This window comes from Felis catus, chromosome A1 (genome assembly GCF_018350175.1).
Source record: "Felis catus isolate Fca126 chromosome A1, F.catus_Fca126_mat1.0, whole genome shotgun sequence".
NCBI lineage: Eukaryota > Metazoa > Chordata > Mammalia > Carnivora > Felidae > Felis > Felis catus.
Window position 1 is genome coordinate 155,202,774 of NC_058368.1, and position 72,089 is coordinate 155,274,862.

The 72,089-nt window shown below is 39.3% G+C and overlaps 1 pseudogene; it reads left to right on the forward strand.

The window, feature by feature from the left end:
- The first annotated feature begins 18,916 nt into the window (after nt 1–18,916).
- Nucleotides 18,917–41,576, forward strand: LOC111557780 (annotated as a pseudogene).
- The last annotated feature ends 30,513 nt before the right edge of the window (nt 41,577–72,089 follow it).

Below are 72,089 nucleotides of genomic sequence, written 5' to 3' on the forward strand. Positions count from 1 at the left end.
AATTTCCGGCGATTTGTCTCTAGACCTCATGCTATTTACTGCCATACCACGACTGATAAGCCAGTGTTGTATCCTCTGTGAGAAGCTGTGTTGTGAAGGAGTCTCGAGAATCTGCCCCTACTATTTACCACTAGGGTGCCCTTGACAAGTTATTTAACTGTTGGATGCCTCTATTTCTTACTCTATAAAATGAGCATTATACTACCTCTATCTCATAAAGTGATGGTTAATATCTTTTACCACATAACAAGTCACCAAAAACAAAGACTTTGAACAATAGCATCCATTTGTTTTTGTTCATGGATCTGCAGTTTGGGTGGGACTTAGTGGGGAAGGCTCATTTCTGCTCCACAGGGCAATCAGAAGGGCCGGCCCAATTGAGCATGGGATGATCTGCCTACAAGATGGCCTGCTCACATGACTGGCAAGTTGGTGCTGACTGGTGACTGATAGCAGTCTTGGTTCTTCTCTATGTGGCCTGCACATCCTCACGGCATACCAACTGCATTCTAGAGGAAAGCAACCCCAGAGAGAGAAACAGGCAGAAATCATACCCCCTCTTTTGACTTAGTTTTGGGAATCCCATACCATCACTCTTGCCATATTTTATTAGTCAAAACAGTTGACAAAGCCCGCCCAGCTTCAAGAGAAAGAGACATAGACTGCCTATTGTTGGGGGAATGGCAAAGTTCTAGAAAAGCACAGGGAAAAGGATGTTGTGGTCATTTGGGAATATACAATCTGCCACAACCTTACTGGTGAATCTGGTTTTCCTCACAGGAAATTTGTATTTAATTACAGAATGATTGGAATGTCCAGCTACTCTGTGATTAGGTAAAACTATCTTATCTTATGACATGGAATGGCAGGGCACTGTTCACTCATCAGCCACAATAATGTGTGAAGGTTGATAGTGGGGTTTCCCTTGCCCTGGGGTAGGTAGGGAGGGAAATTTCCAGGCACTAAGCCAGGGAAGCTAGAAGGAAACCAATCCATGTATCAAACCAAAAAAGGTGAAATGGAGACAACACCAGAGAATGGACACTGATCAGCAATGAAGAAAGAAAACAAATATTTATTAAGCCCCTGCTGTAATGGGTACTTTGATTAGGTAAGAAAATCTTTCTACAACCTTGCCTTTCCACTGACCAGAAGGCTTTAAGTCATCATAAAGCTTGAAAATTTCACGATGTACCATCTCATTTAATCCCCACAGCAAATGCTCTCAGTAGAATTATCCAAAGAGTATCAGCAGAGAGCCTGACTCAGGGCTCAATCCCATGAACCGTGAGACCGTGACTTAGCTGGGACCATGACCAAGACTTTGGATGCTTCACCGACTGAGCTACCCAGGTGCCCCAATGGGCAAACTTTCTTAAAGTGTTTCCAGCCCAGTACTCAAAGTACTCTGATTGGGCTGGCTTGGGTCACATGCCACCCACACATCAGTGACTGTGTCAGAGGAAGATAATATGCTGATTGGTGCAAGAAAATAGCAGCACATTTGGGTTTGGACATATCAGTCATCTAAGTTTTTCCAGGCAGTTTATAGAAAGGTTAAATAAAACAAGCTCTAGAAAGGCTCATTTGTTTCTTATATTTTTCTTCTCCAAATCAATTCCTTATCTATAACAAAGTATCTCTTCTCATCCAATTCTGTGAAATCCTGAAGCATCAGAAGGATGTTTTTATAAAATGGTTCCATTTACAAGTAATTCTATAGCAAAGGCCCAGAGGATCATGACGCAGTGAAGTTTTGGTATAATATTCTCTTCGATGCAATAATTCAGCCATTGTAGTGCATATCATGGGATCCTTGGTTTAATGAGAGTTTTGCTGCAAGGCATCCAATATCCATCCAATGTGCTTAAGAAAGTCAGGTAAAACAGGTGTTTCCTCAATTAACAAATTAAAGTTTTGTTACATGAAAAATAAGTGAACCAAAATAGAAGATAATATTCCTAAGAAAACATACCCGTACTCTACTTTTCTTTTTTTTTTCCAAAGACCTTGAATGTATCATTTCATGTATACATTTTTAAAGTCATTAATTTGATACATACTTGGCTAAGAAAAATACCCCCAAAAAATCATTATTCACAGCAACCTCACATTAACCAGTCTGTGTTTAAACAAAAAAATCTGTCAGCCAATGGAGAATAATTTCTAAAGAATTAACAGAGTAATATGATCAATTGAAATTTCTAATCTTATGAAAAAATCATACTGAAATATTTAAAAATAAGTAATTTCCATGTTTACAAATATCGTTAATCCTGTTGTTTCTTAAGTTAACTCATTGGCAGTTTGTTTTCACTTTGACAGAATCAGAACTCCAAAATCATGCAACAATTGGGTCTTTTGGTCATATCCTACTTACAATTCATTGTTGATTGCTCTCAGAAGGTTAGCATCTGTATCATATACTACCCAAGATAATGCTCACAGTGGAATAAAGTGAAATTTGATTCCATTCCCAACTTCCTAATTAACGTAAGCAAGTGTAAGAAATCCAGTTCTTCACTTTCTTCTAACTATTGCAACTATTAAAAACATCTTATTGTTTGGAGTCCTAAATTGCTCATCTGGAAATATTTCAAAATGGCCCCACAGAAGACCTAGGGAAGAAAGACAAAGGACAGAATGACAACGAGAAAGACATAGGCCTAAGTGTATGGCCACGTAGGCCTGGCTTGCTCTGGTTTCCATGTTCTCTGTCTGCTCTATCGCTTAGGAAACAAGATTTGAAAACCAAATCAAGACATTTCCACTTTCATCCTTTATACAAATCTATTAGCTTCCTTTAAAGGGAGCTGCATTTATGGTTAGGGTAGCCATATAATTTATCTCCCAAGCCAGGACACTTTTACGAATAAAAGGGGATGTTGCTTATAACTAACTTTGTTCAATCAATGTAAAAGGAGACTGTCCTGGGAAAATTGGGACATGGGCTCAGCCTATTTACAGATCAGGAAAACTTGGTCTAAGAGAAACTAAGTTCAGGAAGAGCAGCTGTTCATTGAAAATGTCATAAAATTCTGCACTGCATTGACTTTTTTCCTTTCATTTAAAATTCTAGGGGTACCTGGGTAGCTCAGTAGGTTAAATGTCCTACTCTGGATTTCGGCTCAGGTCATGATTTCACAGTTCCTGAGTTTAAGCCCCACATCAGAGTCTGTGCTGACAGTGTGGAGCCTGCTTGGGATTCTCTCTCTCCCCTTCTGTCTCCACCCCTCCCCCACTCATGCCCCCCCAAAATAAGTAAACTTAAAAATAAATAAATACTTAAAATAAAATCCTAAATTCTTATTGGTATAAGATCCCAATCCTTGCACTTGCCTTCTTTAGTTCCCTCACTAACCTACGACAGCTTCTCCCCAGTTTCTTATATATTCACCAGAGCCCTGGAAAAATAGATGACATATAAACAAGCGGAGACAAACCCCGAACAGACAATAATCGCAACCAAACCCTTTCTAAGAGTGCATTGTAGTATCGTCTCCTAAAAACTTGGGGATTTAAATGAATTTGTCTAGAACAGGGTGCTTGGAATTGTACTGACATTTCCCTGAGCTAAAGTTTCTCTCCCGGGCTTGCTCAAAGTTCCCTACTTCTATCTTAGCCCCTGTGGATCCAGAGTTCCCTCATCTGCAAGGCTTATGGTTGGCTATATACTTAGACTGGAGTTCTCTGATGACTGGGTTGTTGTTGTTAAATTACATGAACCGCTCCAGAGGAATCAGATCTTGGGATAGCTCCAAAGGCAGGTTATTTTCCTTTCAGTCCCAATTGAGTCAGAAAAATTTATTCATTTACTAGTCAGAAAATAAACTTGATGCATGTTCCTCAGGAGATCCATGTGCTGTACCTTTGGATGGCAAAATGCCACATGTACAATCGGGAAGGAATACTCTGTCACGTGGCCCATGGCCACAGCTGCTTGGGCCACAATTCACTAAGAGCTTGTAAGGTAAGCAAGACTGAGTCCAGAAACTACTGCGGAAAAGGCCCAGAGGGAAGTCGTGCTGTGTTCCAGGTCATGTCTTTTCTTCTGGCTTCATGGAAGGAGTACCTTCACATACGTGGGGAGGGGGCACTAGGCCACTGAGACTTGCTGTCCGCAGGAAGAGTTTGGGGCGACCAACAATGTAAATAAATCTTTCATGACATTTTCCTTGCCCTTCTGCTCCAAAACTACAACCCCTTATTCGGTCTGCCATGTCACTACCAGCTCCTCCCGCCTTCTCCCAGGGTTTCCTAGTGGTTTTAACTGTGGACAACACTGTCCCTTTTCTGACTCAAACTAGGTGAGGAAACTGGCCAGATTTTGCTCCATGATGACCATTGTCACTGAAGAAATGTTTGGATTTCTTCAGTGAGTGAGAAGTCTTCTATTGTCAAAAGTAAACAAAACAAAACAAAACAAAACAAAACAAAACACCTCACTAGCTGCTTTAGCAGAGTAGAAACTTCCTCTTTGCATGAAGTTATCCAAATCAAGCATGAACTTACTTTTTTTTTTTAAGTTTCAAAACCACCACAAATATCTGATGTCCCCAATAACATATGCATATGCCTTGAATCACTGATGGCCTAAAAATTAGTCAAATGATAACTAAAGGAATAAGTTGGCAATTTAGGGGAATTAAGATTTCATTCCTTTTACTGGAAAAAATATCACCATTATTTGAAGCTTACCAAAAAAAGATATTTTATGGGCATATTTTAGCCTACCACGCTGCAATCAAGCATTTTTATGAGGCCCATTTATATTAATAAGGCAGTAAAGGAGGAAGCTTCAGTTAAAAAACATAAGTGGCAAGAAGCCTTAGGAGCCAATGACAAGACAAAATAGGAAGCAGCATCTTCTGATTCTCCCAGCTACTCTGGATTCATCCTGCTTCCAAATTCCATTTGCTTTTTTTTCTTTTTTCTTTTTTTTTTTTTTTTTTTTTGGTGAATGTGGGAACACCCTGACCAGTCTCAAAAAGTAGGACTTGATGGCCCATCATGTGAAAAGCTATTAACATATCCACAGTTGGCCCCGAAATATGCTTTCAAGAATTGAGAAGATTTGCCAACCCCCATTTGAATTTTTCTTCAGAAAAGTGCACTTTTATTAACACCCTCCTCCCTACTGTGGATAAAAATGGTCTCAATATTCTCATGGGAAAAAAAGAGCATTCTCAAGAGCCTCTGTAGACAGAGAAATAGAGTTTTCCCGGCCAAGAATAAAAATGGGAAAGTCTGAAATGTTTAGCGCCTCTGATTAAACCTTCAGTAGTGTGTTTCTCTTAGACAAAGCATTTGTCATAAGTAGCTTGTCTGCCTGAGTATGATTTATGTGCCTGGACTGAAATTGGCTGAATAATTTATGCTATTTATTGTTCTGGAAAGTTTCTTTTCTTAATAAATAAATAAGTGTTGTGTTAAGAGAAGGGAAATAGTGGCAAGTGTCAGCGGCATAAGGAGGGAAAAAGTTATTTTTCCATGTTGAAAGCTAATGAAGTGTATCTAAGAGGAATGGTCTCCACACAGAAGGGCAGGACTCTAATAGGTGAATATTGTCAGCATTTTCAATGAAACCAATTGGCTAAGAGAAGCTGTCAAATAGGTGTGAAATGAGGTAAAATTACGAGCGATACACTTTCTTTTAAGGTACTTTGCTTTGTTCCTTACAGTGCCTTGCAGCAAGAAATTTAATTTAAATACTGAAAATGGAATGCAGTTCTATTGATTTAAATTTGCTAAGAAAGTCTTGGACTCTATTTCCTGTTTCCTGCATAAGTACAGAACGTGTGTGAGTCTGTGTATGTGCTTGTGTGTGAGTGCCATCAGCTTTTCCACTATTTATGAGTGAGTCACAGTTTATTAGACCCTACCACAATGTATATTAGCATAAAACACATAACTTGAATTGTCAGTTTATAAAATTTTCAGGATGTATGATTATAGTTCTGTTCTTACTGTAAATTTTTACATGGCTGTGATGATTTAATCCTACCTGCCGAAACCCTGAGCTCTTATTAGATCTTGGTCGTTTTCTGTTGGGCTTTTTGTTTTGTTTTGTTTTGTTTTTGTTTTTTTGGGTTACCATTTTATCACATAAATTTTTCTTCCTGGAACCTATGCCAAAGACAGAGTTGTAGACAAAAGGATGGATGGATGAGTGTGGAGAAATACATGTGGCTCAGTTCAGCTGAAACTGTTTCATAGATAACTCACTCTAAGCTATGACTAAAAATATTTGAAATGTTTACAGGCTGCATAATATATATGTTTGACATATTAAAGGAGACTTCTATCAGCTGCTCAGTAACCATTCCAGAAAAACGCCTTAAAAGAACTCAAGCAAAATCACAGCCCCTCATCTGCAGTGCTGTTTCTAATTTGAAGGCAAATTCATCTCTGACACACAGCAGATTCTGTGCAGGTGGAAGCAAGCCCCTCTCTGCTCCTCTCTCTGCCAGTCAAATTATGTCATCAGTGAAGGATCACTGGTTTTTAATGATACGGTGGCCTCCATACTGAGAAGCAGTCCTAGCACAGCAATATGCATAGCCAATAAAATGGCTGTCACCAAATTACAATTGACACTTAACATCACTAAATCTGCAGTGTAATTCCTTGTGACAGTTGTGTAGGTATATTAGAAGAAAATAATTTACTTCAAACCCAGCATGTTAGACACATTTTCCTGAGCGTAATTCATGTCACATTTACAGTAGCCAAAGCAAGCAGTCTCGAGGCAACCTTAATCTGGGAAGAGATCATAGATACTAACATGTTCATTGAAGTATGATTATTTATGCATGCAATAAACAAAGCTAGAGCAGTTGTTCATTGTAGGTTTTAATTGTTATTGGGGGTTTTAATTGTTATTGGGTTTTAAATGAATATTAGCCTCTTTTGCTGTAGGGAATAAGAAAAACTATAAAAAAACAAAGCCACATTTTATATGGAAAACAGGCATCAGCTAGAAAATCTTAATTTGGGGGTGGGAAGGGGGATTTGATGGACATTCACGCGGCCCTCACTCCCACTCCTGCTCAAGATCGGGTTCAGACTTGAAATTCTACACCAACTGCCCGCATGGCAAAAGCGTCCACATGCAACTTCCAAAATGCAAGTAAACGAAACCACCAGCAACAGCATTTCTCTTTTCTCAGAGTAATAACATTGGAGAACAAAGGTTTGAGAGGCAGACACAGTTTCTTCGGGCACACGATTTTGATACATTCACCCCGAGCAGATCCACAGAAAGACCCTTCGCTGGCCTTATAAGCATATATAAATATGTGACAGAGTTAAAGGTCTCCACTCTTCAGAATGAAGTGGTTTGAATGTCTGGCGAAATGGGACTGCAAAAAATTCATTCCAACTTTGTCTCTGGGCAATTCACCTTTGGCCCAGTGATGATATGAGTCTTTCTGCTGATGGGGGAGATATAATAAGTCAGGTCAGGCAGTCTCTAGAAGGCAGGGGCCTATTTGTTAGCAGAATGAGGCAGGTGTACTATTCTAGGGGAGATTAGCTCATCCCAGCATGATAATTACCTCACAGGAAACCCTCAAGGTGACACATCAAATGTAGGAGCTGAACATCCAGTCCTGGAAATGGGCATGCCTGTATCGTTAAGTAGTCTTAATTTAGAAACTCCAAATTTAAAAACACAAATCAGTGAGTGATAATTTCCCTGTCCTTTCATTAAGACATTAAAATGTCTCCAGCAAGTGCGAGCTCACTGAAGAACGATAGGCTAGATTATAGCTCAGCTGCCAGGAGAAGGAATTAGCCCCCGTCCGCATTTCCTACTTGATTTTCTTATGGGAGTGGGAGGCAGCAAACAAGACGTAAGAGAGCTCACACTCTGCTTGCTGAGGTCCTTTCGGCTATTTGTGCCACTTACTGAAGCCTACCTTTTGGAAAATCATCTAGAGTGCGTTCTGCGGTTTCTAAAACAGAATCCCAGCATTTTAGCTATGTCACCAAAGAACGGAGAAAAGGGGGAAATGTCAGTTGGCGTTATTTGGGTTTTTATACCAAGTTTAAGAATGCAGATTGCTCTTCTTACAGCGTCCTGACTTTGGGGTGGCCGTCCTCTGTCTCAGTCTGCTGAATGCTTTAACCATGCTCAGCAGAGCTTGGTCACTGCCTCAAGCCGTGGGCAAAAGCTAGAACCTCTTTGGTTTTCTAGGTCAGTGCAGATGACCTGAGAAATTCTTCAGCATCACTGGTCCCTTGAGCACACTCCCGACAGCACGAGTCTGGGGGAGGCAGCGGGGCCAACGGCAGGACGACAGCTGCCAGATTTATCATGTGGGCACCAGGCTGTGGGGGGTGCACCAAGAGAAGTGGCCAAAATAGAAGCAGGAGGGTGGGATAGTATGATTAGGAGTCATGGAGCCTCACCAACTTCTCAGCTAAAGGTACAGCAAGTGAAGATGTTTCTAAGGATTTCTTAGGTGGAGAGGGAACTTATCAGAGCTTTATGGGAAATGCAAGTTTTATCACGCATCCTTAAGGATGCATTAAAGAGAAAGTATTTCAAGCACAAAAATCAGATTGTGAACGTGAATATTAATAGAATAATCTTCATAAACATTAAGACTATAAGATATTGACTCAATTTAGTAATAAATCATTGCAGTTTTGTATTGTGTCTTTCCATGGGAAAAACCTATCCATTTTATATTCTGAAGTGACATTAAACCCACTGTTCACTGAGACCAGAAGAAATCTTTTTTGCTCATATAGTTTAAGGTCTATTCCATCTTGAGGGTAAACAATGTGATAACCCCTGGAGTAGTGGTACCCACAGAGTGAATTTTGGCCACCTGCATGGTGGATGCTCATGAAAAATACCTCCTCTCCTAAGACCACCAGCTAGTTCAGGACACCCTGAACTAGGGTCAGTTAGGACAGTTAGGATTTCCCAGAGCCCCCATCCAGCGGCAACTACCCTCATTGTCAGGACCCCTCCACCAGCCCCACCACCGTACCTCGCAATACCTACAGCAAGAAATCAAGTAAACACAGTAACTCTTTCTGCAGGAGAAGCTGTCTACAGAAATTGTACAAAAACTATTCATCCACTGATGATGGCAGAAAGCAGCATGAAACCCTGGACACATTCATCAGGAAGTAACGTAATCTCTATTTTGGAAACATTACAATTGTGTTTTTATTCTGTAAACTTAACAGACAAAAGTGGTCCCACACAGAAGGAGGAAGTTAACTGAGGGCAGGTGGCATCTAATGTCAGTGTTCTGATACCTCCAAGCCAGGTCGTGTAATTCCCACTGCTGGAACAAGTGCAGTTTGTCACAGAGCATATGGCCTGTTGCCTCTTTATTAGGAACAGCTGATTGGAAGAAATTGTTTTCCAAATTATCAGTGTAGAATAGTTCCATTAAAAAGGACTTTAAAGATTTCATTTTGAAAACGGTCTCTGCTTTAAAGAATGTTTTTGTCCACTGCAGGGAAGAGAGTTGAACGTTCACACACACACACACACACACACACACACACCACAATCACACATACAAATATGTCCTCAGCCATTTTATTGTTTACCCAACCTATTCCTCCCCCACACACCCTTAGAAACTATCATTCTATTCCCAGGCCTTGCTTGTTAAGACTCTTCAATCACACTAAAAGTCTCAATTTTTAAAATGAACACGTCTTTCTGAAATTACATGTTGAATATCAAACACAGGCTATTTTAATGTTTTCAAGGCCAGACCAATATCATGGATAAGTCTGAAAAGGATGAAAGTCAAATCATGAACTGTGTATGGTTTTGATAACCAAATAATTTCAGTGATTAAGACAGAGAAGTGCGCTCTAGAATCACATTTGCACGATGATAAGAGACAGCACTTATTTTGGTTTTTTTTTTTTCCATTGACATAAGACATCAGAAAAAGAAAAGAGAAAAAATGCTTATTATAAAAACAATTCTTCTTTATTAGCTCCTATATGCATAAGAATAACTTATCAAATGGAGAATATAGGGAAATTCCAATTTTAAATTAAGATGCTATTCAATATTTTGTGAGGTCTCAATTACATTATGAACTAAATCTTAATTTATAGCAGTGATGGAAACATAAGACATTAACTGATCTTCAGTACCTTATATTTCTGTTCCAAGACATCTAAAGATAATTATTTTCTCTATATGTCTGGATATTTTAATTTTATGAAATGATCATACAAATAACAATCTCCTTTGAAACCAAAGCACTATCAGTTAAAGAGGTGACATTTCTTTATTATCTTCATTTTCCTACTTATCCCATATTACATAGCATACAGTATTCAAAGAAGCTACAAAATAAATAGATCTATATTTGTAGCACCGTTACATTTAATTTTACTGAAAAATACAACGTAATATTTGAAACTCACTCGGTTTCTTAAAAGAGAATATGGAATACGTTTTAAGAACCACTAAGCTTTACATCACATCATCAGGAAAATGCAAATTACAACCATGAGATACCACTCCACACTATGACAATGGCCAAAATCCAGAACACTGACAACACCAAATGCTGACAAAGATGCGGAGCATGCACACTCTCGTTCACTGCTGGTGGGAATGCAAAGTGGTACAGCCACTTTGGAAGACAGTTTGGCAGTTTCTTAAGCAACCAAACATATTTTTACCATACAATCTAGATACTGTACTCTTGCGATTTAGCCAAAGGAGGAGAAAACACAACCTGCATACAGATGTTTACTGTAGCTTTATTCATAACTGCCAAAACTTAGAAGCAACCAAGATGTCCTTCGGCAGATAAATGCATAAATAAATTGTGGTACCTCCAGACAACGGAATATTATTCAGCCCTAAAAAGATATGAGTTATCAAGCCATGAAAGATATGGGGGAAACTTAAATGCACATTGTTAAGTGAAAGAAGCTGACCTGAAAGGCTACATATTATATGATTTTAACTATACGACAATCTAAAAACTGCAAAACTATGAAGATAGGAAAGAGATCAGTGGTTGCCAGGGTTTGGGGAAAGGTTAGGATAAATACATGGAGCACAGAAGATTTTTAGGGCAGTGAAAATACTCTGCATGATACCCTAATGGTAAATACATGCCGTTATACATTTGTCCAGACCCACAGAATGTACAACATGAAGAGTGAATCTTAATGTAAACTATGGGCTGTGAGTGGTTGTGATGTGTCAACAATTATAACAAATGAACCCTGTGATAGGGTATGTTGATGATGGGGAAGGCTATGCATGGGTGGGGGCAGGGAGTATGTGAAAATTTTCTGTACCTTAGCCTCAATTTTGCTGTGAACCAAAAATTGCTCTAAAAATGAAATCTTTTTTGAAAATTCAACATTTATTCTTGATAAAAGCATTCAGATACATTTTTTGTGAATAGTTAAAAATACTCAAACAGAAGATTAAATTTGTCCAAGTCAGTCAAGTTAGAAGGTTTTAGATTTTGCCAGAAATTAACTTTACATGATTATAAATAAGCATTTTTCAAGAAGTTTATATCATCCTTATGTAAGTCTTTAAGATTAAAGTTCCAGTTGCCTGTTGCTATATAATGAACTATCCCTAAAATTTATTTATCGTTTTATTATTTTTTCATTATTTTGTTGGTCACAGAGCAGGATTCAAGTTGGGCAATTCTTCTGCTTCATAAGGTGTCATTTCATGATATTCATCTAGTGGTTGAGCTAGTCTGGATTACTTACACACGTGCTTTAGCCTGGAATGGGATACCTGAAATCACCAGAAATTGGCCAACATTGGTCTCTTTCCTTCCTGTCTCTCTATGTGACTGGCTCAGGCTTCCTCACATCAGGGCAGTCTCAGGGTAGTCATATTTCTTACATAGTAGATCAGGGCTTCAAGAATGAGTGCTCCAGGAGATAGGAAGTAGACCTTTCTAGTCTCTTAAGGGATGGACCCAGAAACCGGTGGAGGATCCCTTCCATTATGTTCCACTGCTGAAAGAGGTCACAGAACTCACCAGATTCAAGACTAGGAGACACAGACCCACTTCTCAATAGGAAAAATATTTAAGATTTTGTGGTCATCTTCTATCTGCTACAAGACAATGTCTCATTTTAGAACTGCATTGTTAAAATTTTTCTCACAAAGAATATACACTGTATCCAATTTCCTTACTGGAAACCCCCAATTTTCAGGACTAATTTCAGTGTTCCCAGACAAATAGAAAAAAAAAAAAAAAAAAAAAACTAACAAAGTCATAGAAAAGCCTGGAGACATATGAAAATAAACTGTGTGTCACATAGAGTATATATCCTACTATGCCCAATCCAAGAGTAAGTCCAACAGAAAAGGTAATAATGAATTAGGAGATTTTTGCTTTAGGTAATTAGTTAGCTAGTTAAAGTTGGATTAAGAAGAAATCATTCGAATGCAAAGATAAGAATATAACATGCTAAGCCCTAAGAGAATAACTGCCATACTGAAACTTTAGTTTCAAAGAGTTTATGTGTCTTGTAAAAACCTCAACTTAATTTTGGAAATGGTTTTGTAGCATAATTTACATTCTCAGACCAACAAGACTGATTTCATAAGCCATATTGAGCAATCAACTTAATTACTCCACAGGCACTCAGATAGTTCCCCAAATTAATCAAAGTCAAAGTCAAGTATGTCCTTACTGAAAGAATCCCAGATAAAAAGAATACCGGTTCCAATCTCTTTATAGAATAAGTATGGACTAGTCAAGTTGGTGGTTAGGTTAATGTCTATAAATTAAATCTGTCTTAATCTCCTCTTCTTATAAGGACACCAGTCAGATGAGATTAGAGCCACCCCGCGTAAATTTACCTTACTTTAAAGACTCTAACTACAGTCATATTCTGAAGTTCTGAGGTTAGAATTTCAACCTTTGAATCTAGGAGAAACACAATTCAGCCCATTCTAGGCAGCATACAAAAGGTTATCAGCAGATGTGCAGAACTAGGCCAGCAGCAAGGACTCAAGCATAAGAACCCACTCAAATACAGCCCCAGGAAGGTCTTGAACAGGAAACCAGTCTTATGAAAAATAGATACTTAAGGAAAAGCAAACAATAGAAATATAATGTTGAAGTTATTATAATGTATTGCTATATCTTCAGCAAAAAAACAAATAATCCAAAGGCTTTATTTATGTTATTTGTATACAATTACTTTAATATACATTACCTCATATTTTCACAAGGCCACCACAGAACACATTTCATTAACCCATTTTGATTATGAGATTCTAAGAAACTAAAGAGGCTTATTCAAACTCATATACATTGCATAGTCAGGGTGTCCTAGGGATCTTGCCATGACACTGCCATCCTGCATGAGAAAGAAAAGAATACTGGGATGCCTGGGAGGCTCAGTTGGTTAAGTGTCCAACTCTTGATTTCAGCTCAGGTCATGATCTCACAGTTGTGAAGTCAAGCCCCGTGTTGCAGGGCATGGAGCCTGCTTAAGATTCTCTCTCCCTCTTACTCTGCCCCTACCCCACTTGCACTAGCTGTCTCTCTCAAGAAAGGAAGAAGGAAAGAAAGAAAGAAAGAAAGAAAGAAAGAAAGAAAGAAAGAACAAAAGAAAGAAAGAACAAAAGAAAGAAAGAAAGAAAGAAAGAAAGAAAGAAAGAAAGAAAGAAAAAAGGAAGTAAAGAAAAGAAAGGAAGAAAAGAATGTAAACTGAAAATTTTGCTTTGATGAATTTTAAAAGTGATAAACTTAGCTCTCCTTGGCTTTTACTTGTGTGATGTTTTTTTTTTTCTTTTCTACCTAATGCTGGTTAGCATTAAACAGCCTACTAAAAGTAATCTATTGCAAATAGCCATAACCAATGCTTCATGACCATACAGAGTCCATTGCCACTTAGAGATCAGGCGATGTTCTTCAGAATATTGTAGGTTTCCTCACAGGTTTCAGAAGACATCACTAGCCATGACATCTCCATCTATAGGCAATGTTAGTAAGCCAGAAAACTTCTTTACCCCAGGTACTAAGAATGACCTCTCCTCAGATTGTACCAACTACTATTTTTCAAAGTCTGTTCTATAACCTACAATTTGTTTATCAGTTTACTTTGGCTTGATGCCATGGTTGGCTGTTAGTTCTGCAAGGCAGTTTAATGCTACGTATCTATATATCTTGACATTTCCTCTAGTCTCTTTGTTTTCAGTACAAGACAAATGGCTCCCTCATGGAAGTACTGCTGGGATTAAATGAAATAACAGAACTGAAGGCACTCTGTTTCTTTAAATGTGCAACATTGCCTGTCTTAGAAACAGAGGTCACAAAGATGATTACCAAAGAGCTCACGATCCGTTGGCAGAAATGGACGTTATACAAACGGGTATCAGCCTCGTTACAACTTAACCAAGAGTAAAATATTCATTCTCGTAAAGGAAGGAGAATTTGGAGGAGAAAACACCTATGACTGGCATCCCTGGTCAAGAGAGAGGCAAGAAGTTACCAAAGAAAAATGAGCAGACAGAGCACAGTGTGTGTTAGGAGGGAGTATGTTTTAATGAAAACTTAGGAAAAGAGATTGGGACCATATCATGACACACTGTTAGTGCCCAATGAGGAATTGTGATATTATGTGAGTAGGCCTGGAAGGCCAATAAGGAGGTTTGCATGGAATGAAGAAGGGCCAAAAGTAACCCACTCCTACAGCAGTCTGACGAATATGTTTGCTTAGTCATTGTTGCTAAGGAAGAAAGGAAGGAAGGAAGGAAAGAAGAAAGGAAGAAGGGTTAGAATCCCAAATTGTGAATCCTGAATCCCATAATACCACCTAATGTCAAACTAGATACAGGTGAATGTCTACCTTATTAGAACATCCCAAATTCCAATCTGGCCTTCCATCCTGGTAAAGTAGCCCTAACCATATATATTGCTGGGTTGGGGGGATTCCTTTTGTGCCTTAACAAAAGGCCTACAGACAGACACAGCTGCGAGCTTCTAAACCACCTTCCCCCACCCAACCAGGTCTCCAACCTCTGGGTGTGGACCCTCTGACTCATAAAAGAGGCATGAAAAAGAGATTGCTTTCCAAAGGGCCTAATGAAGAATCGTCACCAAATAAGAATTCAGTCTATGTGCCCTGTGCCCAACAGGCCTTCACGAGTATGGACATGGTCTTATGTATCTCACTACCCAAAGGGAAGAGAAGAGAGGAAAATAGAAAAGATCAATAGTAACACACAAAAAAATGGGTGAACAAGGAGTTCATTTCCCTAAAGCAAGATTCTCCTTCCTTTTCTGAATCCTGAATGCCTTTAATAGGATTATTTCTTTTAAGTTTATTTGTTTATTTATTTTGAGAAAGAGAGAGAGAGCACAGGTGCACACAAGGGAGAGGCAGAATCCCAAGCAGGCTCCACACTGTCAGTTCAGAGCCTGACATGGGGCTGAAATTCACAAACCGTGAGATCATGACCTGAGTCAAGATCAAGAGGTGGACGCTTAACCAACTAAGCCACCCAAGCACCCCTCCCAGGATTATTTAATCTCTTCAACACCCTTGGAGAGAATTTAAATAATTTTTATGGCATTTAATAAAAGTAGTATATTTTTATTTTATATTATTAAGTTATGAAATAGTGTGCTATGTAGTTTATTTCAAAGGGTATCTAAAGACTTATATAAAGAATTTTGGTGTTTTTACCTTTAACAAGAAATTCAGGTCATTTAAGTAAATCTAATTTATGTAATAAAAATCATGCTATTCTTGACTAACACAAGTTTAAAATAGCATGTTTTGTTTAAGTATATTAAAGTGTAGATAAAAATTAAACTACACTTGGATGCTCTGCTATAAATGAGAAGTTGACTAGCGAGGTGCCTGAGTGGCTCAGTCGGTTAAGCGGCTGACTTGGGCTCAGGTCATTTTCTCACAGTTTGTGGGTTTGAGCCCCACACTGGGATCCATGCTCCAGCTCAGAGATTGGAGCCTGGTTCAGATTCTGTGTTTCCCTCTCTCTCTCCACCCCTCCCCTGTTCGTGCTCTGTCTCTCAAAAATAAATAAACGTTAAAAAAATGTTTTAAGAAAAAAAGAAAAGTTGACTAGAAAGCTAAATTTTCTCTTTTTAACATTAATTCTTGAAATATTATGCTCATTTTGGTTCCTATACGAGAATTTGACCAGATGACAGTTCCCACAACTGATACGATGTCTATGCTCCTCCTTCAACTTGTTATGTTTCCATTTCTTCTCCTTAAAAAACAGTCCACTATAGGTGTAATTAAACAATCGAAGAAAAAATTAAACTGGATAATATTTAACTAATGTAACACTGTATCAAATATACTCAAATTTTTTAAATTTTGTAAAAACTGAAACACACACACATGCCCACACACATATACACACACACAGAGATTATGTTTAACCTTGACACATAAATCCCCTGAGTAACTGAGGATGAGAACAATCATCTTATCTCTACCTCCTCACTCAATTAGAGATGCCATTACGACCTAGAACGCTGGCTCCCAAGTGTGTCCCTCCACCCGTAGCATCCACATCCCCTGTGAACTTGATAAAACAAAAATTCACAGGTGCCAGCCCAGACTCTGAATCAGGATGATTCCCAGCAGTTTGTGGGCCTCCGGATACACATGAAAGTCTAACGCTGACCTAGACCAAGTTGAAAGACCACACACCTTCACGAGGCATCCTTTGGGAAAATTTGCCCCAGAGGAATCAGAATGGCAAACTTCTCCAGCAGGCAGGCAGCCTCACAGAAACCAACACAAAACAAACCATCTGATTCCGTTTGCATTATTAATATAGCAGAAATATTCTAGGGGTGGAGGTGCTTTCTGCATAAAGAGAAGAACTGAAAGAAAACGGTTCAGTCTCACGTTTGTGGCATATTTTTAAAATTTTTTTAATTTTTTTATTTATTTTTGAGAGAGAGTACGTGCGGGAGGGGCAGAGAAAGAGAGACAGAGGGAGAGACAAAATCCGAAGCAGGCTCCAGACTCTGAGCTGTCAGTACAGAGCCCGACTCAGGGCTCAAAATCACTAACCATGAGATCATGACCTGAGCCAAAGTTGGACACTCAACCGACCGAGCCACCCAGGCGTGTTTGTGGCATATTTTTAAAGAGAATATAAGCTTTGGACTCTGACAGGTCTGAGCTTAAATGTTGGCTCTACTCTTTACTGGTCAGATGACTAGCCTAGAAAGGAAACTGAACAACTCTTCATCTGTAAAATGGAGATAATAAACTTGTCCTCATGGGATTATGGTGCAATTTTATGACCTGTCCTATGGAAAGGTAAACCCAGCATAAGAGCATCTATCTATTTGAACGGTAAAGTTGTAGGATAATTAACAGAAATTATTTTGGCTTTATTCTCCCTTTGTTTTTCCTTCCCCCTCTCTCCTGTCTTTTCTAGCCAAGGGCCACATCTGATGCTTTCTTGGTCTGGGATGGTGTGTGCAGAGCAGAATGCATAACCTGTATAAGACAACTGCTATCATTGGAGAGGTTGTGTGAGGTGTCCAGGAGGAAAGGAGAGCAAGGTCAGGTCTTGAAAAGAAAGTCCAGGGGAAGATTTCCCACATCCTGGAAGGAGATCAGAGCCTGCATGGCTCCTGTGAGAAGTGGGATCCATGCATTGTTCAAAGGTAGTGTGAGCAGGTGGTGGTGAGACCCAGGTTAATCGGGGAGGAAGGGCTCTGTATGACTCGTAGGACTGGAAAGCAAACACAGGGGCTCCTGGACGTGATGGAGATTCCTCGCCTAAAAGCAAAGAAGCAAAACCTCCTGACCAGAAATGTACACCCAGAGTAAGAGAATGGGTGGCTTTAAAAGAAATTCCCCCAGTTGGCCAGTGATGGGCAGAAAATATGCAGTACTGCTGTGTAAGACCCCAGCCTTTGCAGCTGCAGTTATCTGGCTCAGTTGGTTAAGCATTCAACTCAGGATTTCAGCTCAGGTTCATGGGTTCAAGCCACACTTGGGGCTCTGCAATGACAGTGCAGTGTGGAGCCTGCTTAAGACTCTCTCTCCCTCTCTCTCTAGCGATCCTCCACTCACTCATGCTCCCTCTCTCTCAAAGTAAATAAATAAACTTAAAAAAAAAAATCTTGAAGACCCTGGGGCCTTTGCACAACACAGGAAGGAGAGAGAGTCCTAAATCAAACTGAACTTCCTGTCTGCCCCACAAGAAGGCTTGGGGATGGATCATAGTTGGCTTAAAGCATTCTAAAAATGCGAAGTTTCTTGTACCTACTATGTTTAGTATTAACAGCCACTTTACCTTCAAATTTACAGAGATATTTTCTATTTGGCTAATGAAAGCAAAGTCACTGTCACATACAAAATGGGAAGGGCCAGCATCCCCCTTGCATCCTAAGAAAGGAGGGTGACAATGTGGGCCTTGACTGAAAACCTACAAAAAACTTACACATGTGGGTTTTAGTAAATGTAAGGTAGTGACTTTTCAAATCTCATTTGAGTCTACATTTGTAAAGCAAGATTCTGGGACTTAATCCTTCTTATAATTAAATTATTTCTATTTTCTTATAAAATGATTTGTATAGAGGGGCACCTGGATGGCTCAGTGGTTAAGCATCCTTGATTTTGACTCAGGTTATGATCCCAGGGTTGTGGGATCAAGCTCCATGTCTGGCTCCACGCTGAGCATGAATCCTGCTTAAGATTCACTCTTTCCCTCTGCCCCTCTCCCCTGCTCGCACTTGCTTTCTCTCTAAAATAAAAAAAAACATATATGAACAAACAAATAAAAATTATTTGTATACAAAAGTGCTCATTGAACTAGGTCCTTACAGGATATATAAGTGGACTACAAAGGCCATTATGAAATCAGTGGGCCCTTCCTTTTCCATGAGAGTCCCAGACCAATGGGGCTCAAGTAAGAAACATGTCCAACAACATCAGAAGTAGTCATAAGTTCTCTGAGCACATGCCTGATAAATCACAACATCCATATTATTGTGTAAAAGAGAAAATAGAAACATCCCAACATAAAAAGGGCATAGAATCTGACCTTCGTGCTCAACCAGATGACGTCAGTGGAATGGTGGTCAATATCCTTGGAAACATGGTAAAGCTCTAGAAACACAGGCTATTTGAACACGTTGGCCATTTGAAGTTCTTCAGGAATTGCTGAACTGTTTCAAATCTAAAATTATGATTTAGGAAAGTACAGTTCAGTACTGGCAAATTATAATTAAGTAAACTAGCCAATTCAATATAATTTCCTATTAGCTCACTCACATTTTGAGATATGTTATCTGAGGCAATTATGTTGTGACACTACATTTACATGCATTTTGAAATTCTTGGTGGTGACTAAAGGAACGACTCAGATCAATTCTGCTTTCTTAATCTCTGGGGCAAGCAAAATACTCACTGTATATAAAAGGCATAATCTCTACCCTCCCATACGAGAGAAAATTTTTCTTCTATCCCATAGGCCTGTGAAGTTTTTTCCCTCTGAGATTTTGACAGCCCATTTAACCCAACAGGTCAAGGCATAGAGCAGATTATGACTGCCATGATTGATATTTATTGTATCCTAGAGTTTGCCAGCCAATGAAAGGGGCCCAAACAAGGAAAAATGTATAAAAACATAAAGGGTTCATGGGGCACCTGGCTGGCTCAGTCAGTTAAGCGTCGGACTCTTGATTTCAGTTCAGGTCATGATCTAGTGATTGGTGAGTTCGAGTCCCACATCTGCACTGCCATCATGGAGCCTGCTTGGGATTCTCTCTCTTCCTCTCTCTCTGCCCCTCCCCCCCCCAACTCTCTCTCTGTCTCTATCAAAATAAAGAAGTGAACTCTAAAAAAAGAGAAAAAAATTGAAAAGCAAAACAAGACATAAAAGGTTCAAAAGAGAAATCATAGCTTGTTACTTAAGAGTATGGGACTCTGGGGGTGCCTGGGTGTCTCAGTCAGTTGAGCATCCAGCTCTTGATTTTGGCTCAGGTCAGGATCCCAGGAAGATGGAATGGAACCCCATGTCTGACTTCACACTGAGCGTGCAGCCTACTTAAGATTCTCCCTCTCTTGTTCCCTCTGCCTCTCTCTGTCTCTCTCTGAAATAAAAAAAGAAAAAAGAAATAAATTAAATGAAAAAGAGTGTGCGACTGTGGGGGCCAACTGTCTGCCTGGCTTCCAATCCTCCTCTGAGCTTCCGAGCTATGTAACTTTGGGCATGGTGCTCTGCCCTGCCATGGATTCGTTTCCTTATCAGTAAATTAGCCATAATAACACTGTCTACTTCATGGGGGGCAGGAAGTGTGAAGTGAATTAACATTTGTAAAGTGCTAGAACAATACCTGCCCATCTAAACAGTGTTTGTATATACATATATATATATGTATATATGTACATGTATATGTATATTATATATGTATGTATATGTATGTATATGTATATATATGTATGTATATGTATATTATATATGTATAATATATGTATACATACATATAATATAATATATGTATATATATTAACATATATAATAATATATATGTATGTATATATACATATACATATATATATACAATAGGTATGGTATATAAGAAGGTAGGCTAAGGTATCTTCAAATCTTTGTTTCTTTCCCACTGATACATTTAGTTTATAAGAAAATGGGAGAACCTATCTAGTAAATGATATATTTATGTCAGGTCCAAGAGTTCATATTAAGTTACAACATTTGTATAAAGATTTTAGTATGGGTAAGATTTCTCTAAACAAGATTTAACTGGTAGGTGGTGGTAGTTTGTTTCTACTCTTGGTATTTTCGAAGTCTGAAGTGGGATTATCTTTAACTTGCCTGTTGGAAAACTCTAATAGGCCAAGTTTCTGAAATGAAAGTTTTATTCCAGATTTATTGACTGGCCACAAAGTTTTACATAAAAATGTCTAGGACTTTGGGGGGTGGGGAGTGATGTAAAACATAGTACCAGAAGCCAAATTAAGAAGAGAGCAGACCGAAAGTTAAAAACAACTTTTTTTATTGAAAAACAATTGTTTTTACTGTTCATTTATTTTCGAGAGAGAGAGAGAGAGAGAGAGAGAGAGCATGAGCAGGGGAGGGGCAAGAGAAAGAGGGAAACACAGAATCTGAAGCAAGCTCCAGGCTCTGAGCTGTTAGCACAGAGCTCAACACAGGGCTCGAACCCATGAACCACAAGATCATGACTTGAGCTGAAGTGAGACGCTTAAGCGACTGAGCCATCCAGGCACCCCAAAAACAATTTTAAAGAATCCAATTCAACTAACAGTTAGGCTCTGCTGATATGCTAGAACTTTCACATTTGTTATCATTTTCTACATTATTTACTAACATCTGCATTTTATGTTTTAGAAAGGCTATAGAGAGGTAAAATGACCAAAGTTGATACATTGTTGAAACTTCTTTTGGAACCGAGTTTATGTGGTTTCAACCCAGGGTTCTTCCCATTCTGTCAAAGCTTCCAAGATAAATCATCCAATCTAAAGACAAGGTGTGATTTAATAGTTCAAAGGAAAGGGGACCAAAGTGGATAAAAACACGCAAAAAATTTCCCAGGCAGAGGCTGAAAAGTGGTTAGAATGTGGGGAGGTAGATGGGAAGAGAAAGGCCACAATGGAAAGTTGAGTAGAAGCAAGGAGGCTTAGCCAGACTAACCAGCAGGGAGACAGGAATAGTGATAAAGATGATTCCACCATTACAATAGAGGGAAACAGGCAGCAAAGGTGACACTTGATGTTGGGAGCTCAGGAGCCTTTGTACTTACAAAGGTTTTTCAGCAGAGACGTGGGTATGTCACACACATGTGTTTAACTGGGGCACCTGGGTGGCTCATTTGGTTGAGTGTCTGACTCTTGATTTTGGCTCACTTCGTGACCCTACGGTCATGGAATCCAGCCCCGAGTGCAGCCTGCTTAAGATTCTCTCTCTCTCTCTCTCTCTCTCTCTCTCTCTCTCTCTCTCTCTCTCCCCCCACCTCTGCCCCCTCCTAATGCATGTGCAAGCGCGCACTCTCACTCTCTCTCTAAAATGTAAAAAAAATTAAACTAAATTAAATAAAAACATGCGCTTAGCAACAGAATTAAAGAAAGGGAAGAAAGGTGGCCAGGAGAGCTGCTAGGAGACTGCCTAATTCAGGCAAGCTGTGATAGGTATCTGAGATTGTCTGATGGTTGTGGGATAAAAAGGACATAACATTACAGCAGTTGCCCTAAAGGCAAAATTTTAAGAACTTAATAATTATGAAGCATGAAGGAGAACAAGAAGTTAGACATGCCCTCAGGGCTTTGAGAACTTCAACAATGGGCATGCTGTTGGTAATCAAAGGAGGACTGAGCCAGGGAAGAAGAGAGGCACGCAGGTCTGGAAAAGACACAGGCAAAACCCTTGATTTGGAAGGAAATAAACATCACCAACAGGAGACGCTGAGAAACCAAACTGAGCTTAATTCTAAGTTTGTTGAGCTCCACGTGATGCTGGGACACACCAATACCAATGTGCTGTGCAAACTCACCCAGTAGGACGAAAACTCAGATAAGCAGTCAGGATGAAAATATCAATGTGAGAGTTATCAACACAAAGAAAACCGTAGAAAGGGAGCTACCGGATTAAGTAGCCTAAATGACCACTGAGATGTTCTACCTCATTCCTGAGCCACCAAAAGGAGTTTCAACTGGTGTATCTCGTGTTCTTCTATGTCTCAGTGAACACTACAAAATGTTCAACATCTGACTTCTGGGGAGCAGGCAGGATGTGAGGGGCATTCTCATTATCTATGCATTTGCTTTTCATTTTTTATGAAGAGTAGCCTCTATTTCACTGTTGAAACCCCTGAAAAAGGAACACATGAGAGAATTTAAATGTGCTAAGAAATTTGAAATGCTAAAAATGGCACTTTAGCATTGGCTGTGTAAGAATTTCAATGTTCCTGCCAGCTCAGATACAGGCAATTTTATCTTTAATTACCAAAATAAATGTAATTTAAAATTTTTCTTGCATACCTAAAGTCAGAAAATAAAGTGCTCTTTTAAGTATAATAAAATGCCTTGATCTTAATTGGACAAATTATAGTCCCACAAAACCTTCAACGTTGGAGGAGGGCAGCAAAGAGATCTAGTCCAACTCCCTTGGACGACAGACCAGGAGGTATGCTCTAAGCCACTGTTGGATGACAGCTGGGCTACATGATTACTTATACATACATCTTGTCAACAGTCCTCAAACATCACCCAAGAACCTTATTCAGTCTGCAAAGTGACCAGATTCAGTATCTTAGATTGTCATAGACCGCAGCAGTGTCCAATTCTAACATTAACCTAACTTAGGACAAAAACCAAGTCTTGGAAAATTCTGTTTCATTGGAAAAGTTTGCTACAGAAAATGCAGATCTGTTCTCTGAAGTCCACAGGAGAATCATCAGAGGTAGTCAGAGCAACTGAACTACAGGGAATTGTGTTCCCCTTTCCCTCACATCTGGTATGGATTTATCATAATGAAAAAAAAAAAAAAGAAATCATTTAAATTAGGCATGTGGATTTGTGCCTTGACCTTGTTAAGTGAAAAGTAGGTGTTACCCCCATGAATTTCTATGAAATTGGTAGTAAATGTGTAAAAGTCAAGCCCCCCTACAGCAGATTAAGAAGCCATGTGTTTGAAAGGGTAGAGACACCAAATGCTAGTCCATTCATGCATGGAATATATAGATACAACTTAGGTAATATAGTACAGATTTGAACTTGGTTCTTCATTTTTTTTTTTTTTTTTGATACAGCAAAAATATGTGGAAAAGGTAGAAGACAAGTAAGGGTAAAATTAAAGGAATACTTCACCAGATTGCCTAGTTCTAGATGACCACGAAGACCAGACATTATAAATATGAATGGAGCATAAAGGAGATGAGATTGTTAAGAACAAATGCTTTTCTTAAGAAGGGTTTGCCATGAAATTTGAGAAATTCTGTGATTATTTTTTTATCCTAGGAAAGAGTACTTTATGTCACTTGAGCTTTAAAAGTTAAAATTAAACTGCTGGGCTTTTAAAATAGAGTTTCTTGGGGCACCTGGGAGGCTCAGTCAGTTCAGCATCCTGGATTTCAGCTCAGGTCATGATCTCGTGGTTCATGAGTTCCGCCCTCAAGTCAGGCTCTGTGCTGACAGTGCCGAGCCTGCTTGGGATTCTCTCTTTCCCTCTCTCTCTCTCTCTCTCTCTGCCCCTCCCCCACTCATTCTCTCTCTCTCAAAACTAAAGAGACTTAAAAAAATTTTAATAGAGTTTTTTTTTTTTTATCACTTTCTTTAGCTCAGTAATTTCAGAGTTTTCTCCCTTCCCACTTTTGGCCAACCCAGCCCTTTATTCCTATGTTGGATGGGGACTTTGTGTGATAATAGAGAGTAGCCAGAATGAATGTCTCTGACCTCCACTCCCAGATTGTTTTATGCAGCAAAGCCCCATGAATATTGCCTTCGCCTTCTTCAGCATTTTTTTTTTCCTCCTTGAAGTGTACAGGTTCACAGCCAGGGCCTGGCTCTTATTACAGGTTTTAAAATGAAGTCTATACAGTGAAAAGGACTCTGTTTTTATTTCTTGGGAATTATTGGCTTTCAAAGCCTTTGAATTCCCTGCAGATAATTACTGTTTTGGCCCATGATTTCTCTGATATTTGATGCCTCTGAGAGGAATAAATTACCTATCTAACAAGGAGGGTTAATTGGTGGTTGTGAGCCAGTGTATGTGCCCTTTGTATTATTTTGTAAGGGCCCCGCAAACTCTGACCATCTGAAACATCTGATTGTTTTAAACCATCTCCTCCGGTACAACTTGTGGTTCGGCTTCTTGACTACTGGAAACTAAAAGAAGTAGGAAAGCGTTGTGGCAGCTTCGTGTGTTTTCAATGTTAAGCGTTCTTTTGTCTTTTTGTGACATTTGTACCCCCTCAAGGTGATTACGTTTCTTTCCAGTATTCTGAATAAGAACTGTGCAAACCTAAGATACCTGTGCCTAGATCTGATCTCATAAAACCTCCCAGAGTTCAAACTTAGAGCTGCAGTTCCCATAAAATTCACTCTATAAGCAGTCAGACTCCCTTAGCCATTTCACAGATTCATCTCTGAGAAACTAGGCTTTTTTTGTGGTAGTATTTGTCTTATTAAACCCATGAAACTAAAAATGCCTCATTGAAGTAAAACATTAGCACCAACTTTCACAGCAAATTGTTTTGTGTGAATGAAAGCTTTTTAAGAGTGTAACTCGGCAAAATTACCCAAAAGTAGTTTAGCAAATGCCACAAAACATAACATCTGCGTATTAAAAATGCATTCTGTATGCTGCAGAAAAATCGCAGTACTGAAGCAATTTTCTAATATTTACATATTTATAACAAGTGCCTGTCATGCGAAGGCTAAGCTCACCTACCATACTTTCATGTTATGTAAAATGAAAAATGTCTCATGCTTGGGTGTTCTAATAACCATGATATTATTTTAACAATTACACTATTTAATACCGTGGATTAGTCTCTCTGATAGTGCTATTAGCTGTCACTATACTCGATAATAGGTGGCTTCATCTTTGTTATGACATGATCTTTCCTACTGTTTGTTGACCTTTCAATACAAGGGGGAGGGGACGCTCCCAGCCCCCCAAACCTTTAAGCGGCTACTGTAAAGCTGTAGTTTAATTCTCAGCTGGAATGTTTAGAAACCCTCAGTGCTAAATACCTCAGTGGACTGCTTAAACACCAACAACAGCCTTATGGGGCCTTAGTCGACCTTAAACACATCTTTTTTTGTTGAGAATATTGCATTCTGCCACAATTCTGTGGGCTAACCCTGGGCTCACATTAAATATACCAGCCTCATTGAAGCTTACTGAATTGAGTTGAGTTGTTCTTTGTTTTATTCTCTCTCGGCTTCACCCCCAACTGGGACTGGGCAGCCTTTCTTCCAGTGGAGCGTGCTTTAAAGTAACCCAAAGAAGAGAAGGAGGGGGGAGGGGGGAGAGAAACCAAAAGGTGCAGCTAAGGCCCATAATTAGTCTTGATCCTCCAAGTCTAAAATATTTTAACGCCAGGTTTCTGATTGCAGTATGGGCAAAGTGGATTTGGGAATGCAGGAAAGTAATTAGGTCTGTGCATTGAAGTGTGGAGAGCATTTAAAAGTGAATGGGTGGTTACTACATTCTTGGCAGGCTGTTTTTTATCTTTTCATGCTCTGCTGTTGTTAGAGGTGATGGGTTTATTGCAATTTTTGCACTCTGGAGGTGGCCGTGTTTTTCTTAACCTAGCCTCTTGCTCTCTATCTCAAAAACGAATCCTCATGGTGCGAGGAAGAATGAGGGAAATTTTTGAAAAATAAAAACAAGGCACATTGGCCAGATATTATGCAGTGAAGCAGAATAAGTTGGGAATGAACCTCAACATTGCAACAGGTCACTTAGAGAGATTCCAGGTTTAATTAATGACTCACTGAGCACAGGACCAACTGGAGACAATGGTCACCCCAAGGAGAAAACAGAACATATTATTCTCTAACCATGTTCCCAGAGCCATCCAAACTATCTGGGGAGAAGCTGACATCATTATGCCACGCTGAGCCCTGGTAGAGAAGATACAGACCATAAATGTCTGAAGAGTCAAAATGCATATATTTGATTACTTCAATCTATAGAAATGCTGCAATTTGCTCAGATCACATGTCCCTTCAGCCTAGGTCTTCATGTCTGCCAGTCAAGTAAATCATCAGTGCTAGCTTGAAAGTCATAGAAAATGTACGTGTTAAAAAAAAAAAAAATAGCTGGGGCGTTCAGGGAGGGGGGTGGGGGGGGAAGCTAAAGTAAGAATTAATAGAATTTAAATGGACTCCTTTTAATTTCCAAAAAAAGTTTTCTTTTAGCTTGTAGTGAATGATACAAGAAGAGAAGCCTTGTTTCTTTAGCAAAACAGACCTATACATGAAAAAAAAAAAAAATTGCATGAGGCAACTTGGTCCTTCCAAAAGCATTTAGTGATATCTGCTGAATTCAAAAAGGCAAAATCAAATCTAACTAATGGAGAACCAAATGAAATAACCCAAAGGTCAGTTTGGGTTTTTGTTGTGGTTGTTCTGATTCGAGGGTTGGGAGCTTTTCTGTTTGCTATCTGTTTTCGCTTTAGAAACATGACGTGGAAGGGGTCGCATGGATGACTGGCCCAGTATACTTATGTCCTTGGGCAACCACTTCAACATATTCAAAGTTTAGACAAATGAGTTCTTACTATGAAACACTTTTTAACTGTTGTATTCAGTGTCTTAATTAAGTGCTATTCTACCATGACCTAGTCTTCTGTAGGAGAAGTATATTTCCTTAGCCACATATGGCTTTTAGCTCATTGGATTCATCTCCATGTGTAGTGAACAAGAATGAGCACTTTGCTGTCCGACGTATTATCACTTTTGCCATGGTAGACTCAAAGAGGTTCTCTCCGCTCAGGTTTTCCCACGAAAAGATTGGTACAGCACTGACATTGCTTAGCAACCTTGTTTTAGGTCTTCTAGAAGATACAAATAAAACATATGATCTGATGCCATTATAAATGAGATTTACATCTTCATCACAGCCTGTTTATAACAGAGAAAACTTGGAAACGGCATAAATGTCTAGCAACGAGGAATCAGTTAAATAAACAATGATACATCCATACAATGAAATGCTACCCAACCATCAGGAATGATGCTGGGGAAGCATATTTAATGACCAGAGAAGATTTTAGTAAATCTTCAAATACTGTATATGGAATCTAAGTTTAAAAGGCAGGTTTAGAAGGCAATATTCATAGTATAATCCTATGTGCATGTGTGTATAAAATAGGTAGTAAATTATCACAAATTTTAACATATAATCCTGTTTAAAAAGAAAAAAGTAAGCCCATTTTTAGGAACGAGAAAAATACACCCAAATGTTACTATAGGTTCCCCCTGAGTAGTGGAATTCAGGGTGATTTTGTTTTCTTCTCTCTGCTTATCGGTATTTTCTAAAGTTTATTTAATAATTTTATAATGGGACAAGATAGTTTTGTAACAAAGGAACGATGTGTAAAAGTCATTTAAAAAAAATAGTTTACCAAACTATGGTTTTTAATTCTCCATGCAGACTTTCTAAAACACTGTTTATGATCTGTCGCTCTGAATACAAAAGGCAAACATGAAAGTAAAGTTTCTGTCCTCACCCACATCCCATATTTATTGTGGTACCTGAACATAAGCTTCATTACCCACAGCATTTACTGAAGACCTCTCTCCAGGTGCCTAACAGGTGGGAAGAGATACCAGCACTCCACAATTAAACTGTATTTCACATTTAGAGAAGCCCAAGTAGGAAATGTGTATCCCTCCCCCATCTTTCTTACATGAGGCAATGACCGATGGCTGTTCAACCTCATTCTGACCAAGCTCTACCCAGAACACGTTCTGCAGGCTTGTGCGGGCCGGCTGGGGTCATCCTCCTCCCTGACCCTCCCTGAGTCCAGAAAGCAAGGTCCACATTAGAACTCAGCTGCTTGTGTTGAGGAAACATTCCTTCCTGGATTGCCTGAGATATTCCTCGTTATGCAAATGGGAAATAAGCACTAGCATATCCAGGTCAGATGCATAATGTATATAAATAATTGCTGGGGGAAATCTGTGACTCAGTGAGCTCATCTAAAGCCAGAAGCTTAAGCAGTTTGTGTCCAGCATAGATGCTGTCATGCTGGGAGCCCATGGGAAAATCACTTAAACTCTCTGTGTTTCATCTTGAAATAGAGACGATAGGAATGTTGACCCAGGCCCCAGGGAATAGCAAAAGATCGTGAAGCACTTCAAAAATTCTTGTATCAAAGTAATCGGTGCTATTTAGGGAAAAGGTCACGAAATAATCAAAGACCTCCTGAAACCTCAATAACAACAATGTGATTGGACAAACTGTAATCTAGGCATAGTTGGAAAGGCACAACTAAACTCACGGAACCCCAAATTTACAGACACACCTAAAACATTTGCCATAGTTAATTTAGGGATTTTATGACCTTTTTCGCAGCAGACTCATAATTCTCCTGAGGCTGAACATACCAATCAGATGTTTGTGCAGATTCTCTGGCTTCACGTGGTTTCGAAGAGAATCCCACCCGGAAACGAGTTGCTGAGAAAGTTCTTGAAAGCATCGCTTACTACAAACCAAACTGTATTCAGCAGGTAGAAATTAACACGTGGGCTAGACACAACCTAGGATCACAGAAACACACATGGAAGCCACAAGAGGCTGGAATATAGTGCTGCCCTATAATTATGTGGCTTTTCTGCAATAGTCACTGTGAGCTTCTGTGGCTTCCATTAGGAATCCCACTAAGAGTAACTGGCAGCAGGATGTGTCTGGTCTCCTGCCCATCTCCCTCTCCCATTCCTGGGCACTACACCCGCCTACCATCTCTGATCTGAGACCAGACAGTGCTCAAGTTTTAGTGTGTCATGGTATTTTCTAGATGGTTTACCAAACTATATACATGGTCAAAGAAATAGGGCTCATGGGGATTTGATATCTCCCACTATTTGGGTCATGGACTCAATCACCATCTCTTGGTCTGTGGTATGCCCACATAAAAAAGACAGGAGAGGAAATTCTTGAAAAATCAGAATGGGAACAGGAATTAACTCTATGCCTCCTGGAATTTCTAGCCTTAAACAAAATGATGCAAAACAAAACAAAAGAATGACCCCTTCCTGGATGTCTGATGATCTGTGTTGCATTATTTAATCATCGTTTCTACCTAGGGTAGTGGTTTCTGATTTAGAATCAAAGACCTGGGTTCAAAACCCAACTCCACTTCATAGCTAAGTGGCCTAGAGTAAATAATTTAATATTTTCTTACCTCAGTCTCCTCATCCATAAAGTGGGAGTGATAATTAACTACTGCCTAGTGTTGTAAAAGAGTTTGACAGGAGGCATGCAAGTATTTAACAGAATGTCTGACATATAGTAATTATTCAATTAATGTTAACTGCATTGTTAGCAATACTGTTGCAGCTATATCAGTAGCTAGTTTCTTTATTTGGTAACAAAGAATACTGGTACTCAGTGGCTGACAAGCCAGGATTCCATCCCAGGAACCCTGACCGCAAGATGCAGGCTGTTTGTATTCCTCTTCACTGTTTCTCTCTTTGGGAAACAAAGTCAGGGCAGTTCAGAAGGATACGCTCAAAAACCTGTTAAGGTAGTCTAACCACCCACATGCAAGGATCTCAAAACATGAGTCGAAGCATGTCGAAATATGTTCTTTTATCCTCAGCGACATTATTATGGCCTCTCTTGTGGTGAGCCCTGTGTTTGTCTCAATCCCACAGTAATCATGCTGGCCGGGATACTGATCTCAAATGAATTTCTCAGCACCAAGGGCAGAAGGGAGAGCAAAAGTGATCTTTTTTTTTTTTCTCTCCTTCTTTCTTTCTTTCTTTCAGTGGAAAATCCATGACCTCCATGACCCTCAACCCAAAACCATAGCCCAAGGCTTGGTATAGCTAAGGGTGGAGGGGTGTGGAGAGGGCAGATAATGTTAGAGAAAGACAAACTAGGAGCAGAAACAAAGGCCAGTAAACAGAGTGAAAGAAGCTTAGAAAGGGGGAGGGAGGAGGGGGGCCTGGAAGCAAAGAACAAGGCTCAGAAAAAGGACTTGGAGAAAGACTGAATAAATTGTTTGCTTGTGCTGTTTAGCAAAATCAGCTAAACTTGGCTTTCAAAAAGTTTCACACAAAATCATTTTCACTGATTATTTTTTGGCACAGAAATTTTGTAAAATTTGGAAATTCACAAAGTGACACAATTTGCTAAAAATGCCATTCAACACAATTTGATGTAAACTCCAGAAATGTTATTATAATTCATTAGGAAAACTTAAAAATGTGATAGTGTCCTGAAAACTTGGATGGTTGCCACAAGAATCACTGGCAGCTAAAAACCAGCATAAGAACCAAAATGCTCAGTCTATCTATTCACAGGCAAATGTCATGTGTCTTTTATGTGGTTAGCTTCACTCTAATATCCTGGAGATACTTTGTAGCCATTTTTAGTCTTTCATTTTATTTTCTCTCAAGAGTCAAATCCTATAGCCCTTACACTTGTAGGCAATTCTGTACAGCATCCGTATGACCCATATATCAGCAAGGAAGCCATGCTCACTACCGCAACTGAGTTCTGAAGGGGTGAGTTTGGATTCTACTGCCCTGTTGTTAGAACTGTGTGTTTTCTAAGTAGGATAAAAGTGGTTGGCTTCCTGACAGAACCCAGGGCTACTGATATAATTCTGGCAGGCAAAAATACAGCGAAGAAAATCCCAAATGAGCATCAGGTAGATTAGATCGAAGGCTATTGCCTCCTTTAGGGGAAGGATTTTGTCTTGACCACGTAAGCAATGACCCTAGCAGAGAGTAAACGCTCAGTAAGTTACAGGAAAGAAGGATGGAAGGAGAATAGGGGGGAAAGAGAGAGAAGGGAAAAAGGGAAGAAAGGAAGATTCAAGTTCTAATACACAGTAAAGTGAACTTGGACAAATTGCTAACTTTTCAAAACCTGTTTCCTTGTGTATAAATGAGAATAACACCCACCTCCAATATTGTATATAGTCATGGCTTTATGGCTTACCACAGGTTTTCACCTACATTATCTATTAAATCATCATATTATTTCTATTGTTATTCCTATCATCACTGGATATGCCTATAAAATAATGCAAAACAATTTTTCCTCAAAACTCCCAATCACTCCTCTGATAATTCTCCCAGTCCTACCCATGCTTTAAAGCCCTATGTCCTCCCTCTTGCCAGAGGAGCTCCTTAAAAATCCTATTTTCTAGAAGTCCCTCAGGCTTCTTCCAGACCCAGACAAAATATATCAATTTAATATGCCCAATCTTTAGTCATCTGCTTCACACTTGATACTCTGATACATACATACCAAGGTGACTGAAACTATATTAGTTACTGGCATCCATTGCCACACATCCTGAATTACAAGCTCTGAAAGAATAAAACTACATTTCCCAGGCTCCCTTGCAGCTGGAGTTCCAGGTACACTCTGGATTCGGCCAAAAATGATGTACTTGTGACAAATCTGAAACACAGGAGAGGCTATTATTCTGTGACAGTTGCACTTGACAGGCAAGCTCTGACAGTCATGCATGCGGGCAATGGCCAGGGTCCACATCCTCCTCACTGGCTATCAGTGTCTTGGGTGAGAGGCCAACCAGAGCAAAAGCAGCAGGTAGCCTGGGTGACACCCCTTTCCCAATAATTGCAGCAGCAGTGGGGCAACCAGAAACCAGACAGCAAGGGCAGCTCCTTAATTCCATTGTTCCAGGCCTTCCCAATGGTTTTATGAATGCATAATCCCCTGTATTAAATTCCCTTCTGCCTAAAACACCCAGAGCAGTGTCTCTTTTCTGCACTGAAGTCTGATTGATAGAGCAGTTTAATGATTAACACAAGTTACACTCACTGAGCCCATCCTCCCTACTCCCAAATCCCTGTGCTCATAACTAATTACACATTGTTCCTGCTGTGTTTTAATTCTTTATTTACATGTTTATATTTATGTCTTTTACCCTATTGTATTTCTTTATTTGCATGTACAATTTCGCCACCCTTGTTACCAAATTGGGACCTTTGGGAGTAAGGTTCCAGTGTCCCAGTCATTTTTCTAGTGCCAATGGCAACTCAATAAACTCTATGAACCTCTTTTGGATAATATGCTTGCACTCCTCTGCCTACGGGAAGGGTTGATACATGACGAACATGCATGGTAGCATTTACACTCTAAGAAAAAGAAAGGGGACCTTTTTAAAAATCTACATACACATACTATCTCTATATTTATCTATTTATCTACCTATCTTCATCCATGGCTGTGTGTGCAGGCAAAATGACAGGAGTACTAATGTAATTATCCACATTACTCAGTTCTCAAAAAACTCTTAAGGAAAAGGCAAAGAGCAAAGTAGGAGACGATATTTGCAGTTGATTGTATTTGCAAGGAACTAAACTCTAATCTAGAAAGAAACCATAGAATAATAATTTTAAAAAACCCTATTAAAAAAGTGAGTAATAGTTCACAGAAAAGGAAATACAAATGACTCAGGAACATATGAAACGATGCTCAAATCACTCCCACATAGAAAAAATGCAAATTAAAACTACATCAAGATACCATATTTCACTATCAGGTTGGTAAAAATCCAAAAATTTGACAACCCTTAGGGTTGGCAAGATATAGAGAAATGGGAGCAGTGATTCATTGCTGGTGGGAGTGTAAATAGGTATAATCATTCTGGAAGGCAATTTGGCAATATTTATTGAAATTACAAATGCATGTACTCTTTGACTCAGCAGTTCCAATTCTAGGAGTTTATGCTACAGATATATTCACACATGGGCAAAATCATGAATGTGCACGGTTATTTACTGCAGCAGTTCCTATAATAGCAGAAGATTGGAACAATCTAAAAGTTTGTCAATAGAGAGCTGTTTAAATAAATCATGGCACATCCAAATAATGGGATACTGTTCAGCCATAATAAATTTTTTTTTTCCCAAGAACAGAGATGCTCCATAGTACTAATATGTAAAGACATGTAAGACATACTGAGTGAGGGGAAAAATACCAAAGTGTGCACAGTATGCTACATTTTTTTAAGTAGGGAAAGGAATAGGTGTTGACATTCGCTTATAGAAACATTTTTTAAAATTCTGAAAGTCTACACAAGAAGCTAATAACGGAAGTTATTTATCTTGGTGTAAAGGTGGAAACCACCAGATGGGGGACTGAGGAGAGGAAAACCTTAGGCTCACATTCACTCTTGCAAAATTCTTAAACTATGCAAGTCTATTACATGTTCTAAATATTATGTAAATATTAAAATACAGCTACTATTAAGCAACAGGAGAGTATTCCAGGGCTATTTGTCTGATTTGGTCAATTCCTGGCATCTGAAGGCACAACCCTTTAACTTCACTAGAAGTTTGTAGGTCAGGAAAGACAGTCAGTGAAGTTTTAAAAGTAATTTCTTATTAAGCACTATCTTAAATATATATATATATATATATATATATATATATATATATATATATGAAATACATTGACATCACAGTGGTTAGAGTAGGGAAAAACACTAGAAAATATTTTCCTACCTACAAGCATTCCCATGTTAATTTTATATTTGTTTAGGGTTAATAAGCTGCTTTTTCAAAATGCAAACATGGGGTACATTTCCTATAAGTATCTTGAAGCTCAGCATGCATTATTTCATCTGATAGTCTGTTCAAGAATAATCTGTATCTGCTGAAGGATGGGTGTTTCCAACTGGGGGAAAGAGAAGGGTTGGGGAGAATATCCAAACCTGTAGAAAGGGAAGGACTGTATGAAAGTAGCAATGGACAGACAGCCCAGCAGCCAGAGGAGAACGGACAGGGCGGGACTTTCAGAGAGAATGGGTAAAGAAAAGGAGGTGAGAGGATAACTAATCAGAAGCCTGCTTCACATCTGCCCAGAAACTTGTTGGTGGCAACCACCTGAGTTCCACAGATAATGACCTCTCTTGAGGTCTCTCACACACAGATCCTACTTTGCCAATGCTTGAGATTATTGAGGAACATTTGCTTCTTGATCCCACAGAGACTTAGTGTCCATTCAGTCTCATGGGTTTCTCTTTCTCCTTCCATCTTCCTTTCCTCTCCATTTCCCTTCCCCTTTCCCTTCCTTTCTTTCCATATAAAGATCTGTGCATACTTGATGTATGCACCTTGATGAATTTGAAGATAAGTATACACCTGTTAAGCCATTACCACAATCTATGCCATAACCTTATCCATCACTTCCAGAAGTTTCCTCCTTACCCTCTTTAATGTACGTATGTGTGTGAGTGTTTGTGTGCAATAAGAACAATTAACATAGGATCTACTCTCTTAGCAAATTTTTACACATATAGAACAGTACTGTTAACTCTATGAACTATGCGGTACAGTAGATCGCTAGGACTTATTCACCTCATAACTAAACTTTGTCTTTTTTGACCAACACCTCAACATTTCTTCCTCCCCCAGCCTCTGGCAACCACCAAACTACTCTTTGCTTCTGAGTTTGGCTATTTTTTTTTTAACGTTTTATTTAGTTAGTTATTTTTGAGAGACAGAGAGAGATAGAGCCTGAGCGGGGGAGGGGCACAGAGAGAGGGAGACACAGAATCCGAAGCAGGCTCCAGGCTCTGAGCTGTCAGCACAGAGCCTGACACGTGGCTTGAACCCGTGAACCAGGAGATCATGACCTGAGCCGAAGTTGGACACCCAACCGACTGAGCCACCCAGGTGCCACTGGCTATTTTTTAAATTCCTCACTTATCTAAGTGGGTTCATAGTCTTCTAATATATACTGCATTTTGTAAGAAGACCCAAATCATTTTGTGAATTCTCTCTCTCTCTCTCATTCTCTCTCCATTTGCCCCTCTCTCCCTCTCGTTCTCAAATAAAAAAAATAAGAATTGTTTGTGTGTGTGTTTTTTTTAACTCTAAAGTAAAATAGAGAGCTATTTAAAGAGTAGAGAATTAGGTAAGATTTTATGAAAATATGTATTTTGGATTAGGTTTGTTATCACATAAGATGTACATATATCATTTCTGAACCAGTTGCTTCACTTGAAAGCCTAGTTTCCAACTGTTCAATACGCTCACTATTAGAAATTGCTTACATTGTGACATCTGCTAAATAAAACCAATGATAGTAAATAAAATGAGTAAAATCAACTGTACTGCTATCATCTTATGAATAATATATCTTTCCATTATATTATGAAAAGGCCATGGTGCCTACGTTATCCAAACCCACAGTCATGAGGGATTAGACTTTTATTTAAATGCTTTAGGAATAACCTGTCAGTTGGGGCGCCTGGGTGGCTCAGTCAGTTGAGCGTCCGACTTCAGCTCAGGTCATGATCTCATGGTTTGTGAGTTCGGGCCCCACGTCAGGCTCTGTGCTGACAGCTTGGAGCCTGCAGCCTGCTTCGAATTCTGTGTCTCCCTCTCTCTCTCTGCCTCTCCCCTGCTCATACTCTGCCTCTCTCTGTCTCTCAAAAATAAATAAATGTTAAAAAAAATTTTTTTGAAAGAATAACTTGTCAGCTCTGGTGAACAGCACAGATTCCTTTATATCACTCCAGCAGGTAGGTATTTTGCCTGGTAGTAAAGAATATATGGTGCTGGCAGGGTTGAGGTTGCCAAAGTTCTCCATGTCTGTTTCAGCACAAATTTTGCCATAACTTTAAAGTGTTTCTTGTTATAGAAACTCTGTAGTGCACGTCCTGTGCACATAGAAATACTTTTCCTACTGTTAAGGTGATATGATGCAGTCATGTTGGAAATGTATTTATGTTCATTCATGTCAGATTCCCATAACAGTCTTGTTCTACAAATATACAGGTGCAGGGTGGCTGGTTGGCTGCCTGGCTGAGAAAGAGAAGGTGTGTGACAGATGGCCCTGACGCATAGCATCCTAACATGTTAGAGAAGGAAGGGACGCAGAGATTATAGGGACCTAGCCCAATTTTTGCCAATGAGGAAATTCAGTTAATAATATTATTTACAAATGCTATTTATATTCTAAACACTTTCTTTAATCAAATGACCCAGCAAAGCAGAGTCTGTTAAAAAAATATATTACTACTACTACTACTACTACTAATTATTATTATTATTGTAGAATTATAGAATTATAGAATGGTTGCTATAGGGAAGAAACAAAGAAAAGAAATGGGTATTCTGGGGATTCCCAGGTGGCTCAGTTGGTTAAGCGTCCGACTCTAGAATTCAGCTCGAGTCATGATCTCACGGGTTGGTGAGTTCAAGCCTCACATCAGGCTCTGCACTAACAGTGTGGAGCCTGCTTGGGATTCTCTCTCTCTCCCTCTCTCTGCCCCTCCCACTGTCTCTCTCTCTTTCCCTCTCTCTCTCTCTCTCAAATTAAATAAATAAACAAACAAACAAAAAAAGAAATGGGTATTCTGTAAGGGAAGAATAAGCATTTTGACAACTGGGAGATATCCATCACTTTGTGAATTTGGGAGTAAGCAGGCTTCAACCATTTTCAGGAACAGAAACAACCATGGGACAACCTTTGCATTGTTTTGTGGCGACAGGCAATGAACAGTCAAGGCAGCCTTGCAGCTGAGGTTATTTGGTCCCACTTGGGCGAGGATTTTCACTCAGGGATATGGACATTAATCCCCTCTGTGGACCCACCCACAGTGTTTGTTCCACACCCTTCAGCCTTCAGCCAGGCTGCCTTGTCTTTACCACATTCCAGGCAGGATGGTCATGATGAAGGTCACTGCTGCTTCTTGAATAGAAGCGTGTGAATGAGAAGCCCCAACTTAGGCTCTCAAGGCAATAACTACCTTCCTAGCAAGATTCTTTAAAAAATAAGAAGATTTTTTAGAAAGAATGTCTTCTAGCATATAATGTTGCCAAATAATTAACATGTATGTAAACCAGCCTATCAATGAGGGGTTTTAATAGATCTGAATATATTGTTTGGCACTCCAAACCTGAATACTGAAATAATAATCTTTATTTCATGACATCTAATGAATTTCCTTTTTACTTGACATACTATGACAACATAGTAACTTTATAACTACTTTTTATCTTTTGGGGCTCATGTATGGTAAAGAACAAATCACTCAGCCTACATCACAACGTATTGTAAGCAACAAAGTGGTCCTATTTTCCAGGCTGGACACTGCCTCTGACTTGCCAAATGATATTGGGCAAATATCTCATTTCTCTGAACCTTAAATTTCTAAAGTATAAAACGAGAGGTTAGGCTACGTTATCTCTAATGCCTTCTGTAGTTTAAAGACTCTGATGCACTTTGGAGCCAATTCTATAAACATTTTATAAAATTATCGCTGTGATTACTATTTTCATTATTTCAAGTTGAAATCTGAATCCTAGTTGTAGGGATCATACTCAAACATTTCAATTTGGCAGTGTTCAGCTAGCCTTTAGCGGTTTATCTGGATGGGCACACATGATGGTTAAGATGTCTAAGGAAGTACACAAAGAATTCTGTGGTTGACTTTGATAAGACAAAATGCTTTCTGCAGGGTGCTATTCGGATGAACACACCAGGACACTCAGCCAAACTCATCTGAACTATCCAAACCCCTTGATTCTGCAAACTGGGTTGCAGATCTTTCGAGAACAGGCTTTCTTACAAGATTGCTGGCACTTTCTCTTCCAATCCCAGCCAGAAAAACAGTAAGAACAGCCTTTCTCATATCATTTTGGCATTTCTGGTCTTGGCCCAGGCTGGAAAATTGAAGTGTAAAAGCACTTAACTGAACATTTCAGAAGGTAAAGAAATGTTCAATTCAAGTTTAGCTCTGAAATGGACAAGTGGTTCTTCTTTTATTCACCTCATCAGAACCCTAGATGGCAAAGAAATACCATGATTTTCTCTCTGCTTTTAAAGGTATCTACTCTAAGTTCCATGTTAGAAGCAAATAAAGCCCTTTTATGTGCCTCTGTAAAGGGCTATTGCTTACGTGTTAGAATGTTGATTGGTACTCTCAATTCAATTATGTCTATATCAAGCTTTGAGTGAATAAATTTTTGAAGAGTTTTCATTAGAAACAAATGACTAATGTTTTCAAATAAAGTATATACAACTTACTAAAGTTAACTTAAGGAGGAATATACATACACAGCTTATGAATAATATACACTTGCTTTGAAGTATTCCTTGTCACTGCCATATTAGCAGAGCCCTTGGTCAGATTGGTGCCATTTCTGCCTTGATTCTAATTTTTTGTTTTCCTCTATTCTCATTCTGTTCTCCGCCACACACATGAGCAACCCTCACAAGCTCAACTCCAGTAATGGCCCACACCATGCAGTGACAGGCTAGGAATTTCATTTTGCAGAGATCATATGCTAATTTTCGTCATTTTTGTCTCCAATACTAAAATTCCTCCAATCACTACCTTCAGCCTATATCCATGAGCTGATCCTACATCTGATTATTACTTTTGCTATTTATTACTTTTTAAGTTAATATGACTCTGCTATGTCAACTAGAAAACACTTGCTTCAAAATTTCTAAGACAGGAGGAAAGTCCCTGACTTTGGGATAGGCAATAATTTCTCCAGTGAACACAAAAATCAATAATCGTAAAAGAAAAAAGTTAATAAACTAGACTTCATCAAAATACAAAATCTTCAGGGGCGCCTGGGTGGCTCAGTAGGTTAAGCGGCCGACTTCACCTCGGGTCATGATCTCGCTGTCCGTGAGTTCGAGCCCCGCGTCGGGCTCTGTGCTGACAGCTCAGAGCCTGAAGCCTACTTCAGATTCTGTGTCTCCCTCTCTCTGACCCTCCCCCGTTCATGCTCTGTCTCTCTGTCTCAAAAATAAATAAATGTTAAAAAAAATTAAAAAAAATACAAAGTCTTCAAAAGACACCATTGAGAAAATGAGAAGGCAAGCCACAAGACTGGGAGAAAAAACATTTGCAAAACAAATATCTGACAAAGTACTTGTATCCAGAGTATACAAATAATTCTTACAGCTAATAATAAGACAGATAACCCAATTAAAGACAGACAAAAAATTTGGATAGACGCTTCACAAAATGATACATATGAGTGGCCAAAAAGCATGTGAAAATGTCTTCCACATCTTTTGTCATCAGGGAAATGGAAATTAAAACCACAGTGAGAAACTACTACATTCCCACCAGAATGGCTAAAATTTAAAAAACCAACAATACCAAGTGCTGGTGCAATGTGGAGGAACTGGAACTCTTATATATTGCTGATGGGAATGCAAAGTGGTATCTCTTTGGAAAATAGTCTGACAGTTTCTTACAAGGTTAAACATGTACCTACAACTCAGCAATGGCACTCTTAGGTAGTTAGCCGGGAGGGATGAAAGCATATGCCTGTGCAAACAATTGTACTTGATTGTTCATGGCTGCTTTACTAATGATGGCCAAAAAACAGGAAGAAAAAATTCAAATGTCCTTCAATAAATAAGTGTATGAACCAATTGTGGTATATTTGTACAATGAAACACTACCCAGCAATAAAATAAATAAATAGAAAGGAATAAACTATTGATGTATAGATTTCATGAATGAATCTCGAAAACACCTTGCTGATTAAGAGAAGCCAGAACAAAGATAACAAACAAAGAGACCAACAAACAAAACTAGATAATGTAAAATTTCATTCATATGAAATTCCAGAGGAGAGAAATCTCACCTATAGGAATAGAAAAAAAAAATCAGACTTTCCTAAAGCAGGAACGGTGGGGAAGGGGGATAGGGAAGAGGCAAGAAGAGGGGGAGACAGGAGTGTGCAGCAGGGAGCCTAACTGACTTTTGGAAACTTGGGGAGTGATGGAAAAGCTCTATATCTTGATTTTGGTCATGGCTTATAGGTGTATATATTTGTCAAAACTCAACAAACTCTACACATAAAATGCATGCATTTATACTATGTCAATTGTGCTTCAGTAAAGTTGATTTAAAAGAGCACTGTGAACAAACCCAAAAGCCTAACCACAACTAAGTTTCAAAAGGTTTTATGGATCTCCCCACTTCCCACAGGAATAGAAAAACTTCCAATATGCGTGGTACAGAAAATATTTTCTTCCTGTTACTTAAAAGGCCTTTACCACATGATTGTTTCCTATTAGATATCTCTCTCAGATACTGCATGAGCTAAAGTTTAAAACTATATACTCTTCCTTGCTTCAGTTACATGTGAATTATATGTGTTATGAGGTATAGTTACTTAAACAACCTAATAGCTTTGATCCTTAATTTCCTCATCCGTAAAATGGGAACAGATCATCTCAGAACACTGTGGCACCAGTTCTTTCCAGCTGGCTGTTCGCCCTTGGAGGAGGCCCATAGGCAGCAGTCACAGCACCCAGCCGGAATGGCACTATCCCACTTCCGTGAGGAGTGGCAGTGATGTATGGCCACATGGTTCAATCAGCAGGCACAGAAGATCCAAAGACTCAAAGCCTGGCAAGCCAAGGCATACCACACCACCATCTGAACCCTCTAGCCCATTAATAGTTGCCCCACAATGAGGTATCACACCAAAGTGCGAGCTGGCAGGGGCTTCAGCCTGGAAGAGCTATGAGTGGCTGCCATTCACAAGAAGGTGGCACCGACCATTGGGATATCAGCAGTGGATCCAAGAAGGTGGAACAAGCCCATGCAGTCCCTACAAGCCAATGGGCAGTGGCCCATCCTCTCTCCCAGAAAACCACCGGCCTCCAAGAAGGCAGACAGCTCAGCTGAGCTCAAATTGGCGACCTAGCTGACAGGACCAGTCATGCCCATTCAGAATGTCTATAAGGAGAAAGCCAGAGTCATAGAGAGGAGGAGAACTGCAAGGTGTTTGCCAGCCTTCGAAATGCCCACGCCAATCCCCAGCCCTTTAGCATCTGGGCAAAAGGGGCCAAGAAAATTGCAGAACAGGATGTTCACAAGTACAGCTTGTGATAAAAAGAAAAAAAAAAAGTGGTAATAATAATATTTAACTTGTATGATCAATATCTATCCTTTAAACACTATGCTAAGCACAAAGAAGTTTATTAACGAATTTAATAATTGTCATGATTGGGGCGTCTGGGTGGCTCAGTCAGTTAAGGATCTGACTTCGGCTCAGGTCATGATCTCACAGCTTGTGGGTTCGAGCCCCACGTCAGGCTCTGTGCTGACAGCTCAGAGCCTGGAGCCTGCTTTGGATTCCGTGTCTCCCTCTCTCTCTCTGCCCCTCCCCCGCTCACACTCTGTCTCTCTCTCTCTCTCTCCTCTCTCTCAAAAAATAAACATTAAAAAAAATAATAATAATTGTCATGATTGATACTTATACTACTAAATTTCAAGAACCCAAACTGCTTCCTCAAGGGCTTCCTTCTGAGCAATGATCACATTAAAAAGGCAAGTAAAGCCCAATAACGTGTAGTTTATACCTATGCTGACCTCAGTCATTCTCAGAAGCCTGTACAACAGGTCTGCAGTTCTCAACATGTATCTCAACACATATTCCCAGTCATATCGTTTTACCCAGACTGCAAATTATTTTCTTTGCGATCTCATCATTTATTGCTTCACAAACTTTTCTCCAGATTTCTTCCAAAATAAAGCCAGCTAGACCATTGTTTTCCACATTTTATTTGGAGTTGTGATAGAAATACACATAACATAAAATTTGCCATCTGTATTAGTTTTCTAGGGCTGCCATAACAAATACCACAGACTGGGTGGCTTAAATAACAGAAATTTTCATTTATCACAATTGTGGAGGTTAGGAAGTCCAAGATTAAGGTGTCAGTAGATTTGATTTCTCCTGAGGCCTCTCTTCTTTGCTTGCACATGGCCACTTTCTGTTTTATCACATGGTTTCTGTTCTATGTGCACACATCTCTGGAATGTCTCTGTGTCCAAATTTCTTCTAAGGATACGAATCAGAATGGATTGGGCCTACCCTAAGGGTTTTGTTTTAACTTAATCACCTCTTTAAAGGCCCTATCTCCAAATATGGTCACATTCTGAGATACTGGGAAGCTAGGGTTCAACACATTAAGTTGGGGGGCAAGGGGACACAATTCAGCCCATATACCATTTTAACCATTACTGACTGCAGACTTCAGTAGAGTTAAGTCAATTCACAGTGTTGTGCAACCCATCTCCAGAATGCTTTTCATCTTTGAAGCCTAAAATTTTATATCCATCATACAAAAACTCCTCATTTCCCCCTTTTCTCAGTCCCTGGCAACCACCATTCTACTTTCTGTCTCTGTGAATTTGACTATTCTAGGTACTTCATTTAAGTAGAAACATATAGTATTGTCTTTTGACAACTGGATAATTTCACTTAGCGTAATGTCCTCCAGGTTCATCCGTGTTGTAGCTTGTGTCAGAATCTCTTCCTTTTTATGGCTGAATAATATTCCATTCTATGTATATATCACATTTTATTTACTCCTTTATTAGTCAATGGTCACCTGGGTTGTTTCCACCTCAGCTATTGTGAATAATACCGCATTAATATGGGTGTACCATTATCTCTTTAAGATCCTGCTTTAAATTCCTTTGGGTATACACCTAGAAGTGGAATATCTGGATCGTATGGAAATTCTATCTTTAAGTTTTTGAGGACCCACCATATGTTTTCCATAACGGTGGCACCATTTTACATTCCCGCCAATAGAGCACAGGAACCACCAACTTTTCCACATCCTTCCTAATCATTCTTCTTTTCTGTTTGTTTGGTTTTTGTCTTGGGTTTTCTTTTTTGCAGTAATTATCCTAATGGATGCTTGATTTGCAGTCCCCCTAATAACTAATGATGTTGAGCACCTTTTCATGTGCTTGTTGGCCATTTGCATACCTTCTTTGGAGAAATGCTTCTTTGAGTCCTTTGCCCTTTCTGAATCAGGCTAAATATTCTGTTTTGTTTTGTTTTAATTTTATTTATTTTGAGATACATTGTGAGTGGGGGGAGAGGCAGAGAGAGAGAGAGAGAGAGAGAGAATCTAAGCAGGCTCTGCGCCATCAGCATAGAGCCCAGTGCACAGTTCCACCCCATGAACCGTGAAATCATGACCTGAGCTGAAATCAAGAGTCAGATGTTTAACCAACTGAGCCACCCAGGTGCACCTAAATATTCTTTTTACTGTGACCAACAGTAAGAAATAAATGTCAGCCAATGTGAATTTAGGTGTGTGAGCACACAAGTGCAGACACACACACACACCCTTGCTGCATTAGATTCACCCTAATATTTTCTATGTTGTTTTTCTCTTAAAATGCTGGTCACCATCCACTAAACTGTTTTTACAACTTACTAATGGATTGCAACCTAAAACTTGAAAAACAGCTAGACCCTACATTTCTCCACCTCTAAATAGTTCTTTCCTTTGCATGTAGTGTGCTGAATATCTTCTCTCTGTCCTGCATGTGTATCCTTCACTCTTCTCCAACCAACTGTGTTCCCTAGGGGGCTGACCTTCGTGAACCACAACAGTGGACTCCTGTGACCTCCGACTTCCTGTTGGATTTGGCCAATAGAAGTACCTCCAGGAGAACAGGAGGAAAGAAATTTGCAGCATAAATTACCCTGGTTCCCCGCCCCCCCCCCCCGGCCCCCACCACTCCTCATAGCCTGTCTGGGTTTAAATTACTGTTACTTATTTCTGTTGTCTTTAGGCCTCATGAAGATGACAAACCCCATTGTGAATAGCTCCCCAATCCATCACTACCCCTTTTGGGTCCCCAAACCTGGTCCATACTTTCATAAATAATCTCTTTCTTAAATTCTCCTCAAATTCTCCTGTTGGAGTGTGCCATTCCTTTCTTGCCAAGGCCCTCACTGCTTAAATATAGTTGTTCATATACTATCCTCTCTGCTTTTCTCTACACTTGAAATTTTTAAAAATAAAAAAGTAAAAAGAGGGGTTAGTTACAAGGAACCATTCCAAAGTAGAGATGGTCCTTGACTTACTATGGTTCAACTTATGAATTTTCGACTTCACGTGGTGTAAAAGCAATACTCATTCAGTAGAAACTGTACTTTGAATTTTGATCTTTTCCCAGGCCAGTGGTATTTAGTATGATTCCCTCCCGTGATATTGGGCAAAAGCAGTGAGCCACACCTTCTGGTAAGCCCCATGATCACAAGAGTTAACAACTTATACTCTTGCAACCATTTTGTACCCATACAGCCATTCTGGTTTTCACTTTCAGTACAGTGTTAAATAAATTACACGAAATATTCAATAATTTTTTTTTATAAAATAGGCTTTGTGTTAGATTATTTTGCCTGACTGTAGGCTAATGAAGTATTCTGAGTACATTCAAGGGAAGCAAGGCTAAGCTATGATGTTCAGTAGATTACCGTTCAGTAGGTTAGATGTATTAAATGCATTTCTGACACAATATTTTCAACTTATGATTGGTGTCTTGGGCCATGACCCCACTGTAAGTTGAGGAAGATCTGCAACTAGGAGTGATACAGGTACAGTTAGTGCTTCAGCAAGATCTTGACTCTGCTTTGGTCACTTGGCTTGCTTCCAACCTGTGCTCACAAAATTTCAGACATCTTGCTGTTTTTTCTGCTTTGTGTTTCTCCACTAAGTCTCACTACCTGTTCATTTTCCCCAAATTTACTGGCCACTTATTTCTACTAACCAATTTTGTTGCATCTCCCCCTTCCATAAAATAGAGGCCCTTCTGACTATGAGGGCCTATGCAACCAGAGATATTAAAGGTGATTAACGAAGGGAATATGAATTATACCTTAAAATGCCTCCTCTTTTCCCCCTCCACTCATGGTAAAAAATTTCTCTTGGTATTATCTCTTTCATTGAAAAAAAATTTTTGTTCATTTCCATACAAAACTAGTGTTACTTGTTTCTAGACATGTTCTTCCTGACGTAGAGCAGGACAGAAAAAAATAGTAATTAAATATGTCGTTTTCAAGTACATTTTTATCTTACAGGTATAAAGTAGATCCATAAGAGAAATGATCTTGCATCCACCACCTTCCAGACTTAAAATTCAGTAAGAGGACCAATGCCTGCAGAAGAAGTAACAGCAGCAAGCACAGGAAGACAAATGAAAACAGAAATAGTGATAGAATGACAGAGCTCGGACACTGGTCTTGAAAAAAGCAAGGAAGAACAAGAAGAGGTATCTGATTTTTATTGGAGAGGTTTTTCCTGGTTCCTCCTATCCAACTCCTTTCCCCTTATTGAGCCCAGGGTCTTTATAGTGCTCTCACATTTTTAAAAGAGCACTATCTTTTTCTCTTTCATTTCTCTTGTCTATTAAGACCTTTAGAGGGGTGGAAACCTCTCTTGATGGTACTAATCACACAGCAATAACCTCAGGCAGACTTTGATTTTAGTAGGAAAGTGATTTATAATTGTCTCCGTACTCGTTTTTGTTGTTTACAGGAGATAAATCCAACTAGCTGTACGTCTCTTTAGTTTAACATGACATCCCAGTTAAATATAAATACTTCCTTAAAATACACTGCCATGATAGAACATGCAAAATACAGGTGTTGAATCTCCCCTTTTTCCCCGAAATCTTAGTTCTTGAAAAGCAAAGATTTTCTATGTGGAAATTGAGTTGCCTATTGAGCACTTATTATCAGCCAGACACAGTTTTAGAGCCTTGGAGAAGCAATGGTGAGCAAACTAAAACTCTGACCTCAATAAATGTATAACCAGTCAGGGGAGAGAGGTAAACGGAGAAGCAGATACCATACAGTGTGTGGTAACTGCCACCATAAGGGTATGCAAGGTTCTGTAGAAAAACGAAAATTGTATCTAATCAGATAAAGTGGCCCAGACAAGGATTCTTAGAATAACGTTATCTATTCAGATGAGAAGATATAGACCCCTGATATTTAGTGACTGTTTTCTAGAGCCCAGGCGTGGTTCTAACTTATACTAGTTTAATCTTCGTAATAACCCCAACAAGCAGATACTGCTACCAACATCACCATTATCATCATCACCATCAAAGCCCAGGGAATGGAGAGCCAGGATTCCAATTCAGGCAGTATCATTTCAGAGCCCGTGCTCTTAACTAACAACACAAAATAGCCTTCCAGGAGATAAGGGAATAACATGAGCAAAGACCCAGAGGGTAAGAAAGCATGTTCCATTTGAGGAGTTGAAATTAGAAATTCCATAAGGCTCAACAAAGAGTACAAACATAATAAGAGGAGGAGAGAGGGGACTGGAGATGCAGTCAGGGGTCAAATCATGAACGGCCATTAAGGAGACCGGACTTAACCTGAAGGCATTGGGGAGCCATTAAAGAGTTTCAACAGAGAAATGTTAAGGCCAGACTCACATTTCAGAAAATCACTCTAAGGGTGGTTTGAAAAATGGATTGAAGGGAATCAAGACCTGAGGCAGGAAGATCCATTAGGACATTTTTGCACAAGTCCATGAGAAAGGTAACAGCAGCCTAAATAAGGAGTGATGGGGCTGGGGGAGCAGGCAGAATGGAGACATGTTGGAGAGAGAGAACAGACAAAAACTGGTGGTTAATTGACTGCGGGCACTGAGAGGGAAGGCAAAATTGGGATGAGTATGCTCTAGCCAGAGGATGGGTGACCGTGCCATCTGAGGTGAGGGAACACAAACCCAGCGAGTGGAGCTCCTGAGTTCTGGTAGTGGCACACTGACTCTAAGTGGCCGTCAGAGCACCAGGCAGGATGGTCCAATAGATCTTCACATCCAACCACCAAGAGTGAGAGCTGAACTAGAATTGCTCATGTGATGAGAATTCCTGGTCTGCATATTAACCACGATTATGGGTGAACAGACCCAAGGACACAGATGTCATGAGAGGTGAAGAGGACCTAAAGCGGAAAAGAGATAGCATCATCATGTAAGGGCCATTGAGAGACGGGGAACTCAGAAATGAAGCTGAGAAGCCACTGCCAGAAAGGCAGTGGAAAAGTCACAGAACATACAGTCCCAGAAGCCCAGGGAAGAGAGCTCAGAACAAAGATCTGTGAGACTGTTTTGTGGGAACCATCACAAACATCCTTCTGTTCCAGTAAATAAATAAATAAATAAATAAATAAATAAATAAATAAATAAATTCCTCATGCTCAGAATTTCATAGACTTAAAACATTCTATTATAGGAATTATATTGGCAGGGCAAGTCAAGAGAATGTTTGGCTCTAGGGAGATACTTCTGTCTCCTTAGTGTGTGATCCCTGTAGCCTTTGTTGCCACTGACATTCATTAACTTAAAAAATCATTAATCAGTCCTAGACTTTCTATTTTCCTGGTCCCGTCTAATATCAACAACAGGAGAGAAATGATCTGTTGCATATTTCAAATAGGTTGATCATAATGTTATCTATAGGAAACTAAAGAAAAAATATTGATGATGTTTCATATAGATTTTAGACTTTTCCATTCTATTATCAATGTTATTGTAGCTGTTTCAGTCCCAAAGGATGACTGATTAGGTTTAGTTATACAAATCGAATCTTTGATGCCTTCAAATCTCTTTTGAAATAGAAGTACTGTAGTAGCTGGGTAGGGAACAATCTGGTTGACAATTCTGCCATTAAGTTACTGAACATTAAGACATTTTGTTGAGGTGTATTCTATACTAAAAATAGAAGTATCAAACTGCATCAATTATACACACCCGTTCTCAACTGCCATTGAATAACCCTGATGGCTGTTTCCTGGAGAAGAAAGAGAGATGATAAATACCTCTTCTTTCCATTACTGGAAATACTTTTCATTATTTGAAAAGAGGAGTCAATGCTTGTATTTTGTAAATTACAGAGCATAAAAATCATCTTAGGTAAAGTTTGTTGAGAGAGTTCAGTATAAACTTATTAATTTGTCAAAATATGTTGAGAACTTGGAAACAGGTTGTGAGAGAAGCATTTTCAATAGTTTACGGCGATTTGCTGGGCATCCCAAGCAGTCCTACGAGAGTTAGGGTAGAATGTAGGAAAACAGGAAAGCTGGAAGGCGAGAAGATGTGACTGGCCTCTCTTCTCTTTCTTCTTCTTTCGTTTACATCCTAGTTCATTTTTTCCCAGTTCCAGGTATGTATTTTGGGTGACTCACATGCATCCTTTTGAATAATATATAATTTGTTGTGATGAACAGGAAATTTAATTCTAAACAGCAAAGTGAAGAATAGCTGAGACAGACTGGATGCTGCAACCCAGAGAAATGACAGGTTTTCTATGAAACAGGCAAATTGCATGTAATAAGGGAGAAATTCTGTAGGAAAATGCAGTATTATTTGGTCATGCTAGAAGGACCAATTGTGTTTGCTATAAATTTAAATCTCTTAGCTGAGTTTTTAATTTGTGAAGCTTTCTGTAATAAAACCACAACGTGTTTTTCCTTTAGTCCTCCACTTCCTGCTCTCCCTTCATTCTGACTTTTCTCTTTCAAACTTATGCCTTCTTTTAGCCCTAATCTTCCTGTGACAGCAGCTTGTAAATTTCAAGCTCTTTCCATTCACATTTGCCACCCACCCTGCCATCAACACCTCACTCACTGATCCTTGGGTTTCCAGATCTGACCTGGCATAACCTTGAGGCAGGCTTCCATGATTGACAGCAGTTGCATTTATAGTATTCTTTCTCGGAGACAGGAAAAGACCAGAAGATTTGCAGTGGCAACTGCCAAGGAATTTTATGTAAAGGATTGTGGGTTATAGGAGCTTTTCTGACTTGTACAGAAACCAAAATTCAGGTCATTCCTAATACAGATAAGCCACACCGCATTCTGTGACCTTTCTGAGTTTGTTTTATTTATTTATTTATTTATTTATTTATTTAGGTTTTGTTTGGTTTGGTTTTGTTGTTTTCCTGCCCCTTCCAATCTGACTGGTATTGTCTGGTGTGGTGAGTGGTAAGAAAACGGTTGTGGAGGTAGGGGCAGTCTTAATTCCATTCTCTGACTTCTCCCCTCCACCCAAACTTGCTGTTGCCCCTTCTGCCCTTCTCCTCTCCATCTTTCCCAATCCTTCTTCTGTCCTAGTTTCCTTTTACCATCTCTGTCCAATACTGAAAGGCAGGGAGTAAGCTCAGAACAAGAAGATGTGATTAGACTGAGTGGCGACACTATTCCGGGTCCTGTACACACAAACATATACACACCTTAACTTGCAAAGCTTAAATCACAGTTTCATGGAGGAAAAAAAAAAAAAAAGTTACCTCTTTGTGGCATTTCAACCAGAACAAAAGTCACTGAAATACAACCTTTTCAAACTCAATTTGTTATCATTAACATTACCAGCCATATCAGTAATGTTGAAATATGACTAAACATTACAATGGATCCCAAGTGTTTTCAAATACCCTGCTGACAGAATACTGCCGGCCCTGTTGGTATTGCAAAGGACAGAGCCTACATCTGGGTAGATACAAATATTTTAGGTTATTCTTTTTGAAAATAAACATTTGACCAACAGCTCCAATTCTGATTGTGTATATGCCTTAAACTCTCTAATGCTGACATAAATTTTTAGACTGCTATTCGACTAGACTCCCAGAGTTCCTTTTTCTTCTTTTTTTTTTTCTCCCCCTTTGGGTTACAAGGGCTCTTTTCGAGTCTACAAAAGATGTCCTTGTCTGTATAAAATCAGGAATACCAAGGGTCTTTCATCCTTCGACTGAAAGAATGGCTCCTGTTCAGTGATTAATGGAACTCTGAATTAGGAACTAGGGTCTCCAAGGGGTGCTGTTTTGTATTAACAAGGAAAAACGCGAAAGTGGAAGGTAAAACTGTATTTTCTCAGCACCGAAATGTATTTCCCCTTTGTCCCTATTATAATCAAGAAAAAGATAATTATTTCATTTTTGCATATGTTTTAAGATTTTGCCCTTAACTTGTAAATGCTGTCCTTCAGGTAATCGTCATTTCACTTACCAAGTAAACAAGAAAAAGAAAACAGAGACACCTGTCAGGCAAGAGGACAAATATTATGGGAGGGGTGTGCAAAATTGAGAACTCTTACTTAAGGCATTTTTCACAATACTCTTCTGGCTTAAATCACTCTTGCTACTCCTGGACAATAGTTCCTTGAAAACCAGGATAGTTTGGATTCCTAAGCTGGGTATACTGTTTACTCTGAACCTTTTATATTTGCATTTCTAAATTTCACCTCTCATCACAAAACCACTAGGGCATGACATTCTATTATTCTATTTCTGGAATAGTGAACAAGTATTCCATTTCTGATTAAGTCACATGATTTTATTTTTTTTTTATTTTTTAGTGTTTATTTATTTTTGAAAGGGAGAGAGACAGAGCATAAGTGAGGGAGGGGCAGAGAGAGAGAGACACAGAATCGTAAGCAGGCTCAAGGCTCTGAGGTGTCAGCACAGAGACTGATGAGGGGCTCAAACTCAAGAACCATGAGATCACAGGGGCGCCTGGGTGGCGCAGTCGGTTAGGCGTCTGACTTCAGCCAGGTCACGATCTCGCGATCCGTGAGTTCGAGCCCCGCGTCAGACTCTGGGCTGATGGCTCAGAGCCTGGAGCCTGTTTCCGATTCTGTGTCTCCCTCTCTCTCTGCCCCTCCCCCGTTCATGCTCTGTCTCTCTCTGTCCCAAAAATAAATAAAAACGTTGAAAAAAATTAAAAAAAAAAAAAAAGAACCATGAGATCATGACCCAAGCTAAAGTCAGAGGCTTAACCGACTGAGCCACCCAGGTGCCCCTGGATCACCTGATTTTAACCGAAGTCTTTTGGGAGGGGTGTAAAATCAACTCACTTGATTTCAAAATTCTGTCCCATTTTCTTTTTTCCTTTTCAGCATCAGATTAGAATCCTCCATTTTGTCCCTCTCATTGGCAAAGCACAAATGTGGCAGGGGACTGTGTGGTTGCCGGGGTGACCCCAAGGACCAGTACAGCACATATGATTCTACAAATGGAAGTTCCTCAGTCAGACCCAATGGCAGGAAAGAAAATTTGCAAACTTGCCCAGGGCCAAGATGGTGTAAAGTTACAAATAAATGTTCAGAATTAACCACCTCCTGTTACTCCTAAGGTACAAAAATAACTCCATGAAAAGAATTTTTATTTTTCTATAATCTTGTTTAGTAATTTTTCTCTTTTCCTTAAAACACACACACACACACACACACACACACACACATTTATAGTTATAGGAGAAAGAACATTCTTTGCTTTGAGGGGCATTCATAACAGATTTGATTAATATATGCAGTAGACTATGTACATGCTTAATTGCAAGAGGGTTCAAAAGTTTCCATTTTTAATTATCAAAGGATGAGAATCAGCAACAAGTTAGCCTGAAGCTCTAGAGTTGTCCCTTCACATCAGTGGGCCCAAGACTGACTTGCAGGATCTTCTGTTAATATTTTGACTCTATGACTTTAAGTTTCTACGGATACCATATTTTTTAAGCTGCCGTCAGGACAGTCACTGGCTGGAAACACAAGAGCGAAAGAGGGGAGATGATCACCTTACAGTGGGCAATCTGGTTCTCATGTTTCCTTTGAAGAACTACATTCTGCTTTTGGCTTTTTCTGGAATTTTGTGCAGGTTTGTTCTGATTCTATACCTCCCTAAAGCAGAAGTTTAAAAAAAAAAGTATTTGTCAATTAGGGTATTTAGGTTTTTTTCACTTTATATATTTGACAAGTGGCGTTTCAACATAAACTAAATGACTCTTTCAATATCATTTAGATTAATTTCAGTGATACTTAGGTAAGTAATTCTTCTGCTTGAGAAAAACTTGACAACAGCCTAATCAAATCATTGCATATTTTCAAGATCAACAAAAGTTTACTGAACATGTCAAGATTTTACAAAACCTATATGTTCAATTGCTATCTGGAGTGGTAAGCATTTTTTTATTAAATATAAATTGATTATTAAACATTTTTTTCAAGGTGTTGAGAGTCATTATTTCGTTTTTGACAGCTTTGCTTAAGATTAAAGAGATACTTCAATTTACCAAGTACTGTCAGGTGTAATAATTTGCTTGGTAAATACATATATGTCAAGGTCAACTTGATAATCTTCATTCACTATCACAACCATAAAAATTTATGAAGACAGTTGAGGGTGTTTAGAGAAAGATTACCGTCTGAAACTCCCCAGTCATGATATCTGAATCCAAAAATAGTTTATTCCAAGACCCATAGCAACTTCAAGAAGTCCAGTGTTCTGGTGTGATATCAAGGATTTTCTCATTGACATTCTGTCACATTCTATTTGGAAAAAACTAAAACAAGAAAATAGCATTAAAAGTGGAATGAAAATAATTTGACAGATGTTTCTTGTTTCAGTTTGGACAGTTGGCATTAGAGATAAACATTCATAATCTTTCTCTTCTTGTTTGACAAATCCTAAGATATGTTGCTTCACACACCAAATTCTGGTGCTTACGAATTTTCAGAAGTATGACCAGATCTTTCCGTTCACCCTCAGAATACAAACACATTTGTCCATTCTGTCCACTTCAAAGGCAAAGTATTGATACATATCAGATTTACTGCCACAGGTTTATCCCCATTTAATCTCAGTCCCATCATTGTCTTCTCTGCAGTATACTTCCCCACCGACTGTACCATCTATCTACACCTAAGTAACTTGTTCAATAAAAACTACTACCACTTCGGGGTGCCTGGGTGGCGCAGTCGGTTAAGCGTCCGACTTCAGCCAGGTCACGATCTCGCGGTGCGTGAGTTCGAGCCCCGCGTCAGGCTCTGGGCTGATGGCTCAGAGCCTGGAGCCTGTTTCCGATTCTGTGTCTCCCTCTCTCTCTGCCCCTCCCCCGTTCATGTTCTGTCTCTCTCTGTCCCAAAAATAAATAAACGTTGAAAAAAAAATTAAAAAAAAAAAAACTACTACCACTTCCCCTCCAGGTGACTGGTTAGGGTGGAAACACGTTTAGTATGAAGTATTTAGTTTAGTGTGGAAATATCTCCCTAAAATGTCCAGATCCTGAAACCACCCACACCAATAGGATGAATGACTTACAATATAAGTGCCTGTCAAACTTCTCTTCCAGAATTACTCCAAGATTTCAATGTTATACTTATCTTTTAATAAATATCTGTATTTTAATAAATTGAAATTATCTTCGAGTTGCTAGGTTCATTTGGTTGTATTCCTCATCCCAGTTGATCACACTTTAATGTTCCTTCTGAATATGTCTGATGTTTTTAAATCCATATCTAGACAGTAACCCCTGAAGAGCTTCTTTCTGATGCCACCTAACACCTTCCATGTTCATTAGGGCTACACAGTATAAAGGAAGAATGGACACAGGGCCGTACTTCCAGGGTTTAGCTATTTTCAGAATCAATGACAATTATATCTCAAAGGGTTTTCCAGGAGGAAGCACTAATAAATGAAAAATTAAGTCCTTGGAGAACATAAGAATGGTATGTACGTATTTATCAACATAAAATATAATTATTTTGCATACATCTCAATCATCTGGCCTCTAAAATTCATTTTCAAAAATAATTATTAGTGATTCTATAAGAATAATGGCCATTCTCTTAAGAATCCATTATTCAGACCTATTGATTTGGAATTCTTACAGTTTTTAAAAATTATTTCCTTATTCACCCATGGGAAGTGGCTATTCTTGTAATGTCTCCTGTATTTCCTAGGTGACTAAAGTCTATTTTTTATTTTTCTTACTAGAGACACAATTTTTTTTTATGAAATTTATTGACAAATTGGTTTCCATACAACACCCAGTGCTCATCCCAAAAGGTGCCCTCCTCAATACCCATCACCCACCCTCTCCTCCCTCCCACCCCCCATCAACCCTCAGTTTGTTCTCAGTTTTTAACAGTCTCTTATACTTTGGCTCTCTCCCACTCTAACCTCTTTTTTTTTTTTTCCTTCCCCTCCCCCATGGGTTCCTGCTAAGTTTCTCAGGATCCACATAAGAGTGAGACCATATGGTATCTGAGACACAATTTTTTAAAGCAGTTGTTCTGTTTATTGTATCTCCTTCATTTATAAGTAGATTAACTTCTCTCTACGGTATCTTTTTAAAATTGATACATTGACATCGTATGGATCTATCTTTTCTCTCTATCCTTGTTTCTGGAAGCCACTCTTACTTTTTCCATGCTTTTACCTTCAGGTCTTAGACATATATATATTTAAAATGTTATCCTTTACAATTCTAGTATACTTTTCCTTTGGACACAGGTACATAAGCTTTCTTTTATGAGAACAGACTGAATGCTTTGTTTTTATAGTATGAAAAGGGAGGCCCATAGATGGGCTTTAAGAGGTTCCAGAAGCCCTTTGAAACTTTACACAAAACCTGTACATGTTCATTTGCAGAAAGAAAAAAATCCACTTCAGAAATTCTCAGAGGATTTAGGGAGATGAAAGAATAATAAACTTCTGGTGTAGACAGTCCACAGTCCACAAGGACCCCATGTACACCAGCCCACACAGCTCCACCAGCCTTGACCACTCTGCTCTCTCCAGGTGGTGGCTACATTTCCCTCAACTAAGAACTGAGGAAAGACTGACCCAGAAAGACACCCTCACTCATACACGTGTTGAGGCTTAACTGATTACTAGTTCCTAATATAGGAATATATAGGAATAATTGCTAGTATATCTAATTTACCCAGCTCCTCAGGAATGTGGGCTTCTCATGAACAATGACCAGTCCCACTTCTGTAGCCAGGGCAAAGGGAGATCGTTTTTGGCATTCTAAATTAGAACTCAAGTGTTTTCTTATTCTAAAAATCACATAGAAAAAGTTATATGGAGTCGTTTTTATGCTGTGAGTGGCCTAAGAATCTACCCTTAGTTATTTCCAAGGAAAACACACCACTAGTTCCAACCTGATTTCCACTTAGGTCCTGCCTATGTAGGTCATTCCAAGAAAAAGCAAGGAAACATTTTATTTTGTTGCTTTTAGCTTTTCCTCTTAAAGATCATCATTCAGTTACTCCAGCTGTATAACTCTAAGCCAAATCTTACTTCTGCTTTCCAGACTCATATTCAACTCTACAGTCTTTCTCTGTCTGGATACTCCCAGGCTTCCCTGCTACCACTGCATGCCTGCCTAGCCCCATTCCACAATAATAAGCACTCTCTCACTCGCATTTGTTTCTATCTATTGCATTGTATCTGGTCTGAACTGGAATTCTACAAATGTGTGCTAATGCAAACAAATACAACTGATTTTAAAAGTTTTTTTTTTAATTCGGCCATTCTTTATTATTTTTTTAAGTATATTTACTTATTTTGAGTGTGTGGGCTGGGGAGGGGCAGAGAGAGAGAAAGAGAGAATCCTAAGCAGGCTCTGCACTATTAGCAGAGAGCTGGATGCAGGGTTCAGTCCCATGAACCATGAGATCATGACCTGAGCTGAAATCAAGAGCCAGATGCTTAACTGACCGAGCCACCCAGGTGCCCCAGGTATTATTTTCAAATATGTAACCTGAATTGTTAATAAAGTAAGACATGCAAATACAGTCTTGGGGCACCCTGTTTGGTTTCTTATTCTGTTAATGAATTTTAATATTTCTGAACACAATTTTTACTAAATCCATACATAATGAGAAAAAACTATGAATATGAGCATAAATCTCTTAGCTTGAGTCTACTTGATTTACTAGAATGTTAAAGGTGGACCATTTCTATTGTAGTTTCTGGTCTGGATCACAGATATTCCCGGTTTCCAGAGTGAAGTGTTCAACTACTTTTACATGTAAGCAGTATGCATTTTGACATGCAAAAAAAAAGAGATCATTGGCTAAAGCCATTTTGTGACATTTAGCCCATCCATTGAGGGTATAATAAGTTTGAGATTTAAGAGGCCACTAAAGGAGCACCTGGGTGGCTCGGTTGGTTAAATGTCTGACTCTTGATTCAGCTCAGGTCATGATCTCATGGTTGGGAGATTGAGCCCCAAATACACTCTGACAATGCACAACCTGCTTGGGATTCTCTCTCCCTCTCTCTCTCTTTCTCTCTCCCTCTGCCCCTCCCCCACTCTCTCTAAAACAAACAAAAATAATGATAATAACTCTTAAAAAAATGAGGTCATTAAAGAAAATGTCTTTGGAGAAACGTATTGGAAACCATGGTATTTCCTTCCCACTACCTTAGGGAAGAAGGAAAAAAGCTGCTTTCCTCTGACCTCAAGTCATGTGGGAGGAGATTGCTGTTTCTCCCCTGGAGACCCAATAAATTGGTCATCGTGTCACAAAGGAAAAAAAAACCCTACAAGGAAGAAATTGGCTGAAACGGCTGATGGCAGCCAAGAAAGAAAGCCTTATTGGAAGTAAATTGGGATAACAAACATGGGGGTAGAGCCAAGAATGTGTAAGAGTTTTGCACAAATCAGATGTTGGCCATGAATGAGAAAACCAGTCTGGAACCATTTTAAGTTTTGTCCAAGAGGACTGCTTAAAAAGGTGACCTGACTCTCCAAGGGATGAAAACGATCAACTACTACATGCCCTGAAACTGAGGGAAAAATTAAAAATAGGCAGCTGGAAGACAGAAGACTTACTGTCTATGTCACAGGAAGTTTACCCAGGTATGGCTGATGGATGAATTACAAAGAGACCCATCAAAGTGCCCCTTCAAGAAAAAAATCAGCTTCAAACAACCACTGAGACCAGACAGAGAACCCCAATATCAGGGATTTCCTGAAAATTCCCTCCCTTCCATCCCCCTCATAACCCTGGAGGTACAAGGCAACCAAATGGTATGGGTAGGGAGAGAAGAAATGAAATAAAAGATAATAGAGTTGTTCTGCATACCTGGCTGCCACTGCAGACCTTCAACCAGAACAGGTTCAAGCTGAGGGAGGGAAAAAGACTTAATTTCATATGAAGTATCAAGTTTTGCTATTACATGGACCTTGAAAAGAGAGTTAGTTTTATGACTAAAGGGACTAGAAGGCTTTTGATTTTCTGGGAGGAAATGGGAAAGTCATGGATCTAACACACATTTCACCCCAAGAGCAGAGAAGATCTACCCAGAGCAAGTTTGGCTGAGCAAAGGGAGAGGGGAGCACTTTTCAGTTTCACCATACGTCCTATGAACTACTGCTATTTCCACAAATACTACCTTTATAATCCAAAAGTACTCTTTGAAGTTGAAAATGGATATATCAGTAATTTGGTAATGTCAAGATGCTTGAAATGTCGCCCCTGGAAAGTGGTGTTTCATTCTCATGACCCAAGGTTGAACTTCTAAACTCTCCATTTTGCAGTTACAGAGGTAATTGGTGATAAGATCTTCATATTCGTCCCCCAGAAAATAATTTCTTGACTTTAAAAAGTATTTTTGCAGGGTGCCTGGTTGGTTCTGTTGGTTGAACATCTGACTCTGGATTTCAGCTCAGGTCATGATCCCAGGGTCATGGGATTGAGCCCTGTGTCAAGCTCCATGCTAAGCATAGAGCCCGCTCAAGATTCTTTCTCTCTCTCTCTCCCTGGCCCACTTCCTTACTTGCACTCTCTCTCACTCTAAAATAACAGAAAAAAAGTATTTTTGCAACAATATAAATAAATACCCCATAAAAAACTTTTGCACTAAAACATTTTAACATTGACTATTATTGAAAAGGTCTCATTTGCATTTATTTATTATTTAATAGACTGCATTCACTTTGCCAGTGAGCACAGGAACAAAACGATATTCTAAATTATTTTCCATAAGCAAATCTCTAATTCAGTTTGATAAAAGAGATTCTCAACATGTTATAGATGAACGATTAGGAAGCTTTTTACGTGATAATGATTGTTGGTCTAGAAATCATTATTATCTAACACATGCTGAAACTGTAAAGAACCCCATCATTCAAAAATGGCATGTAAGAAGGCTACTTTGCTCATACCATAACTAAACTTAGTCTCACCATCCACCTGGTTGATCATATCCTCTTAAAGCTGACAGCCAGATATAAAATATGAGAAAAATTCCAAAATCATCCTAAAATGAATAAGGTGAATACAGAGGGTCTTTCCTTTTACAACAGTATTTCGACATAACGCTCCTGGCATCAAACAGGTCGACATGACAGAAACCAGGTAGACAAAAAAGAAGAATATCTTGATTTGGTCAGTTGGTAGATTGCCTTTCTAATCATTCTACACTAATCATTTGCTATTCCTGAGTTTCCTATACTCTGACACCTCTGTGTGTTGGTCTTGATGGGGACTTTGTTTTTGTTGATCTATGGGCCTGCACAAGTTCTTCCATTTCTTTAAGGCTGAGAAGATTTAAACTTCTACAGACAAGATGGAGAATATATGCCTAGTTAAGAAACCAATCATCAGAAATGAGTGGAAAACGGGTTAGGTGGGACTAGGCCTGCACAGTTGTCACTAAGTCCATGGGGAGGGACAGGACTGTCCCAATTGCTGTTTGCCTTCTCATTTGGCTACTCTTCTTAGGCTCCTGCCACAGGTCAGCCTCTTGGCCAGTGTTGCTCAAAGACCTTACTTCAGTACAACCATCTGCCAGCTCCGTTCCTTCCAGGTTTATGCCAATACAATGCCACTCAGAAACTTTGGCCTTACTCTGAAATTTCCCTTGCTCCCAGTGAAACATCTAAAGGCTTCTTAACTTTGACATGATTTGGGTTCTTCCTTTAGGCTCTGTAACCAGCTCTTCTACAGGAACAATCTGCCCTCCATTTTTACATTTACTCCTAACCCTCATGGGTTGGAAAATCAGACTGATGTGTATCCGTAAATTCGTCACTTGCACAAACATGCATCCACACACTCTTTTAACAGGTGTACTAATAACAAAAATGAACTTAAGCACCATCCCAAATCCTGCCTTCTCCCTCCAACCACCGTCCTCCAGCCCTGGCCTCTGCTCACTCTCTTGCTTTCTGCTGGGAGCTCCCTTAGCAAAGCTATAGGTCCTCCTGTGATGTAAAAAGCCAGCAGAAGCTCCACACACATCACCAATTGACGAGGAGGAAGCCCAGCTTTCCAAGCAGTCCCAGAAGTCACAGGAGCTCATTCCTTTAATTTAGACCAATAAGATACAGGAGGTGGCAAAGAGCTGTCAGAGGAAACTCCCTATCTCTGCAGTCAACCCTTCCATACAACCCCTTTGGAGACATTCTGCATGACCTAACAACCATAATTGTTCCTTTGTGGCGGTTCCACAACGTACCACATTGGACTTACTCTTTTTCCTCTCTGCCTACCTTATATTCGCCCCTCACTGTTGCTTCCCTGAGATTTCACCTTCCAATAAACTATTCGCATTTATCTTTTGTGTTCTCAGATATCTCTGTAAAGAGAGTGTAAAATAAACTATTTGCCTTGTCGAAATTTTTTATTACCTGATAGTTTTTTCTAATGTTTAAGGTCTCTGTTTTATCCACCAATTGGAGGGCAAGTTTAGCTTTTTAACTGGTTCGCTTTATTTATAAATGTGTCTTGAAGATCTGAAGATACCATATTTTATCAATGTACCATATATTTTTTTAGTCGTTAATAATTATTTTTCCAAGATGCCTCAGACTTAATACTCTTGAATTTGACCAAATGAGGAAGGTGGTTGGTGCATCAAGAGGGGGTTCTTCTGCAATAATCACAACCAGATAAAGATTGAATTTGCTACAGCTGATGTACTTCATACTTTTCAACTTGTGTGCATGAGGATCGAACTGGACATTTCTCCTTTTTATGTCGTGTTGAGTTGTTCTTTAAATTACAGAATTAAATGCTCAAAGATGAAATCTTTTGAGTTACAATGTCGCTGAATCAAATGCTGTAAAGATGAAGTAGCTTTGCTGTTATGTCTGTCAAAGCCTTCTAGCTATACTTCACATTTGGTGCCTTTATATTTGTTCTTCTATTTCTATTTTGTTAAATAAAATGTTGGAACATATACCAAGAAACACAGATTGTCCATAGCAGCATGAGACTTAGGCTGTGGTTGGAAATAATTTAAATTAAACATTACATGAACACCAAAGAAGTTTCCAACTTCCCAATTTAACTTATGTATAAATTATACCCCACCCCTCAAAAAATATAAAAATATTATATTAAGGCATCTAGGTATCTAAATATATGATAGATAGATAGATAGATAGATAGTCTGTATTTGTGTATAAATTATATTTTAAAGGGGATAAAAATTAAATATATCCTCATTTTTTAGCAAAAAGATTACTAAATCTCACCAGAATAAAGTACTAAACATAGAAAAATCCCTAGAACATAAATCTTGCTTGAAGAAATTACCTTACTTAAAATATAAATTATGCTTTTAAAGAGAACTCTTACCCAAAACATACATCCTATGATCAGATAAAGGGCATTCAATGATAAGGATGTAAATAATCATGCAAATGCTTTTCCAATTGGGCAACTAGAAGCATTCATTTTATTCCACAGTCCTCCAAAATGCTGTGTTGCTTATCAAGTTTTAAAATAACTGCTTCCGTGTCCACATTTTGGCAGCCACAAACTATGGCGTGACTAGAACTTTGCTCATGTTACTTTGGATTCACAGGCTGTGTCTAAATGCAGCCTCTGAATTGGACTGCCTCATGCAGACTCTAGCCAAATTGGTTGCAGAGATCTTCATCAAATGTTAAGAAATCAAAAAGATCCAATTATTAAAGACATTTTAAATGTACAGGCCCACACACAGTCTAGGCTAAGGCCCAACATATCCCACGGAATGACAGAAAACATTTGGCAGCTGATATAACTCTTAGAGTTGATAACAGATGACCCTGATCAGAGAGTGACAGGAAGTACATTTTCTAAAACTTAGCTGTGACCTAATCACATATTGAATTACCAGAGAAGTTTCATGAAGAAAACCTTCAGCCCAGTTATGACCCTCCTACACGGACAAGACATCAGAAGAGAAAACAGCAGATACATCAACAGGAAAATGTAATGAATAATTTTATGCCCATAAATTTGATGACTTAGACAACATGAACAAATTTCCAGAAAGCAATAACTTAACTTAACATGCTCAAAAAAGTATTAACAACCCAAGTGGTCCTATTACCATAAAGAACACTGAAGTAAAGTTTAAATCGTTCCCACAAAGAACACAACAGAGAATTTTTATAAATCTTCAGGGAATAATCCCAGTCTTATACAAACAATTCCAGAGAATAGAAAAGGCAGGGAAGAGGGGACAATTCATTTTATGTGATTTCATAAAACTCTCATACTGTAAGCAAACAAGGACAGTAAGAGAAAGGAAAATTACAGGCCAATCTCATTCATGCACATAGATTCAAAAATTCCAAATAAAATATTAGTAAACGTAATTAACCACTCTATACAAAATATACCATCATCGTTTCAGCTTCTATCAAGAATAAAAAGTTGCCAATTGTGGTTTCAGCTTCAAGCGGTAAGGAGCTTGGAAGATGTGACTCCCATCATTACAAGAAGAAAAAGCTGGACAAAGTGAAAATCAAAAACTTTGCTTGGATCTATCGGACAACGGAGGTTGTGAGACAAATTACCACCCCAAAACCTAGGGGGAGGCACATCCAGAAAGATATGAGAGTTGAGACTTGCTTTGCTACAGCAGAAGTTCCTAGAGCCTTAAACTGATAGGAACAATTAAATAGTAATTTTGACAACTGCTGAAAAAGAAGTGTAGGCATGAGAGTTTCAGACTCCGAGGTGAATTTTTCCTAGGGTCAGGGTCTTTGACTGGTCCCCCTAGATTTTAATGGGCTTTCTCTCCAGCAACCCCAAAAGGTCTTACATGAGCATCTGAAAACTGGAGAAAGATTCCCGTGTGGCTCTGGCAGGGGGAGGGTAAGAGTAATCCTCATGAAATGTACTCAGAGACATCTCCATTAAATAGGGCTACTCTCCAAGGCAAAGGACTTTGTCTTAGCATGATTTTGAAACCTTATCCCAGATAGGGGAAAGGAACTCTTCCCTATTCCAGCCCCCCTCCAGCCTTCCTGTCTCATTCAAGAGGAAAAAATGAAAACCATAGCAAACAGGGGACAGGGTGTCAAGGAAATAGATTCAAAATGCTACAGCTGAGGAAGGGAGCAGGGAAAATAAAAAGCAAACCCCTGGAGGAGGGACAGAAATAATTATAAAGACCACAGCTCCTGAACACAGGCTCACTAAAAGACTAAGAGTTGATCAAAAGATTACATAAGGCTTAACTTGGAGTGCCTGACTGGCTCAGCCAGTAAAGCATGCAACTATTGATCTCAGGGTCACGAGTTTGAGCCCCACGCTGGGTGGAGAGATTACTTTAAAAAATAAATTACGATACTCCTCCTCATCCACCACGGCATCTACTGGGTTTCAGTAAAATAATAGTGGATTTCAGCCAAAAAAGCTGCAAGACACAGGATCTCTCTGGGGAGCAGTATATAGGGAAGCCCCAAAACAAAGAGAAGAGACAAAAACAAGGATGCTGGAGGAATCTGAGGACTCTGCAACGGTAACTACAACACACGTTAAACACGTTAAACACAACCCAACTCTTAGCAAGAGTAGCGTAAGTCCACAGGCTGAAGGCCTATTAAATTAGTCTCTGTTATCTGATACAATATGTTCTGCTTACAACAACAACAAAAAATTACAAGGTTGCCAAAAGACAGGGGGGAAAAAAGCACAATCTGAAGATAAACACAATCTGAGGAGAGAAAGCGGTCATCAGAATGAGACGCGGATGTGGCAGACCTAATGGAATTATCAAACAGAGAATTTAAAGGAACTACAATTATTATGCCAAGCTCTCTAATGGAAAAAGGAGACAACATGCAGATTCAGATGGGTAATGTTAAGTGAAGAGGTGGAAACCTTAAGGAAGAATAAAGAGGAAATGCTATAAATTGCAAACACATTAAAGAAATGATGAATGGTCTTGATGGGCTCATCGTAGACTTGACACACTTGAGAAACAATCAGCAAACTTGAGGTAAATAGGTCAATAGAAAATTCTCAAACTGAGATGCAAAGAGAAAACAGAATGACACAGAACAGAACTTCTAAGCACAATGGGACAACTTCAAAAGGTATAACCAATTCATAATTATAACACCAGAAGAACTAAGAGAAGGAAGAAAAAGTATTTGAACTTATAATGGTGAAGAACTTTCCATTTGAAGGACAGATAGACAACCCACATATTCAAGAATCTTAAAAACACTAAGCAAGACTTTTTTAAATAGCAACAACAACAACAAACCACCTAACCTCTTGTATTCAAATTACATAAAACCTGGGACAAATAGAAAATCTTGTTAGAAGCCACGGATGAAGAATAAGACAACGCTTCTCTCTGTGACAACTTCTGCTTAACATTGTATCAAAGGTCTTGGGAAAAGTTAAGCAAAAAGAATTCAAAAGGAAGAGAGAAAACTACCATGATTCTTAAATAACACAACAATGTGTATAAAAACCCAGACTTAATTATAAAGTTTGTAATATTTTTATGAAGAAAGTTATAAAACTTGATTGGAACACATAAAAGAAGATATGAAAAACTTGAGAGATGTGTCATCTTCATGGATACAATAACTGAACACTACAAAGATGTGAAATCTCCTCTAATTCATGTGCAGACTAAAGGCAATTCTAAGAAATTTCCAAAGGTTTTCGGTGAAACTCAACATGTCAATTCTAAACCTTGCATGGAAGATCAAGGGTTAAAACTATCTAAGTCAATCTTCTGACAAAAAACAGGATGGGGGAATTTCCCTATCTGATACCAAAAAAAAAATATATATATATATTATCAAGTTACATTAGTTAATACAGTGCAGAACGGGAACATAAGAAAGAAAAGGAATGGAATATAGAATCTGCAGGCAGATACACACCTGCATATAAACTTGAGTTGTGAAGCAGTAACATTGTAGGTCAGGGAGGAAATGTGTCAATAAGTGTTATCTGGACAATTGCTTATCTATATGGGGGGAAGAAAGAAGTTGAACCTCTGTATCACACAAAGCATAAAAATGAATCCCAAGTGGATGAAAGACTTAAAGGAGAAAGACAAAATGATAAAACTTTTAAAGGTTAGTAAACCGCAGAGAAGACAGAAAATAAATACTTTGTATGCTATGTATTAAGTCCAATGATGACACAAAGGGGGAGATCTCTGTTTGGGAAGGTGGGAAGGGAGCGATTATTCCAAGCAGAAGAACTGGCGACTTCGAAGACCCAGGGGTGTGTATTGGCAGGGACTTGCGGGGACGGGTAAGCAGCAGCGTAGGGCTGGCTATCTCGATGTATGGGGGCAGGAATGGTAATGGAAACTAATCTGGAAAAATCGATGGAGGTCAAATCCTAAAGAGCCTTGTTTGCTCCATGAAGGAATTTGAGCACAGTCCTATAGGAGCCACCAAGGAATTTGAAATAGAAGTAACAAGATTTCATCTGCATTTCAGATACATCCATCCGACTTCCAGGTAGGTGACAGAATGGAAAGGGCTTCGACTGGAAGCAGGAACTAAGCAGACTAGTAAAGGAATGTAGGCACTCATGTTAGCTTGAGTTAAGACAGCTGCAAAGGAGCCAAAGAGGAGCAGAGGGAATGAAACAGGAGATAAGGAGGAGTTGGAATCCACAGGGTTCTGTAACCGTGTGGAGGAGGTGGAGGATGTGAGAATGCCTCTCAGGCTTCCAGAATGGGTAAATGAGTAGATGGTGATGTAAATTAATAACAGCAAGAGGAACCAATTTGGGGGATGGGAGATAAGGAGTGAGATAGTGAGTTCGGTTTTAAACAAACTGATTTTGGATACTATTATCATATCCAGGCGGAGATGTTCAGTCAGCGTTGAAGACGTCAAGACATTGGAGATAGTGAAAGGTCAAAACCAGTTGTGTCCACAGTGAAGGAACAAAATCAGAAGGCACCCTGATATTGTTAAAGAAAGTTAGCTCTAAATGATTATGGTGGTCAGAGGCACCACCTGGAAAATGTGCTGCCTGGGGGGAAAAAGTCTGAAAAAGAAACTACTGCTAAATTTCTGTCTTAATTAAAAACAAAATTATATTTACTGATGTGAAAATAATGAGGTCCGAATGAGCTTGAAGACCCAAAGTTGCAAAGATACTTTGTAAAATTTAAATCATTGTGCCTACCTTTGCTGACTCGGGTGAAGGTTTCTCTCTATTCGCTCTTTATACATAGAATGTATAAGAAACACATTGTTGGGGTAAATCTCTCCTAGATGGAGATATCTAGGGTCTCACGCTATCTAAGTTCTTCCTTGAAAACTAGAATGTTCAATACAGTAGCAACAGCATCCCAAGACGTAATGGGAAAATGCAGTCTAAAATGCCAGGGAAAATTAAAACAACCCTGTAACGGTGGCACTGGCACTTTAGATCCCTCCATAAACTTCTGATTAACTAGAGTAACAGAGATCAAATGAACACAGAAGCAGATTTAGCTTTTCAGACTTCGGAGCATCATATAGGGAATCATTGCCTCAGTGACCTGGAAAACTGTACACATTCCCCGAGGTGAACAGAGAGATTTAACTCAATAAATATTACAGAGAGCACATGAGAAAGCTGCCGAAGTTTCAGAGATGGGCTTTTAAATAAAACAATTACAGAATTGATGGAGTAGGTCTTCTGGTTTTATCGCCTTCACTTTTTCTAGGTCTCTAAAAAAGCAACATGTTTTTAAACGTTACAGGCAGTTTCCTTGGCACCTTTTGACATTAGCTATTATCTTTCTTAATTCCCTAAATTCTCTCTGTTTTCAAAATCTCCACTTGTCATTTCTCTATTGTTTCCCCCGACATGTGTGCAGAAATGGAGAGACTCCAACTCCAAGCAGACCTAAAGACGTGTCTGTGTCACTAAACACAGTCCATTGTACTCTATTTTTCTTTAGTTACAGAATCTCTAAGAAAATGCTCAAAACAATTATGCTTCACGTTATACGATAAAAATAGCTTTCTGTATTAAGCTGCTGCACATGTTGGGGAGACAGTGTTGTTTTTTTACTAGCATTTTTCTTGAACACACATCTCTGACCGAAACTCTGAGCTTCACTCCCAAGACAGTACAAATCGGCTCTTTTTACTTCTCTCATTGGCCTCCCTAAACAGTATTAGTTGATTTCTAGTTACTAGAAGCTCTGGAACGTAGGAAACCAGGTGCTGCTATTTTATTTCTTCTGCTTCTCTAAAAGCCTAAGGTTTAAACACTGAATAACAACCTTGGCTAATGGAAGCTGTCCTTTGATTCCAGCATCGTTGATTGCCAGGCATCGTATTTAAATAATTACGGTGTAGAGTCCTAAATTAGAAATAAACTCTACCCTATGGCATGGACATTTAAGTTAGATATTCAGATTGGTAGCATTATAGTTTTGCATGCTTGACCATGTTTAATAATAAATGACATACTCTGCTTAAATGGTTATGTTTGAAGGTTAAGTTACCATGTGAAAATCTCTTTGGTTTTCATACTATTATAATAAATGACTGATTTTAATTTTATTTGGAGTATTAACCTTGGCTGAAATAATCCTAAACCGTGCTGGGTTTTGTTTTCCATAATATTTTAGTGATTCTCAACCCACCACACTTTTATAAACGGGTATACATAAAGGTCATACCTTTCTGTGAAAGACATGTGATTCTCTTTCAAACAGAGAAAGACCAGACACAAAGTAAAAGTGAGAAAAAGTTGGGGTCAGGCAAACAGCTTTATTTGCCACACAGTGAACGGAGCAATGCTACTTGTCCGTCTTGGGGGTTTTGTTCCAATTTCTTTCCCGAACTGGCTGCTGGAAAATCATCTGTCCCAGAGAATGGAGTCTGAGGACTAAATCCACAAATATTGGTAATCACCGGTGATAATTATTAGGGCAGTGTATTTGTTTTCTGTAGCAACTGTAACAAATTGCCACAAACGGAGTGGCTTAAAACAACACAGATTTATTATCTCATAGTTCTGGAAATCAGAAGTCCAAAATGAGTCTCACTGGGCTAAAATTAAGGTGTCAACAGAGCTGTGTTCCTTCTGGAAGCTGTAGGGAGAATCTATTTCCTTGCCTCTTCCAGCTCTATCTTAGTCTACTCAGGCTGCTCTCACAAAATACCACAGACAGGAGAGATTATAAACAACAGAAATTTATTTCTCACAGTTCTAGAGACTGCAAGTCCAAGATCAGAGGACCAGCATGGTTGGGTGAGGGTTCTCTTTGGGTCACAGACTACCTGGTGTGTCCTCACATGGCAGAAGGGCTGACGAAGCTCTGTGGGGTCTCGTTTTAAGAGCACTAATCCCATTTATGAGGACTCCACCCTCGTGACTTAATCACCTCCTAAAGGGCCCACCTGCTAATGCCACATCACATTAGCCATTAGGATTAAAATGTATGAGTTGTGAGAGAATACATTCAGCCGCAAGTTCCTAGAGGCCCGTCACCTTCCTTGCCTCATGGCCCCCTTCCTCCATCTTCAAAGCCCAGAACAAAAAGTTCTTCTCACACTGCCCACCTCACTGGTCCTCTTAGTTCTGATTCCTCTTCCACTCTTAAGGATGCATGTGATTACATTGAGTCCACATGGATAATACAGGGTTATTAAGGTCAGGTGGTTAGCAACATTAATTTCATCTGCAAACCCAACTCCTCTTTCCCTGGTAGCCTAACATACTCACAAGTTCTTTGAATTAGGACCTGGATATCTTTGGGGAGCCATTGTCCTGCCTACAATAAACTCTTACACAGCATTATTTTGACAAGAACTGTGATACTCCCTTGAAAGCAATACACGTCTCAAGGGACACCTAACTCTGGCTCCCCTCTTAAGCATTAACAATCCCACGGAGATATGCACCCCTGAAGAGGGCCACTTACCCCACTTACCCCCAGATTCTCCCACTCACACCTTTGCCATGGAGTTGTCCCCACTGTGAGCTGGCATTGACTCACCTGACAAGGGGTGGGGTGGGGAGAATCATGAAACTTGAAGGCCAAGGCAGAGAATCTTCAGGAAGAGGAAATACCTGTGTCTCCCATGAGCTTGTGTCTTATGATTCCAGTTCTGGACATCCTCAATGCCTGTTTTCAGAAGCTTCCTGTTACCTGGTGACTATCCCACCAAAATATGTCTAAAATACTTGTGTATGGGGACGTCTGGATGACTCAGTCAGTTAAGCCTCGTACTCTTGATTTCAGCTCAGGTAATGATCTCACCATTAGTGAGTTCGAGCCCCACCTCCAGCTCTGTGCTGACAGTGCAGGAGCCTGCTTAAGATTCTCTGTCTCTCTGTCTCTCTGTCTCTCTGTCTCTCTCTCTTTCTCTCTCTTCCCCTCCCCAACACATGCACGCTCTCAAAAATAAATATTTTTTTTAAAAGGAAATACTTTTTTTAAAAAAGGAAATACTTTAAAAAGGAAATACTTTTTTTTAAAAGGAAATCCTTTTTTAAAAAGGAAATCTTTTTTTTAAAAAGGAAATACTTTTTTTAAAAAAGGAAATACTTTTTTTTAAAAAGGAAATACTTTTTTAAAAAGGAAATTAGTTAAGGTAAAAGTAAGCCACTATGACGGCTTCTTTCTAACAATGAGATACAACTTTTGGTCTCTCTGACGTCATGGTCCACCCAATCTCAGCTGAAGGGGTAGCTCTGACCATTCATCAGCCCAGATCCCTCCCATCCTGACTTTGTTGAGTGACCATTGTCCTCATCTGCCTGGTCAAAGTGGGGTTACCTTCAAATCTGTTTCTATCCCAGAGGTATAACAAGGGAAGTTTAGTATGAGTAATTCTTCTCAGCAAGTGAGGCAGTGACTGCTCTAATCACTTCCCCTCACATTCAAAATTTAATCACGCAGACACACACCTAGCTGCAAGGGAGGCTGGGAAATGTAGTCTCTAGCGAGGGAGCTTCCAACACTTATTTAGGGGCTGCTTTGTGCCAAGTTCTTTATGCACGTTTTTCGTATTGCTTGTTATAAACAAATGAAGCAACAGAGGCTGAAAGTAGCTAAGTCATTTGCTCATGATTACCCAGAACACCTGGAGCTGAACCCAGTCTTTCTGGTCACAAAGCTGTGGTCTTTCCAAAGCAACATGTGACCTCAGAGCTACACACACTGCCTTGCTAGGCAGAACTTGTTTTTCAGGATTTTGGAAAACATTAAAGTTAGATCTGCCTCTTTTCTAAGTTCTTCATTTCCCTATACAAACATTCCCTCTACCTTCTTTTTCCTTTCACTGGTCAAAACATAGTGTTCACATTTATTTTATCATTTGTCCTATGTATTCAGTAAAGTGCTGTGTACATTTATAGAGTCCTTAATTTAAAATTTTAAAAGTCCTCAGATTGTTGTAGTCTCTTACTTTTAAAGAGCTTATTTCAAATTCATTCAATTCACTCTTTCCTTTGCTGTCTTTAAAGACACTTGACTTCTGGGGCCCCTGGGTTGGCTCAGTCAGTTAGTTCTCCGACTTCAGCTCAGGTCATGATCTCATAGCTTGCGAGTTCAAACCCTGGGCCGGGCTCTGTGCTGACAGCTCAGGGCCTGGGGGGCCTGCTTCAGATTCTATGTCTCCTTGTCTCTGCACTTCCCCTGTGCTCTTTCTCTCTCTCAAATATAAACATGAAAAAAAATTTTTAAAGACATTTTATTTCCTTCCCCACAGTGGCCTACCTTGGTGGGAGGAGTTACTCGTTGAAGGCAAGGAGCATGCAGGCTTCAAGTTAATGATTAGACCCACAACCTTGCACAAGAGCAAACCCAGAGCAAGATCAACCAGAGGCTGAAGAGAATTAGTAGGTGGCAGAAAACCTTATAAAAAGAAAAGGGGAAGTTTGCTGCAGAACCCCAGCCCCTTTGAAAACAGAGTGGGAAGCGACGGAGAGTGTCCTGTCTACTCTTCCTCTTTAGGAAGTATTCACTTGTCCTTTCTCTGCTGTTTCATAAGCCTTTATATCAGCATTCATGAACTTCCAGTCCCAGTTTTGAAGGTAGCGCCCAAGAGACAGAGTGATGATCTTCAGTCGGTTCTTCATCCTTCCACAGCACTCTGCATACAAATGGTGTTCGCTAAAAGATTTTGGAACTTAAATGTGGAAGGTATGAGTGAAAAACCATGGATGACATATGCTCTTTTCTTCTTCCCAGAGCCCAGACAGACAATGACCGTCTGATGGTTACATATCTGATGATAAGGTCCGCAGAGAATGTCAAACGCATGCTCACTGACACCGTGGGCCCCACGGCACTGGAGGGCCTCCGGACCCGGGTTTGCCTCTCAGGTGCTCACCGACATAGCTCCTACCACCACCCCTGCAAAGAGACCAACAACAGTGCATGTCCTTGTAAGCTTAAAGTGCTTTTTCTCAAAGCTGCATAACTTGTCAAAATTGTTTGCCCACATCACTGCAATCTGTGTGCAGGGAAGCCTGAAACAAGCCCGTGTTTGGAAAGCAATGGAGAAAGTACAAGAGGTTCTGAAATTCATAAGCCTGGGAAAGCAATGATTCAGAGAGAAGCTGCTCTTCTCGGTTCTTCCAAATTGAAAAGCACTCAAAGCAATAGAGCAGCTGCTGCTTGCCTAGGCTGGTTCCTATTGACCTGACTTGACCTTGTACCTCACGTGTGAATTGGGCCTCCAGCCAGACCCGGAAACCACAGCCCCCTCCCATGACCAAGTCTGACCTACACATCTCTCCTCCCTGCAGAAGCACCAGGGGAGGCTGGCCGCAGAGAGACAGTCAAGAGTGAGGTCAAAGGAGTTGCTTAATTAAAGGGTTAACACCGAAGCAGTCCCCACAGCCCTCCTTCCTTCCCTTTCTGCCAGTCTGCTCTCTTCTCATCCTTTACATTTTATAGTCTTCACTTCCAATTACAGGGGATTAATAATTAAGTGATTGTTAATTCTTTTCTGTCTCCTGGAAGTCATGATCATCTGAGCAATGATGATACAACCGTAGCCTGAGAAGGAAATGAAGATGGACAGAACTGAAAGAAAATACAGTGTTTTCCTTCCTGTGTAAAAATTATAGCATCCTCAAACGAAATAAGTTGTAGTTCATAGTCTTCAACCCATAAACAAACAATTTATTCTATTTTGAAATATGTTTCTTCTTTCCCATTTCCCAAGTACTTTCATGTTCTCCAGACTTGGGGAGGAGAAATAAAGGCAACATTACCATTCAGGAATCATTATGAGCTTCCTTGGCAACAATTATTCAACTTTAAATATTTACTTGGCAGCTGATTCAAATTCAAGTAGACCTGCAGTTATTGGGTAAAATAAAGTGTGCCCCATAACTCAAAGCCCTCATAATGTGTGTAAATTTTTCAGGTGACCTAATTTGTGTTTCCAGTTTGACACACAGTAAGTTAGGTCACTCATTACTGGATGGCATGCAACTAAGGCCAACCCAAAAGATCTCAGTCAACGAATGTTCTTCTCTGATGTTGTTCTTGACTTCCCAGGTTTGTAAAACTAAATCCATTCTGGAAAACAGTGAATCTTTATGGAGTGTGTGT